The sequence below is a fragment of the Thamnophis sirtalis genome, unplaced genomic scaffold (assembly GCF_051295495.1).
Source record: "Thamnophis sirtalis isolate CommonGarterSnake01/CBP01778 unplaced genomic scaffold, rThaSir2_p1.2 scaffold_5, whole genome shotgun sequence".
In the NCBI taxonomy this organism is placed as follows: domain Eukaryota; kingdom Metazoa; phylum Chordata; class Lepidosauria; order Squamata; family Natricidae; genus Thamnophis; species Thamnophis sirtalis.
In genome coordinates, this window is record NW_028261385.1 from 66,588,856 (window position 1) to 66,660,944 (window position 72,089).

Genomic DNA, 72,089 nt, shown 5'->3' on the forward strand with positions numbered 1-72,089 from the left:
TGGATTGAACAAGGAATGATTTAGGGTGTGTGTGTGTGTGTGTGTGTGTGTGTGTGTGTGTGTGTGTGTGTGTGTGTGCATGCGCAACCTTGAAGACTTGAAGACCTGTGGACTTCAACTCCCGGAATTCCCCAGTCACCATGACTGTCTGAGGAATTCTGGGAGTTAAAATCCACAAGTTGTATAGTTGCCAAGATTGGACATCCTTGTTTTAGACTTTGGATACAAGGGACTTTAGGGTGAACAATTCTTCAAAAGCCTCATTCCCAGTTTTAGGAGCAGACAAGGAAACCAGAAAACATGTCCTGAACTTAGCAAGAACTCCAGAGTGGCTTCTGATATATTGTCACAACCTTCAGCTGGAGGCAATATTTGTGTTTGAGAGGAGACAGGATTTGAGACACATATAAACTACTACTTACATCATATCATTAAGCTGCAGAAAAGGATTCAAATAGTCTTACCCAAAGTGACAGATACTGCTACATGTTCTGTGTCTAAATTGTGATAAATTTAACCTATTGAGGGAGGGGGGGGGAGGAGAGAGAGCGAGAGAGCGAGAGCGAGAGAGAGAGAGAGAGATGACTATTTAAAAGCATTTTTCTCCAGATAGTTTTAATAACAGAGATTTGTGGCTGGTAGACCACTGAAGTGTCTTGCCATTAAATTATGAACTGTACATTAGAAACAGATGTAGCCCTGGAAACTTTGCCCGACAGCACAATCTTCAAGAATTGGCAATGCTATTGTTGCTACCGTGTTTTCCCGAAACTAATAAGCCCCCTGGACAATCCCCCAACTCCGGCCAGGCAGAGTGCCGCTCACCAACCTAGCGGTGTCCCGAAGGTGCCAAAGTGCGGGAACTGGGGGGGGGGGAGGCAAAAGTGATTGCGTTGCTTGGGCCTTCGGGATACTGCTAGGTTGGTGAGCAGCGCTGTGCCCAGCTGAAGAGGGGGTTGCCAGGTGGCTGCTCTCTTGCGAGCAGGCTCCCAAAGACCTGGGCACAGCCTCATGGGTGAATGGCTATGTTGAGCTGTCGCAGCAGCGCAACACAACAGCCATGAAGCGACCATGCTTACAAGCAGCCACCATCCCAGCATGGTTTTTCGGTGCCTTGCAAACCGAGTCTTGCAGCAGTGGCCGCAATGGGCGTACACTCTATGGTTGTATGCTCTGCCGGCAGCTGGTCCACCAACCATAGAGCGTATGCCCAGAGCGGCCATTGCTGGAAGACTCAGTTTGGAAGCCATCGAAAAAGCCATGCTGGGATGGAAGTTTGACTAGAAGACCTCCAAGGTCTCTTCCAACCCTATTATTCTATGTGGTCACATTCAGCACTAAATTGGCAGTACATAAGAGTCAGTGGGACATGGTGGCTCAGTGGCTAAGAAGTTGAGCTTGTCGATCAGAAAGGTTGGCAGTTGGGCGATTCGAATCCCTAGCACAGTGTAACAGAGTGAGCTCCCATTACTTGTCCCAGCTTCTGCCAACCTAGCAGTTCGAAAGCATGTAAAATTGCAAGTAGAAAAATAGGGACCATCTTTGGTGGAAAGATAACAGCGTTCCGTCTGCCTTTGGTGTTTAGTCATGCCGGCCACATGGCCACGGAGATTTCTTTGGACAGCACTGACTCTTCAGTTTTGATATGGAGATGAGCACTGCCCCCTAGAGTCAGGAACGACTAGCACACATGTTCGAGGGAAACCTTTACCTTTTTACCTTAAGAGTCAGTGGAATTCAAGAAGGGTTGGACTTAAACCATTTGTGGAAATGTAACAACTCCGTGCTGATTCCTTTCTTGACACCACCCCCAGATTCTGCCTGTCTTTTTCCTACAGCGCATGAGAAAGTGACTTGACAATAATGATGCATTTCACCTAACCCTTTGAGTTAACTCTTAGTGTCTAGTGTCTTTTTACTTTAAAAACCAGAATCCAAGTGGAAACTGACAGCTTCCGCACAGTCCAGAAATCCAAAAAGCACCAATCCTGCAAGGATTTTAAGAGAGGAACCAGAGCCCTACTCAGAATCTTGTTCAATCTAAGATAACTTCCAAGCATAATACAGTTAGCTTATTTTATTATTAACATAGCTTTCCTGCATAGCACTGTTAAATCTGATTTACTGATCTGGGGATTTATCCTATTTTGGAGTCAAGCTAGGTGGAATCACTTAGCTAACTTTGTTTGATTTCCTAAAGATAAGTGGGGTTAGCTCTGGTGATACTTTGTGTAAATATTTTCATATTTAAAATAATTTTCATTCAAGTTAATATATATGCCCAATGCTACACTGGAAAATCGGGAAAATTAAAAACCCACCTTCCTTTTCACATTGTAGTTGCACTTATGAAACTGAACCATAATCATTTCAAAAATACCTTATCAGTATGTCCAAAATGTTATGCTACAATTAACATAATTTCTCTTAAATTTGAAGGGTAAAAAGTTATTTTTATAATACTTATCCTTCCCAATAAACTCATAGATAAGCTAAACTGTTTTAGTAACATTGCCATTAATCTGAGTTCCTTTTCTTTGAAATACTGTTCCCAAGTATGAAAAGTTTCTTTAAAATGAACAAATCTCAACTTTACATATTTTCATGGAAAATCTACTACCAATTGGTACTATGTTAGATTTCATATTTTGTATCTCCATAAAATATACCATATTGTAGAATTTTGTAAAGTTTAATATTTTACCCCTCATTTAAGAGTTATGGCTATATTAATTATGGAGTTTGTTTTTGACAAGTATTTGTGAATGGATAATATATAAATCAAATGGAGGAAACATTAGACATCACCCATCACCTATCCAACGCACTATTGGAACATCTATACACTAAGACCCATTCCACTCATGCCAGAAGAAAAGGTCTTCTCAAGATCAAATCAGCCAAGATATTTCATCTTGTGGGGTCAAAGAGAAGAGCCCCAGAGTGTGGGGGCAGTTGACCCTCCTTTATCAGCTCAGTTTCTGTCTGGATGGTCTCTTGTGACGAGCCGATAGACAAAGAAAGGAAGCAGTAGGCTTCCTCCCATATTTGGGCATACCAGGGGTTGTGACACTAAATACATACCTATTTCCCTGGCTCAGCTGATAAAGGAGGAGAACCTTGTGGCTTAGTGGTTAACACATCTGCCTAATATGTAATACAGGCCAGGTTCGAATCCCAGTAAGGGTATGGCTAGCCGATGAGAGCTAAATAGCTTGAAATAGATCTATACTAGTCTCCCTTTATTTATTTATCAGCACAAATACAAATGTAACAAAGGCAACAGTAAAAATATTGGGTTCCTGTCTGGGTGGTCTCTTGTGATGAGCCGATAGTCAGAGAAAGGAAGCAGTAGGCTTCCTTCCATATTTGGGCATACCAGGGGTTGTGACACTAAATACATACCTATTTCCCTGGCTCAGCTGATAAAGGAGGAGAACCTTGTGGCTTAGTGCTTAACACATCTGCCTAATATGTAATACAACCCAGGTTCGAATCCCAGTAAGGGTATGGCTAGCTGATGAGAGCTAAATAGCTTGAAATAGATCTATACTAGTCTCCCTTTATTTATCAGCACAAATACAAATGTAACAAAGGCAACAGTAAAAATATTGGGTTTCTGTCTGGATGGTCTCTTGTGACGAGCTGATAGACAGAGAAAGGAAGCAGTAGGCTTCCTCCCATATTTGGGCATACAAGGGGTTGTGACACGAAATACATACCTATTTCCCTGGCTCAGCTGATAAAGGAGGAGAACCTTGTGGCTTAGTGCTATATTTATATTTATATATTTATATTTGCTATATATATAAAATCTAATAGATACCTTTCACCCTGGCTTCACTGATAACGGATAAGAGCCTGTGGCCTAATGGCTAAGATCTCTGCCTAGTGTGCCTACTATGCCATATAGCCCAGGTTCAAATCCCAGTAAGGGTATGGCTAGCTGATGAGAGCTAAATAGCTTGAAATAGATCTATACTAGTCTCCCTTTATTTATTTATCAGCACAAATAAAAAAACACAAATATAACAAAGGCAACAGTAAAAATATTGGGTTTCTGTCGTGATGGACTCTTGTGACGAGCCGATTGACAGATGATGGAAGCAGTTAGCTTCCTCCCATAATTGGGGCTTACCAGGCGTTGTAAAAATCATATATATATATATATATATATATATATATATATATATATATATATATATATATATATATATATGTGTGTGTGTGTGTGTGTGTGTGTGTGTGTGTGTGTGTGTGTGTGTGTGTGTGTGTGTGTGTGTGTGTGTGTGTGTGTAGATGTGTAGATATGTATATACATACACATATACATACATACATACACACACACATATACATATATCTATGTGTGTGTGTGTGTGTGTTTGTGTGTGTGTGTGTCTGTGTGTGTGTGTGTGTGTGAGAGAGAGAGAGAGGGAATAGGAGCTGTCTCAGAAAAGGCTACTTTTGAAACAAGAACTAGTTTTGGAAGAAGATTATGAAAATTATGATTTTTTTCCCCGGTTTTAGGTATAGAAGACAAATTTACGGATGCTTGCATACATATGAAAATTCATCAATATGTAGCTATGTCCTGATACAAGTATAGCCCCTGGCAGAGGCAATGAAGCATTTGTTTATATACATTTCTCATTGCTTCTCAACATGAAGAGCATAATTACTCATTACTATGAATTTTTGCACTGCAGGTGGTAACATTAAGGCATTCTGTGCTGTCATTTCTCTATCAAACCAAGGGAGCAATGTACCACAGAAATAAATACAACTCATGTAATTACATGTAGGTACATATAATTGACTGATTTTATGACAAAATGTTCAAATTTGTACTATTTAGGTCCACCACTATCAACTTTGTGTTTTTTCCTCTCTCCCCCTCCCTCTCTCCCTCCCTCCCCCCCATCTCAACATTTGTGGAAATTATACTGTGAGCTGCAAGCTTTCCTCTTCCAAATATATAGTTAGGGCCAATTTGGAGAGAAAAATCAAATTGGATAACGATTGGGAGGCTTTTATGTAAAGCAATGAGTTATGATGGTCTCAAAAATTAAGCAGAGTTGAAACCTTTTGGTAGATAAGGCTTTGGGAAATTCTGAAAACATAATTAAAGTGAGAAAATGGATAAGCATCTTAGATGACAACGACGACGACGATGATGATATAATGATGTGACACACAAACTAATAGTTTGATCAAGATATAGACATTGGGTAATGTGATTTAATCATCATCATCATCATCATCATCATCATCATCATCATCATCATTATCACCCACTTATTTTCATAGTCAAGGAAATTTATTATTATATAAAACATCCCTTGAGGTACTGATAATTACCACAATGCCAGTTTTCAGGCCTGGGAATCTGTAGAACCAGCTTTCCAGATAGATTCTGCCTGCCCCATCCAAAGGAAGAGACTGTGCGTGTTAAAGATGGACAGTTTTTGTCAGGGCTGACTAAAGGGGTCATGAATTCCTTGCAGGTGTTCCACAGATTTGGAATAGCTTGCCCCCCTTCCCTCCAACCTCTAGCAAGAACAGCACTCATGAAGACTTTTAAAGACCTGGCTGTTTTAGAAGATATTTTAGAGATTGAATCCTCTAAGTAGTGAATGTGGGTTGTTTAATATAATTATTTGCATATTGTAACCATTCATATTAAATAACCCACATTCAGTACTTATAGGAATCAGTATATTATATATTTAATGTATTGTTTTGGTTACTGTAGATCCAAAATGTACATCAGTTAAAGTGGTTTAGAATTAAGTGGTATATAAATCTAAACTAGTCAATCAAACCTATCATTCACATAATAGATAACAGCAATTTATTAGTGATATAGATCTTTTCTTCTTTCCTCCTTTCCTTCCTTCCTTCCTTCCTTCTTTTTTTCCTTTCCCACAGAATAAAAGCAATACATCTCTGACAGTATCCACTGTCAGTAGATCTTACTCAAATCTGTCATGCTTCTAAATAAAATTAATTGTCGGCATTTTACAATAGGAGAGATGAAGCACAACAGCTTGCATAACAGGCTCTAATAGTAATAGCCAATTTAAAGGTTCATTAATAAATACCAGTGGTACTACTGTAAAACGTAGCTTCTTATTACCCAGATGTGGAATGACAGGAATGAAATGTTTCTTTGAAGTGATCCCTAAATCCCAGAATAAACCGAAGGGGATTTAAATGGCAAAGTTCAGTTTTAAGGTTTTTGAGAATATACAACTTATTGGTGCAGAAGTACTCCTTAATGAAAGGGCCTATATAAGAATATCTTAACATCTAGAGTTAATGTGGAGCAGTGGTGGGTTTCAAAAATTGTTCGAACCTACTCTGTGGGTGTGGCTTCCTTTGTGGGAGTGGCTTGCTGCCCACGTGACTGAATGAGAGTGGCTTGCCGCCCATGTGATCGGATATGAAGATGCCGACGACACTTGTCAGAACCACCTTAAATTACCTCACACACAGCACTGGCATGCATAAGAATATGATGTAAACTTGTTTTTTAAAAGGCATCTTTGGTTTGCGTTAAAACAACTTCAACACACGCAATGTTCTGATTGCACCACAAGCACAGTAGTCATCCTTACCTTTCACAGAGGCACTGAGTTTTATTAATATGAGCATGATAGTGTAGAATAATCATATCCAAGGACCAGTGGTGGGTTTCAAAAAATTTTGGAACCTCTTCTGTAGGTGTGGCCTGCTTTCCGGGTCCACTGGTGGAACCTCTTCTAACCAGTTCGGTAGATTTGACGAACCGGTTCGGTAGATTTGACAAACCGGTTCTACTGAATAGGTGCGAACTGGTAGGAACCCACCTCTGATGTGGAGTCAAGCAGATCTGTAAAACTGATAGGCAAAATAAATAAATAATGTATCATTTATTAATATGGGGACAAATTTCCCAAAGTTGAATTTTGACTCCTGTTAAAGTGCTTTCCAGGTGCTGGGAGGCTGCTTGGAACAGATTGAGATACTACCCTAGCAAGATAGAGCAGTTTTGAGTTTGAATGATCTGCTGATTCCATAAGGTCCATCTTTAACCCTTAACCAATCAGAGATGGTCCATAATTTGGAGTTCCTTTTGGACTCATATGTCCTTTTTGAGGAGCAAGTTGCAGCTACTTCCAAAAGCGCCTTTATAGAGCATCATCTTGCACACCAGTTGATACTTTTCTGAAAAGGGAGTTTAGTTGCTGTCCTTCATGCTTTGGTCACTTCTCAATTGGATGTCTGAAATGTACTGAACATCCAGGGCAATAGCTGGTGCGAGTAGTTATGGGAGGATGAGATTGTGCCACGTACAACCTTGAAAGAAGCACTGGTTTTTGGTTGGTTTCAATCCAAGAAGTTTTGAGTCATCTTTAAAGCCCTTAGTGGTTTAAAAACTGTCAATCTGTCTGTCTGGTAAGATATAATAGGGCAGACTTTGTATGTGTCCCCCTCAGTCAGAGACCTATAGAAACCAGGAAAGCATTCCTTCCCAGTTGTTATCCTCCTCCTCTGCATTAATATCCCTCTAGATCATTTGAATGGCTGCCCTCCCTCCTCAGACAGTTTGTGAAGACTTGGCTATTTAGTCAAGCCTTGGAGGCAGGACTGTTATGACTCTTCCTCTGGATGAGTAATTACTTTTAATTGTGTTTTTGGAATGCTTGACTCCCAGTATATTGGGTTGTTTTATAATGCATGATCTTGGTTTTAATTTTTGATTATTATGTAGAGTGGGGGAAAAGCAGGATTGCTTAGATCGTTAGGAGCCATTTAAAATTATCAGCTCCTTCTTTTTCTTCTTTATGAGATGACAGATGTTGTAGGCACTGCAAGGGTGCCACAAAATATGGCTTTCTCATTGTGAATGATCTCTGCTTTGCAAAGACTCAATTATCTATTGCCAAAATGTTCCATCTCAATTATTACTTTGTTTAGATGGATGTTTTCTGTCATAATTACTTGGCTCAAGAGTAAGGGTAGTTGGAGGGTGGGGAAAGTAAAAAAATTCAAGATGGTGGCTGCCATCTTAATTTTTTCATCCCACTTTCCGCACAATTTCTGCCAATTACTTTCTGCCAATTACTTCCCTACGACCTATAAGATCCCATAGACTAGGCCTCCTCCGCATTCCATCGGCCAGCCAGTGTCGGCTGGCAACTACAAGGAGGAGGGCCTTCTCAGCAGCAGCCCCGACCCTTTGGAACGAGCTCCCCGTGGAGATTCGTACCCTCTCCACCGTCCAAGCCTTCCGCATAGCCTTGAAGAACTGGCTCGCCCGTCAGGCCTGGGGATAGGATAGTTACCCCGCCCGAATGATGAATGTATGTTGTTTATTATTTTACTATATGTTGTTATCTTAATGTTTGTATTCCCCCCCTTCCCGGTTTTGTGTGAGCCGCCCTGAGTCCCCTCAGGGAAAAGGGCGGCCTACAAATGCTAATAAACCACTAAACCACTAAACCACAGCTTCCCCCTCAGCAAGAAATCACTCCTTGAGTCCATTAAATCAGGGATCTCCAGACTTGGCAACTTTAAGACTTGTGAACTTCAACTCCCAGAATTCTCCAGACAGTTTTAAAGTTGCCAAGTTTGGAGACCCCCTGCTTTACACCCAGTAAACATTTTAAACGATCATTTAGGGGAAAAATGGATGGGCTGGGTGGGTAACTCTTTTTGCAACCATATTTTTCCCACTCCAATTTGTTTACCCACAGTGGGCTAGAAAGAATGTGACAGTAGTGGCTCGATTTATATGGTTTTTTTTTTGTTTTTTTTGGTAAAGCTGTTCTAAGGATTGGGAGTTTAAGTAAATCAATGTGCTAAATTTATCAAGGCTTGTAATTGGTTTTTTTTTTTTTTAAAAGGCAGAAAATTATGTTGGTGTGTTCAGTACTGAATTCTGGCAGGGCAGTCTGGTAAGCAAGAACAGAGAGACTCCAAAATTTTGAAAAAGCATTAAATAAACGCAAGCTTTTAATTCTTCTCAATTTGGAATAATTTCCCTTCCTCTCTTCCCTTCCCCTACCCATTTTATTTTTAATCTCCATTCATGGAATCCCTCCCCCTATTTTTTTGTTAATCGACTGGAGTTCATTTTCCATTTCTGTCTCTATCCCCATCCCTCATTTTTTTCTCATCCTCCCAAGTGCTTAATTATTTAAACATTTTCTTAACAGCAGTAACCACCAGTCTGCTAATTCTCTGCTCCACTTAATCCTTTCAGAGGCCGGGCCGTCTGTCAATAATGCTGAGGGTTCCAAATAAGAGCCACCAAAAAAAAAAAAAAAAAAACCCAGATTGTGAAAGCTGCAGAACGTTTTTTTTAAACTCTCCAGATGTTTTAAAAGTTGGACTTGGGTGGAGTCAAGTGGAGGGATCAAGGGTCCTATTTTGCACTTCTCCCTGCTCCAAATCCATAGAATAGCTTATGTCATAAATAATAAAAAACTGGATAACAAGAAGGGGGGGCTGAAATGCCTGGGGGAAAGAACTCTGAAGCGATTAAGGCGTCTGGCGGAGGCCTTGTTTTAATCAATCAAGTGTGAAAGTGCTAATGAGAAACCTGTGCCAACTCTAAAAAACACACAGAAGCAAGACAGGCTACAAGAGATTTACATGAGCAGCTTCTTAAAGCTGGCCAGCTCTTTGGATGAGCTTAATAGTGTTTTGTTCTTCGGAAGGGCTTTGGTTTTGTTTTGCTTCTTTGAGGTGAAAATAAAAAGGGCACATGAAAGAAATGTGCAACTGATTTTAGCTCCAACTAAAACAGAGTTCAGGGGAAGAAAGGAATAAGATTTAGGGAATGATTACGGGTAGTCCTCAACAGATGACCACAATTGAACCTACAATTCCTGTTACTAAGTGAGGCAGTTGTTAAGTGAGTTTTGCCCCATCTTACCACTTTTTTGCCACCGTAGTTAATTGAATCAGGCTTTTTCCATGGAATCTGATTGCTGAAAGCTGGATAGGGTACAAATGGTGATCACATAACCCAGGACAGTGCAATTGTCATAAATGCATGATGGTTGCCAAGCACCCTAATTTGATCAAGTGACCATGAGGTTGCTACAACTGTGGTAAGTATGAAAACATGTGAACTTTACAGAATAACTGATTTGAAAGAAACCTTGAAGTTCCTCTTGTTCAAACCCTGGTCAAAAGGGAGACCTTATATGTCAGAGTTTGTTGCATAAATATCAAATTCAGAAAGCACACACAGATAACTGATTCAACTGGACTCATTAACTTCTTTATATACATAATAACAGATGAATAAATGTACAATACCAATAGTAGATTATTTCAACGTGGTAGAAGTTACAAGCAAACCACAAGAGTAGAGAACAGTCAGTTTCATCTCAGAATTCAGAGCAATACAATACAATACAATAGCAGAGTTGGAAGGGACCTTGGAGGTCTTCTAGTCCAACCCCCTGCCTAGGCAGGAAACCCTATACCATTTTAGATAAATGCTTATTCAACATCTTCTTAAAGATTTCCAGTGTTGGGGCATTCACAACTTCTGGAGGCAAGCTGTTCCACTGATTAATTGTTCTAACTGTCAGGAAATTTCTTCTCAGTTCCAAGTGGCTTCTCTCCTTGATTAGTTTCCACCCATTGCTTCTTGTTCTACCTTTAGGTGCTTTGGAATAGCTCGATTCCCTCTTCTTTTTGGCAACCCCTGAGATATTGGAACAGTCCTATCATGTCTCCCCTAGTCCTTCTTTTCATTAAACTTGACATACCCAGTTCCTGCAACCGTTCTTCATATGTTTTAGTCTCCAGTCCCCTAATCATCTTTGTTGCTCTTCTCTAAACTCTTTCTAGAGTCTATATTGTGGTGACCAAAACTGAATGCAGAATTCCAAGTGTGGCCTTACCAAGGCATTATAAAGTGGTATTAACACTTCACGTGATCTTGATTCTATTTCTCTGTTTATGTAGCCTAGAACTGTGTTGGCTTTTTTGGCAGCTGCTGCACACCGCTGGCTCATACTGTATTTAAATGCTTGTCCACTAGAACTCCAAGATCCCTCTCACAGTTACTACTATTGAGCAAGGTACCACCTATACTGTACCTGTGCATTTCATTTTCTTGCCTTACTCTTTTCATCATTCAATTTCATTTTATTAGATAGTGACCAATGTTCAAGTTTGTCAAGATCCTTCTGTATCTTAAGCCTATCTTCTGGAGTGTTGGCTATTCCTGCCAGCTTTGTGTCATCTGCAAATTTGATGAGTTCCTCATTTATTCCCTCTTCCAAATCATTGATTAAGATGTTTAAGAGTACTGGGCCTAAATCAGAGCCTTGGGGTACTCCACTGCATACTTCCCTCCATGTAGATGCAGTTCCATTGAGGACTACACGTTGAGTGTGGTTGGCCAGCCAGTTACGAATCCATCTGGTAGTGAAGCTGTCTAACCCACATTCTTCTAATTTATCTAGTAATAGGTTATAGTCTACCTTATCAAATGCCTTACTGAAATCCAAGTAAACTATATCGATGGCATTCCTCTGGTCCACTAATTTTGTCAAAGAATGCAATAAGATTAGTCTGGCATGATCTGTTTTTGATAAACCAAAGTTAGCTTTTGGCTATTACTTTGTTTACTTCTAGGTGTTTGCTAATTCATTGCTTGATTATCTTTTCCAGAATCTTTCCTGGTATTGAGGTCAGGCTGATAGGTCTGTAGTTTCCTGGATCTGTTTTTCCCCCTTTTTTGAAGATGGGAACCACATCAGCTCTTTTCCAGTCCTCTGGTAGTTCCCCAGTGCTCCAGGATCTCTGAAAGATATAGTTCAGTGGTTCTGAGATCTCGTCTGCCAGTTTCTTCAAAACCCTGGCATGTAATCCATCCAGTCCTAGTGATTTGAATTCATAGATAGAGCAGACAGACAAGTCCAGACTACTTTTATTTCTCAGCACAGAACTCAGATCTGTTTAAGCTCCCATTGTCTGACTTAGTTGCTACGCCTATCATTGGCTGACCTTGTTAATATGTCTCTCCCAGTCATGAATATTCTAACATTATATACTCTTTCAGACAAATGGTGTCCAATCTCTTCTTAAAAACCTCCAATGATGGAGCACTTCCAACTCCTGAAGGCAAGCCATTTCACTCATTAATTTTTCTATCTATGAAGAAATTTCTCCTTATTTCTGGATTGGTTCATAAGTCACTTTTTTCAGTGTTGTCATAACTTTGAACAGTCACTAAATAAGTGGTTGTAAGTCAAGGACAACCTGTATGCACCTTCTTTTGGGTAGTATTAGCCAGATGTGGGTTGCTCTTTGTTTGGCCCAGATTCTGTGCATGTGCAGAAACGTCATGCGTGCGCGCATACACAAGCAAAACGGTAGTAAAAAAAATGGAAATCCACCACTGTTATTAGCATCCCATTTTTTCCATAGTGGGAGTGGAGAACAGCTTCAGATGGAGCATCTTAACTAACCTCAAAGACCACATTTCTATATTGGTGTTAAAAGCTGTAATAACTACCTACTTCAAAAGCTTGTCCATGCAATTCTTAATGGAATACAACTTCTGCAAGGAGTGACAAAGGTTCTGTCTTATGTTCGGTTGTCTGCAGATCTGGAACAAGTGTTATTTAACCCTTTTGGCTGCGAATAGGAATGAGCTGTGTAATGAACAGTATATTCATCTGTTGAGCAGACCTCCATGATACTGAGAGGAGAACAGGGGTGGATTCTGGCAGACACTACTGCTGGTTCGCCCCACTTTGAGGGCATGGCAGATCTGGGTTGCTGTCAGTTTCAGCGACCCAGGCCACCAAACTACTACTGGTTCAGCCAAACCGGTCCGAAGCGGTAGGAACCCACCAGTGGGGGAGAACATGAGACCAGAACTGCCACAGAACTCAGTCAGGTAGTGAAACTACCAAAGAATTGGAAGTGAAGGAATTCTCCCTTAAACTCAAGCAGTTGGAGGACTGAGCATGACATTAGAGACATGGAAAGAAGCTCCAGAAAGCAAGGCAGGGAACCTAGAAATACCACATGTTTTAATTATTTGCTTAGATCCCCGCTGTGGTAATTCTTTGTTAAGCCTCCCTCACATCTGTTCACAGTATGTTTCTCCTCCCGCCCTTCTCTTTGTGAAACCAGACTAGATAGATGTGATTGTTTTCAATCAGTAGTAATGGGTCAATTTTTTCTCACCTTGACTGCTGTAATGGAAATGTGGATTGGAGTCTCGTTTTTTTTTTTTTTTTAATAGAATAAGGTGATGGCCTTTGGAGTAAATCAGGATGATGCAAAAGTAATAAGCGGTGTGCAATGAGGTCACAATGGAAACATATCTTACATACTTTCATCCTGACATCTGAAGCAACTACAAATTATTACATATAGCTAATGACATCATAGGTTATATAATAACAATTTGCCCTTTTGGCCTATATCATCTTGTGGCACCATTAATGTAGGAGGTTAAAAAAAAAAGACAGCTATAAACATGTGATCAAAGTTCCATCCCCTTTTTAACCTGATGCATGTAAAAACTCCAATCATTTGGTTGGTGGCTGCCATATTGACCTTGTTGCTATCCTGCTGTAGACATCCATACACAAATGAGTGTAAAGTCCCAATGGTGGGACAAGTCATCATCAGCCTCATGAATGTCACAATTATGTATTTATTATTGCAACTGAAGTATCTGAGCCGAGGTGGCGCAGTGGTTAAATGCAGCACTGCAGGCTACTTCAGCTGACTGCAGTTCAGCAGTTCGGCTGTTCAAATCTCACCGGCTCAAGGTTGACTCAGCCTTCCATCCTTCCGAGGTGGGTAAAATGAGGACCCGGATTGTTGTTGGGGGCGATATGCTGACTCTGTAAACCGCTTAGAGAGGGCTGAAAGCCCTATGAAGCGGTATATAAGTCTAACTGCTATTGCTATTGCTATCTTTATGATGATGCATTTTATCTACACATGAAGAAATGCTCTTCACAATAGCAGACACTATTTGTGAAAAGATGTGTTTCCATATGAAATTGAGAGAATGGAAACAGCATATTCTTTTGAATTATATACCTAGTATATGGAATTTGACAACTGGACAACATAAATGGATTTTCCAGAGGTAGCCTTTGACTTGCAACCAGTCACTTGTTGACCATTCAAAGTTACAACAGACTTCAAAAAAGCTACTTAAAACCCATCTTCAAAGTTACGACTGCTAAAGAACCCGCCTCTGATCACATGATCACATTTTAGGTGTTTGGCCGCTCGCTCGCATTTACAACCAGTTCCAACATCCCACAGTCATATGACCATAATTTATTACTTTTTTTGACATTTTCCACAATGACTTATTATAAAAATTGTTGGAAAATCGAGTCTGGTCACATGGTGTCCTGCTTAATGACTGCAATGCTTAATGAGCAAAATTCTGGTTCTAAGTCAAGGACTATCTGTACTATTAGCAAAAGACAGATATTGCAACATTGGAAAGATAAATGTATGACCCCATTTACTTAATGAATTGAGGAGTTGATTACACTTGCCACTTATGAGCAAATTGCCTATAAACATAGATTTTATGGGGATAAGTATAATGAAATATGGGACAAGTTTATACAAAATATAGTAGGTTAAAATATGATAGTTATATGAATATATTAGAATATATGTTTGTGTGTGTGTATGTATACACACACACACACACACACACACACTGATCTTGTTGTATTCGGGTCTTTTCCCATGTAAGATTGAGATTGTCTTGGCAACGTTTCGGCAAGGTCTCACTCACCATCTTCAGGCTGGGTTTTGGGCTTAAAGCGTGGTCAGAGCTGCCGTCTTTCTATAAATCTTGGTGTGTTTTTGTGGAGTGCTGGCTTTGTTTCAGTAAGTGAAATGATTGGTTGTGTGGCTGTATCATGCTTGGTAGATTGGTGCTGATTGGTGCTGGCTGTGTGTCCATTGTTGTTTTGTGTTGTAATGGCCTGGGAGGTGGGTGGGGTTCATTTGTTGACTAGGGCTGGTTTCCAGATGTCTGGTAGGCAGGAGGTATAGTCACGTTTAGAGCCAAGGTGGCGCAGTGGTTAAATGCAGCACTGCAGGCTACTGCTAGATCAGCAGGTCAGCGGTTCAAATCTCACCGGCTCAGGGTTGACTCAGCCTTCCATCCTTCCGAGGTGGGTAAAATGAGGACCCAGATTGTTGGGGGCAATATGCTGACTCTCTGTAAACCACTTAGAGAGGCCTGAAAGGCCTATGAAGCGGTATATAAGTCTACTGCTGCTATTATTCATCTTGTGGTGGTGTTTCTCTATTTCGATAGCTTCCATAATTATTCTCTTGTTGAAGTATTCAGTTTTGGAGATTAATTTGGTTCCTTCAAAATTAATTTCATGTCCTGTAGATTTAAGGTGCTAGAAAAGGGAGAAAGTTTTTTTTCTTTTTTCTTACTGCATTCTTGTATTCTGCGATGCGTGTATTTATTCTCCTGTTTGTTTGTTCTATGTATATTGCAGGGCAGATTTTACACACACACACACACACATGTACATACATGACCATGCAGAAATACTTATACAATGTTTGTATTAGGCAATTATATGTAAAATTGTAATTATTATTGTAATAGTATATTCTATATTTTATTTTTTGTTGCATTTTTTCATGTTTAAGCACTTACAGGACACTTTTTATAATGTACACTTTCATATTCATTTTACTTTTTCTGTTATTATTTTAAAAGTAATAAAATAAATTTTAAAAAACCATTGCTTTAGCTTTGTAACAGCCACGATTGGGTATTACAATATATTCTGCTATTGACTGAGTAGGGCAAGAGCTGATTATATTATTTAGACTACCATCTTACACACGTGTCCATCCTTACGTTCACAGTCAAAAGAACCCTGATCAGATAAGCCACAGCCACACTCAAAAATATTAGTTGACCAATTTTTTTATTTTTTTTTGCTAGGAGACCAAAATGTGGTTTCACTCTACAGGCAAAAGCAGCCATTTTCTTTTGGTGGGGTAGCTAACATAGCAACTATTTAAATTAGATTAAGATCTTCCCCACCACCCAGTTAGAGAATGTTTTGCAGAGCCAAGGCTGTTTTCCATTGTTGAGATCTGGATCTCATTGTGATGCCCTGGAAGGAAAGATTTCCCTAGAGATAACAAGAAATAGTTTGCTTTCAAGTCTCTCCATCCATTATGTTTTTTTTCTCCATTTTTATTACTTTAATTTATGACCTCAAGAGTATGTGGCTTCTTATGATCAGGAGAAAAAATGGGAGGTGGGTTATAATTTTCTCCAAGAACAATTTCCAGGTGCCTTCCTTATGCAGAATATAAAAACCACCCTCTTTTATGAGCTCATTATTTCAAGGTGGTGATAGTTATGAGAAAAATTAGAACTATTTCAACTAAAGGCTTCCACTGCACGTTGGGTTAATGTGAGCTGTGCAAATTCAACTTTATTTATAATTTCTAATTATCAAAATATGCATGATTCTCTTTAAGAATATACTAAATATAAATTTACAATGATTTCAGAATTATTTTCCATACGTATCTGATGGGACAATTTATCGCAGCCAACTCGCTGCAGTCAACTCACTGCAATCAACTCACTGTGGTACAACTCATTGCGGGACAATTTAACCATTCAATTTAATCCTTTAAAATAAATGAAAAATTATTTTAGTTTTTGTTGTTCACATTTCATTCTGTCCCTCCTTTTCCATCCTTTCTTTAATGATTCCATACCACTATTTCTTTGATTTTGGTGTAACTCTTGTCCTTAGTGACTTGTCCTGTGGTAAGTTGGCCATGGCAAGTTGGCTGTGGCAAGTTGGCAATGACAAATTGTTGTCAACCCATCTGAATGTGCTTTATACAAATATGTGGATGTCTTTAGGCAACTGCAGTTAGCAACAGTGATGGGTAAAATATCATCACTACAGGATGATCAGTTCAGGCCCTGTTCTTACACAGATGTTTTCCAATTGCACAATTGTTTTCCAGCCATAAGCACATAAGACAAATAAGTCATGGGTGCAAAGAATTAGAATAACATTAGAATAAAAACCATTTCAGACAAATGGTTATCCAACCTCTTCCTAGAAACCTCCACTATTGGAGTGCCCACAACTTCTGGAGGCAAGTTGTTCCACTGATTAATTGTTCTAACAGCCAGGAAATTCCATTCTCTCCTTGATTGTTTCCATCATTGCTTCTTATCCTGCCTTCAAGTGTTTTGGAGAATTGGTTGATCCCCTCTTCCTCAAATATTGGAACACTTCTACCATATTACCTCTTGGGCCCTCTTGTCATTAGACTAGATATACCTAATTCCTGCAATCCTTCTTCATATGTTTTAGCCTCCAGTCCCCTAATCATCTTCATTTCTCTCCACTTTTTCTCAACATCTTTTTATATTGTGACCCCCAAAATTGGATGCAATGTTCCTAGTGTGGTTTTACCAAGGCATTTTAAAGTGATACTAATACTTTGCATGATCTTGATCCTATCCTGTGGTGGGGCAGTGGTTAGAATGCAGTACTGCAGGCTACTTCTGCTGACTGCCAGCTGTCTACAATTTGGCAGTTCGAATTTCATCAGGCTCAAGGTTGACTCAGCCTTCCAGAGTGGGTAAAAATGAGGACCCAGATTGTTGTGGGCAATATGCTGACTCTGTAAATTGCTTAGAGAGGGCTATAAAGCACTGTGAAGCATATATAAGTCTAAATGTTATTGCTATCCCTGTTAATCCACCCAGGATTGCATTGGTTTTTTTGTGGTTGCAGCACCACTGCTGCTCATATTTAAGTGGTTGTCACTAGACTCCTAGATCCCTCTCATAGTTAATTACTATTGAGCCAGGGGCTACCTATTCTGTTATGCATTTGATTTTTCTTTCATAAGTGTAACACCTTACTTTTCTCACCATTGAATTTTTTTGAAAGGAGATGGACAATTTCAAATGGAAGGCTACTGGGTTGATTTGATTTGTGACAGTGAATGGCCAATACATTTCAAACATAGGAGAACCTTTTAATTGTCTGATGACAACACTGTAAAGCTATTGAAAGAAGAACCTCTAAAGTTTTCTGATGTCAAAATTTTAGTCATTTGTTTGTGAGGCGACCCACCTTCCTACAGGTGCAACACTTTTCAGGTAACTCTGAGGAAACTTAGTGGTAGACACACTATCCGACAACTTGCCTTCATTGTTTCATTTGCACAAAAGGCTCAGTTTGGTTGGCGTCTGAAGAGGCAGGGAGGGGAAAGATTTACAACAGATCGCTGAACTTATTTCCTCCATGCTTCAGCTCCATCAATCTGCTATCAGTTACTACACAGTGTTAAAATAACTGTGCCAAATTCTGTTTTATCAATTCATCAGAAAGTTCTTCCCCAAATTGATTGATCTGGGCAAAATCATTCCAATGCACATCTTTAGAACACACCTGGAAGTCAATGATGTGTTCATAAACTTGGCATATTCCTAGTCCTAGCATTCAGATCTTGTGATGCACAATTGTTCTTCTGCCAGGTTGTCAAATACAGTTCTAAATCTTTGTATGGCATTTTGATAGCTGCGCTCATGCCAGCTTTCTAAGCTACTTCAAGAAAATGTGGTGCAGATTGAGACAGTTTGGCAACAGTTTGCAAGATACTCAGTCTGGATTGTGGGTCATCATATCTTCCCATTGGATAATTCTCATCCTGCTGTACTCTTTCATTGTCCTGTTCTAGGAAAGCAATGGCCAATCACTTTCCCTTCTGTAGGTGGGTTTTCCTACAGACCTGACACATTCTTCAACTCCTCTTTCTTTCTTTCTTTCTTTCTTTCTTTCTTTCTTTCTTTCTTTCTTTCTTTCTTTCTTCCTTCCTTCCTTCTTTCTTTCTTTCTTTCTTTCTTTCTTTCTTTCTTTCTCTTTCTTTCTTTCTCTCTCTCTCCCCCTCTATGTCTCCTTCCTTCCTTCCCTCCCTCCCTCCCTCTCCCTCTCTTTATTTCCCACCTTTATTATTTTTATAAATAACCCAAGGTGGTGGAAACAAACAGTACTTTTCCCTTCTCCTATTTTACCAGAACAACAATTCCACAAGGTGGGTTGGACTGAGAGAGTGTGACTGGTACAAAGTCACCCAAATGGCTTTCATGCCTAAGGCAGACTGTTGAAGCATAATTCTACAAACTGTGTTAGGAACAAATACTGAAAAATATGAGAAACAAATCTTCCAGTTCCCCTTTCTTTTGAGGCCACTGATTGTAAAAAACCCTATTATAATCTAAAATTGGAAGAAGTTTCCTTTTCTTGATAGAGGGCTTTACCCTACTCAATATTAAAACAAATGTGCTCAACAAAATACGTTTTCTTTCATGCTATTAACATTCCTTTCATCTTATCCTCAGTCCGTGAATGAGGCAGTTTTGAATAATCCTTACCAGAACTGAGCAGCAAGTAGCTCAGTTCTTATCCAAAGCAGCCTCAAAATATGTGAAATCTTTAAAATAGTTATCCACAACTTTAATAGGAAGTTAGGATCATGCACATCTTGAAACAGAAAAAGTAGGAGCCAGCTAGAGATCAGCAGAGGAAAAAGGAAATGCCAAGCTAATATTATCTTCTGTTGGTTCAAGGACAGATGGGTTCAACTACTAATGGGTCCTTAAACCTCACTCATAAGGTCACTATGAATTCTAAACTGAAATTGGGCAAGAAAATCATCTTGCTTCTCACATCCCAAAAGGGAAAGTCTTCATTTAAATTTCAGGGTAACAAAGCGCGAGAAGATAAATTATCATTATACTTGTATTTAAAACTTTTTTTCACTTCATACACATGAATAGATTTTATCCAGTGCTTTCATGCCTTTGATCCAAAAGTTCCTAATAGCTAAAAAGTAGTTAACAAGCAATTTCAGAAAATGATTAAATACTCTGTGTGTGACCATAAAGGTGCTGACCGTAGTTTGATTGAAGATTATCTTGCAGTCTCCTCCTGAGGACCAACTGTCTGGAGCACTTGTGGGCAATCTCCAAACCTCTCCTTGTCCAGAGAGGAATTGTGAAGAGCCAGTCCACTCAATGGTTTTTCATTCTGTTGTGGTCATTGGTTCTGCTTTTAGCAGAGCTGTCTCCCGTTTACTATTTCTGCCCCAGAAGTCCCCACACTAACTAATAAATATCCTGAAACTGCAGGCATTGGCAATTAATATACGATGTTCTCAGTACTGCAAAACAGTCTTTAAGATTTTGGTGAATAAAGAAAATTACAAAAGCTGCAATGCTAAAACATAGTTTATCAGCAATCTGATATAATTAATGGAAGAAAAGAAAGAATGTGAATGACTATGAGAAATGATAGTAAAACTTCTCTAGGAAAGTGTATTAAAAATAGGCTATTCTCCCAACAGAATGAACAGGAAGAGGTTTAAGGAAAGAGGATGCGAAAACTGCTTGAAATAAGGATCACACACCCACACCCACACACACCCACACACACACTTATACACACCGACACCCACACACTCATACACAGAGAGAGAGAGAGAGAGGGAGGGAGGGAGGGAGGGAGAAGGAGAGGGAGACCACTAACAGGGTGCCACTAAAATGTGTGGAGTTATGCTAATTGGAGGTATGCAAAAGGATGGCTGATAGAATGAGGTAATACGAGAGGCTGTGGATGAAAAAAAATGCCTATTAGAGAAGGACTGCTATTAGAATAAATGCATATTAGAGGATGACAGAAAGATATTGCATAATGTATCCATGGAGAAAAGTTAATAGAGTTAATTGAAGTGCTTAAAGGAAAAAAAAAGGAATGTATGAAGCTGTATATGGTCTTATACACTTCTTACAGAACTGTGGTGTGTAAGGATAGAAGGGTTTGAATAGATACAGTGATTCAGTTGTATTTACCTGCATTTCTTTTGCTTTTCTTCCCTTAATTTGTCTTACACCTTCTTTGCGCATCTTCTATAACATTACTTATTCTGAAAGTTTAATGAGCAGATATTTGTAACTTCCAAGTAAAGGAAAATATTAATTCCGCTTATAAGCTCATGCTATATTAATTACAGCAGAAAAACTATCTATGGAGGGTTTCTTTTTTCTTTTTAGATCTATTTTTCTCTTGCTAATTAGATGGTGACATAGTAATATTATTGCCCTCATTTTCTTTTAGTACTTCTTGCTTCCTTCCCAACTTTTCCCTTTCCCCACCAAAAAAACAAACAAACAAACAAAAAAAAACCCAATAACCACTATCATGGCTTTCTCCTTAGCAAACTGAGTGGATTACACGTCTCCATTTATCTTGCTCTTCCTTCATTTGTTCACTTACCGAGATGAACACATTAATTAGCTTTATTACGTTTGATAAATTGTTACGTATCAATCATGTTTTCTTTCCTTTTCCCTTTTCTTCTCTTTAATTTGCGGTGACACTGCTTGGGATAAAGCATCTCATTAAGTGTTATTGTCCAATGGGAAACCTATGCAGCAGAGCAGAGCAAAATGATTAGACAGATTTCTTTTTTTTTTCTTTTTAAACAGAATTGCAATTTTGTGATGACAAGGGCCCCTGGGGCAAATAAAACAACCACATTATCTTAAATGGGGTTGCAGGGTCTGTGCAAATGACCTCACTGCTGTATTTGCAGCTGTCCCACTTCCCTTAATGACCACTTATCTGTTCCTCCCTGCTGGAGAGAAGGAGCATCACTCTCTCTCCAAAGATGACAAGTTAAATGAATCAGTTTCCATTTTTTTCCTAATCTGGCTGCTGCAAACATAACTCGGGACCACCTCGATGGATAACGGAATTAGATAAAATCTGATATGGGCTTGATTTATGCTTCTTCCAGATGCCATTTTTTTTTACCTTCAGCACAAGCTACTTAGCAATAAGTCCCTCAGCATCCCCAGGTAAGCAAGCAAAATAATTACCAATGCATACAAAACAGGTAACTGACCCCTATTTATTGATTTGTGGCAGTTGTTATAGAAATCCCAACACAAAGCTCACAGTCTGATGCACAGCATGCAGTTAAAGAATTTGAAATTCAATTCCCATAAAAAGAGAGAAAGAGAGAAAGCATGCTTATAAGCAAGACTGGGAGAAAGCATTTACTCTCTCAAAGGTAAAGATTCCCCTCGCGTGTATGTGCTAGTTGTTCCCATCTCTAGGGGGTGGTGCTCATCTCTGTTTCAAAGCTGAAGAGCCAGCACTGTCCGAAGACGTCTCTGTGGTCATGTGGCTGGCATGACTAAATGCCGAAGGTGCACGGAACGCTGTTACCTTCCCACCAAAGGTGGTCCCTATTTTTCTACTTGCATTTTTATGTGCTTTCGAACTGCTAGGTTGGCAGAAGCTGGGATAAGTAATGGGAACTCACTCCGTTATGCAGCACTAGGGCTTTGAACCGCTGAACTGCTGACCTTTCTGATCGACAAGCTCATCATCTTAGCCACTTAGCCACCGCATCCCTATTACTCCTTTTACTCTCTTATTTTATTCCTCCCTATTTCTCCCTTTTACTCTCTTACTCCTGTTCAGACAGTGCTGTGTGGTTCTGTTAGGAGGGTTTCTCCTCAATCTGGCAGGGGCAAAAAACCTCTCTCATTATAACATGGGAATCAAACTTGCGGCGTCACATTGCCGTCACATGATGTTTATTCCCCTTCTTGAAGCTGGGGTGGTTGTGGCCTACACGTGATGCACCTGGCCAACAGGCTGCCAGTTTGACACCCCTGCTTTATAAACTTTGGGTGGCTGCATGCCATTTTTTTATGGGAAATGCTGGACCAGACAGAGCAACGCTGTATAGCAAGTACTGACATATGTTTGTCCATCAACTTTGTGGGTAGGATGTCTTCGCATTAAATCTGTTGTAGGGTTTACACAATTGTTGCTTAAGTTTCACATCTCAAAATGGTAGGACATGGCTGCTACAATTCTATGATGTGGTCATATGGGTAAGCAGGGCACTGGAAAGAAGAATCTGGTGATCCCATGCAAACACAGGCTGCCAGCTGCAAAGTCCTTTAACCACACAAATGTTGTAAAATATTTTGCTCTATTTTGAAATTGTAAAAGGAGGGTGCACGAAGCCTTCTTTATTGGTGGTATAGCCTTACTTCTTAAGAGTCGTTGAAATGCAGCAATGTTGGTTGCAAGTGGTGAAAACTTGTGGAGATAGGTTTGGGTGAGATTCTTGAGTTTGGTTAAAAGAAAAGAGAGCAAGAAAAATACAGGCAGTCCTCGACTTATAACAATTCATTTAGTGACCATTCAAAGTTAAAATGGCACTGGAAAAAATGACTTATGACATTTTTCACACTTATGAGCTTTGTAGCATTTCCATGATCATGTGATTAAAATTCAGATGCTTGGCAACTGGTTCGTACTTATGACTATTGCTTTGTCCCAGGGTTATGTGATTACGTTTTGCAGCTTTCTGACAAGCAAAATCAATGTGGAAGCTAGATTCACTTAATAACTGCACGACTGCGTTATCAACTGCTGTGATTGATTTAACAACTGTGGCATGAAAAGTTGTAAAATGGGGCAAAACTCACTTAACAAATGTCTCACTTAAGAACAGATATTTTGGGCTCAATTCTATTAATAAGTCATTCCTAACTGTAATTAGGCTATCTTATGATGGTTGTATCTTGGTTTGGTTTGTTTGTCTCTTGGAAAACCTATATGCAGGTCAAGAAGCAACAGTGGGAACTGGACACAGAATCACTGATTGGTTCAAAATTGAGAAATTAGTTCATCAAGGCTGTATACTGTCACCCTGCCTATTTAACTTATATGCAGATCATATCATGAGAAAGGCGGAGCTAGATGAATCACCAGTTGGAATTAAGATTGTCGAGAGAAATATCAACAACTTCAGATATGCAGAAGGTGCCATTCTAATGATAGAAAGTGAAGAGGAACTAAAGAGCCTCTTGATGCAGGTGAAAGAAGAGAGTTCAAAAGTTGGTTTGAAACTCATCATTAAGAAAACTAAGATCATGGCATCTGGCCCTCTCAATTCCTGGAAAATAGATGGGGATGAAATGGTGGTAATGACAGATTTTATTTTCCTGGGTTCCAAGATCATCAAAGATGGGGACTAAAGCTAATAAATTAAAAGATGTTTGCTCCCGGGAAGGAAAGCTATGGCAAATCTAGACAGCATACTAAAAAGCAGAGACATAACCCTGCCAACAAAAGTGTGTATACTCAAGGCTATGGTTTTCCCAGTTGCAATGGCTGTGAAAGTTGGACCATAATAAAGGCTGAGTGCCAAAGAATTGAGGCCTTTGAACTATGATGCTGGAGAAGACTTCTGCGAGTCCCTTGGATTACAAGGCTATCAAACCAGTCAGTCCTAGAGGACATCAACCCTGACTACTCTTTAGAAGGCCAGATCCTGAAGATGAAACTCAAATACTTGGCCACCTAATGAGAAGGAAGGAATCACTGGAGAAGAACCTAATGCTGGGAAAGATTGAGGGCAAAAGAAGAATGGGGTGACAGAGAATGAGGCGGCTGGATGGAGTCACTGAAGCAGTAGGTGTGAGCTTAAATGGACTCCAGAGAATGGTAGAGGACAAGAAGGCCTGGAGGAACATTGTCCATGGGGTCACAATGGGCCAGACACAACTTCGCAACTAACAACAAATGATGGTTCAGAATTTGGAAAGAAGGGAAAATTCCTTGTCCTGATTTTAGAAGGGAGTCCTGCTAACACTTTACTGCTCCATGAAAATTAAACAATTTGAAATTCGGTCCCCATAAAAAAGAAAAGTCAGGAATTCTGAGTACTGTATTCCATATAACATAAATATGATGTTATATTTATACTGTTATATATAGTTGTATAGTCACAAATTTATTATAGAATACTGTGGAATTAAATAGTTGAACAGACTTTGGAAATTCAGCAAGGCATATGTTTTTGTTGTGGTTATAGTTGTTGTTGTTGTTGTTGTTGTTGTTATTATTATTATTATTATTATTATTATTATTATTATTATTATTTCATAATCTGATTATTTAGCATCCAAATGTTCTGTTTTATGCTTTGACCCCACACCAGTCTTCCAATGCTATTATTCTGTCTAATCCTCTGCTCAAGCAGGAGACTCTATACAATTCTAGACAAATAGTATATCTTCTTAGAATCCTCCAGTGATGAAGCAGCCATAATTTCTGGAATCAAGCCATTCCATTGATTAATTAATTGTTCTATCAATAAATTTGTCAGTTCTAGGTTGGATCTATTTTTGATACATTTCCATCTGTTATTTCTTTCCCCCCTCAAGTGCTTTGGAGAACAGGTTGTTCCCCTCTTCTTTGTGACAGCCTCTCAAATAATGGACGACTGCTTCTATGTCACTCCTAGTCCTTCTCTTCGTTAGACTAGCGATTTCTAGTTCATGCTACCATTTATCACCTGTTTGAGCCTACAGACCCCTAATCATCTTTGTTGTTCTTCGCTGCACTCTTTCTAAAGTCTGTATAGACTCTTAGTTTCTAGAGTTAATATGTCCTCCCTGCATGCTAATGTTTACAGCTTCCTTCTCTAATGTTCAGTTTTTCAGGAAGCACACTGCTTCTGCCACTACTTTTGCTATTTTTAAGAAAGGTGTTTTACTAATATACTGCAACTGTACAATAGACACACCAGTGCAACAACTACTCAGTATTTTCTTATCATTAGAAAAAAAAACATGTCTGTGCATCAAAGTTATCTCATTAAAAATAATAGGACACATATCTTTGATCTAGTTACAAGAGTTAGGCTATCTTACACCATCTTAGGCCTCACGTATCACTCTTAAACAATGAGACTGTATTTTCCAGCATGGTTAAATTATGCCTGCCTGATGCATCTGAAATAGAAGAAGTACTCCCTATTATCGGGGGATAAAATGAAAACAAAGGTAGTGGCTGTGATGCTGTGACTAAAGCTCCACCAATTTTGTATGTGCATCTGAAGGGATGTTTTTTTTTTTTAAAAGTCAAAACATCCCTAGAGGCAGTCCAAATAAAGCCCTACTGCTCTCTCTCTCTCTCTCTCTCTCTCTCTCTCTCTCTCTCTCTCTCTCTCTCTCTCTCTCTCTCTCTCTCTCTCTCTCTCTCTCTCTCTCTCTCTCTCTCTCTCTCTCTCTCTCTCCACACACAAAACATTTACAAAAAAGGTAGTGTTTGATTGCATTGTCACCTCATACACTCTTTTCCCCCTTCCCTCTCCCTCCCCCCACCCCCACCCTCCTACTGCTGCAAAGAGATATCCTGTAAAACATCCTTGTAGAGCTTCAATCAGGCCACATTTACCTCACTTTTTCTGCTTCTTTACTCCTTTTGGACTGGGAAAAAAGCAAAAACAAAATACCACAATGTTACCATTGCCCTGTCCTTTGGGCTAGAAGGAGAAAGTGACAGAACATTTGTCAATTTCACCTGGTGAAAAAACACACATATTTCATTGCCTCACTGTTCAGTCAACGAATTTGAAAAAAAGAAAATGGCTCCACCATTTAACTATTTTATAAATAAACCTGTTTAAAAAATACTGTCTGGCTTCCATTGGTGCCCTTGTTAAAAAAATGGCAGACAATATGTCAGGCTCATCTAATACCTTCACTCAATGCTAATAGAAAAGAGACATTTTCAAAGTCTTGTGGAAGGCCAACAGGATTGAAAGAGGAATGCTGTTCCATAGCCCAGGTGTCATGACTAAGAAGGGGCACCTGGGTTCCATCATGCACTATTGTTTTATAGAGGAGACCCAGAGAACATCCTGTTGGATTTTGTGGAATAACAGAAATAGTCAGTACCTTGAATGATATCCATAAGCCTACTGGGACTATGTGAGCCTTTAATCTCTAGTGAGGGAGCAGAGAGAAGGAGGGAAACCTGAGGCATCTCTATTCCACGGAACACCTCTCTGATGTGAACAAAATATCAAATCAAGCATGTGACTATCATACATTGGCTCTGCGACCAAGAGAGATGGACCCATAGTTTTTAAGGTTTCAATAAACTCTTGAACTGTTCCAGACAAACCAGTCCTAAAACAGATATTGAATTCCACCAATTCCACCATAAAGTGGAATCCCTAGAGTAGGGGAAAGAGGTCAAAACAAGCAAAATGACAGTCCAAGCAATGAAATTACATGCATGGAATGTCAACACATGGTTAAAAAGTGATGGGGTTTTGATCATAATATGCACCTGCCATTTCCCCTGTTTTGACTACTGCCTGGTGACACCATGGCCTAGATTCTCCAGCACCAAATCTAAATCATCTCTATCAGTTGAAACAGTTTCATCAGTGGAAGAGGATGATCTTATGAAACATAGCTGCATGCCTTCCCAATCTCTATGCCCCAACCTTTCTGCAACAGTATTTGAAGTTAGAAGAAGCTGGGCTCAAGTCAATTGCTATCAAGTTAGCTTTTCCATCATCTGACCTGGATCCTTTGATGTGGGTAACTATGGACTCAAGATTGAGGTGGGTTCTCAACTACCTAAAGTCCTCTTGGAAGCAAATTACCTTATTCTATTTATTTCATTTGATTTATATAGCCACCCATATCACTTTTATGCAATTCTAGGCAGCTTAAGGCAGGTTATAGGATAAAACTGTCTGGGTTGTCCTGATGGATAAATTTTATTGGTGACCAGCCAGTTAACAGGGTCCCCAACCTCACTTTCAAATCTGATATAAATGCACTGAAAGGTCTTCAAAATATCTGGAGGCCATTGTCAACTGGACCCTTCTATTTATGCAATACACTTGAAAGACGTTTGATCTACTCAAAGTCTGAAGGTAAGACATGCAAATTTCAAGAGTTGGTTTCCAAAATCAACAGATGGATTAAGATTTGTGGCTGAGATTGGCCAGCTACATCTAATAAGGACTTTTCACATGTAGTACTGAGCGAATTCTGATCCATATCAGATTCCATTTTTCACTTTTTACGAGTGTATCACAATGACCTAAGCGTTCTTCTGGCTGGCTTTTGCAGAGGATGTTTACTGCCCAGGAAGCATGAATAGTTGTGGTTGCATTACATGGCAACTGCAGGGGGTTAAAGGAATATTTTTTCACATGTGCAATAGTTATAGCTATCATAGCAGAACTTCTGTTCCAGTGTGTTGTGGGAAGAACTTGCAAATAGCGTGTGAGTCTGTAAAATCATATCACACTATTCACTATGTTCTCCACATCAAAAGCCATCATGGCAATTACATAATTCAGTATACAATTGCTCAGACTGTAGAGCAGAAACTCATGGCATACCACATTTAATATGAAACAAGTGGGGAAATATCATTTCAGTATGTAATTGAATCCTCTTTTGTACCACAGAGGTCATATTTAGACATTGGTTTGACCTAATTTAAATAGATGAGAATGTTTGTTTTCATCTGTATGAAAGTTAGATTGGGGATCACTCATCAGCTTTGCAATCAAGCATTCTACAGTTGTGCTGGGTTATCACTTTACTATACCCATTAGCATCTTCGGAGTCCATATTAGCCCACAATGGCTCTTATTAATCCTTGTCTTTCAAGATTTGGGACTACAGAATATAGTGTTGATTGAGCAATGTGGAAAACAAATTTTACTTAAACCGGCTACATTTTCAGCTCCATATTCTGCTAGAACAGGGGTGGGCATCTATAGCCACTTTACAACCTGTGAACTCCCAGAATCACTGACTCAGGAATTCTGGGAGCTAAAGTCCACAGGCCACCCTTATGTTACAAGCTGACTGAAATCATATAATTATATCTTAGTGTTGTTTTTTTCAATGATGAATTGAAAATTATGATGCTACATATTAGATTGCTGATCTATTCTACATAAGTGTAATGTTTGAAGCCCAAAATTATTTGGTGTTATCGTCTATCCCAGGAGTGTCAAACCTCTCAGTCCACTGGCACAGGCCATGCCTACCACAGCTCCATGAAGGGAAGATACGTGACAGCAACATGATGCTGCGACTTTGACACTCGTGCTCTGTCCATTGTTCCAAAATTGATATTTAGTTAATTGGCAGTTCCGTTGTACCTTTGAACTAGCATCAGTATAAGCATCAGGTTACTCCTATGATAAATTACTTTGTATTCATGTATTACTTTTCACTGCAACCTCATGTTTCAATGGACATAAAGTCATTCTTCTGCTGTATAAATGAAATATAATCATTTTAATGGCTATCAGGCTGGTCTTGCCTTACTTACATATCAAGATGAACTGTTGGGTAACTAGTGGAGCAGAGGCAGCATTGGAGCTGCTGAGGCCTCAAGGCTTTCAAGGTGCTTGGCAGCACATTTTTCAGAGTGGGATCCTTCCGGGCAGCAGCCTTGAATTTAATGGGGTTTTTTTTAATAAAAAAAATGCCAGTGAGCTGCACAAGGTTGCAGGGTAGTCCACATGTTGTTCTACAGGGTGCAAAGGATTATTGATCTACCTGAAAGATTTGCCTTTATCCAGGCCTCAATCTGATTCAAGGTGGCTTGAACTTCTCAACTTCTCAACTTTCTACACTGACACCTTGGTTTGAAGTATTAGAACAAGCGATTTCAATTGAGGCGGGCACCTTGCTCTCAGCTGTCATCAAAAAGAAGATCTGAGTTCATCTGGACCACTGGTTTGGAAGAAGTAATTGAAACTGCATGAAATCCAAGTGTCCCCTCAAAGCTCTAAAGAAATTGCTTATCAAATTTGGCAACTTTGCGATTTATGGACTTCAATTCCCAGAATTCCCCAACCAACATGCGCCCTGGCAATTCTGGGAATTGAAGTCTACACATCTTAAAGTTCCCAAGTCTGCAAAACACAGGTCTAAAGAAAGCTTTTCCTCCCTGTCCCCTTCCCTCTTCCCACCCCACCTTATTTATATTTTTTGGCTGGTCAGATGCATTCATTTCCAGATCAAAACCACTTCCTGTTTCATTTTTAAAGAATGGCCTTGGGCCCCATTTAGGCCACTGAACACTGTTTAAAATAATAGTAATGGCAGAGGCTAGTATTTTGCAGCAGGCCTACTTGGTTATTTCTTGAATTGCAATATTAATTTGTCAAAGGCAATGCATAGCTCCCAGCAATTCCAAAAGAGATTAGTGTTTCCAACCTCAAACTGTTCAAGGCTTTGAAAATTAAGGCCAATGCCAAGCTGGAACCCTGGAAAAACTGTGGGTTACCTGTGCTGACATTTCTGTTTAGGGGAATGATATGAGAATCCTAAGACCAGCTCTCCTTGTTAGAATTCCAGAAGAATCCCATTAACAACGGGGAAAACATGCAATGAAGTCCACTAGGCAACATTTCATTAATCCCTTCAATCTGAGGTAGATCCTTAATTTGTTGAAGGCTTTGTTTATCAAGCAAAGGCAGTGAGATATTCATAGTTTACAACAAGATCTGCTTCCAGAATGGTATGATGCCCCACTGATTTTACACAGTAGAATTAGGAGTTGGCTCAAACAAAAAACACATCCCATGTTCTTAAATGGATGGAGACTCGGGTCCAAATCTGGAATGCAGTGTTGTACCTCATTTGCATATCTAATTAATATGCAAATGCTCTTCAGTTTGTGCCCTCATTTGCACTGTGTAAACAACTTCAAATGGCTGCTTTCTCTTTTTGCTAAAACAATGCCCCTTGAAGCCCAAAGAAAAATTAATAGCAGGTAAGAGATTAAGTTTAATGAAGCATAGATAAAGCGGTCATTTACTATAAATTGTGAGGGCTTCTCTAATCTTATTCAGTTCCTCAAAGATATATCAATTTGTTTTGTCACTAAAAATTGGATTCTCTCCCACGCCTTCAAAGCCATTGTTCTTATCCTTATAAATTAACAGGGAGAATATATTTCATTGTTCTTCACCAGATGAATAGAAATAGGATGAAAGAACATGTGAAATCATCAAGATTGCAGAGCCAATTTTTTTAAATGAGAAATTGCTTAACAGCACACTTGAATGCTTGCCCAATTAGGAGGGTTTCAATGAATGTAATTCATGTTTACTTATATGTGAATAAACTGAATTCAGTGGCTCTTACTCCCATATAAATAGATTTATTGTAATTGCATGGAATTTTTGTTTTGATCTGAATTTTGTTTGGATAATAATTTTATGAAGTAGGTCATTTCTCTGTATGACATGTGGGAGAATGAGTTTTGAGAAAATTTGCAAACATTGGCCTGATATTTTGAATTACTCATAGGCTATTAATTTTGTTAATATTCTTGGCTACAAGTAGTTGAGACTGATTTAGATTTGTTCTGAATTAGATTTGGTCTAAAGATAACTTTTGCTTTTGGAATAACCTGGGATACAAATGGAACAGCACAAAGTTTCCACATACCTATCATTATCAGACATCTGAGAAAAAGGAACATGTTCTGTTTTTGGTCTTCATGTCTTCCATCTGGTAGGCATAGGCTTGGTTATTTTTTAAAACAAAATTCTTGTTTTCACAATTGTAGTTATTCAAATGTTCATGTATTTTGACTTCTTAAATTGGTTTCATCTGTGGATTTCTCCTCCCCCTCAACCCAAGTTTCCATGATTCACCTTATTTCCTGATTCCAACAATCAGTTTCAATCCAGCACCCTCAATTCTATGCTCACTCCAGTACAGGAGTGTCAAACACAAGGTCGAATCTGGCCCACGAGGCTGTCCTGGAAATTAGGGCTGGCTTGCATGCTTCGGCCCAGTCTACCCAATGCAAACAGGAAGCATTAGGCCAGCATGACTTTGTGGTCTACCCAATGTAAAGAGGAAACATCGGGCCAGTGTGGCTTTGGTGTGGTCTATCCTGTGCAAGGAGGAAACGTGCCAGCACTTTGGGGAGTAGCGTCAAGGTGGCTATGACCATCCAGTCAGCCACGTCCACCCAATCAGCCATGCCCAGTGAATTGTGTCAAGCTGGCCATGCCCACCCAGTTGGCCACCCCTGCCAGGTCCCTGATGTCAACCATAGCCTTGATGCGGTCCTCAATGAAATTGAGTTTCATACTCCTGTTCTAGTCTGTAGATCCCATGACTCATAATATTTTTACAGTGAAATTTGAAGACCACATTGTCGATTCTATACTATCATTCGGGTATGTTCTTGAAAGTAAAGATTTGCTGAAAAAAATGCAGTGATTGAAAAATCAATCTTTCTGATGTTGAAAAGCTAATTTCACATACATGTAGATCCAAGTATATTCCTTTTGCAGTTTGTTTCTTAACATTTTTGTTGTGGCTCCAAGAAAGCTAAACAGTATGCTCCTCTTCCCCCTCTCCACCAATTTGACCTCCTTTCCAATTTTCCGTGTTCTTCTTTAACTATTCAGATATATGGTAGCCTTACACTCACCAAACATATACTCTAGATCAGTGTTTCTCAACCTTGGCAACTTGAAGATGTCTGGACTTCAACTCCCAGAATTCCCCAGCCAGAATTCTGGGAGTTGAAGTCCAGACATCTTCAAGTTGCCAAGGTTGAGAAACACTGCTCTAGATGCTAAATACAATCCCAAATCCCCCTTCTTCATTGCACGAAGCCATAAGATGGGCTTAATTTTTAATTTGCTTTACATTTTTTATACAAGGATCAATTAGTTCACCATTCCTAGGCCCAGACCTCTAGACTCACTACTTGTCAACTATTAATATAGTTAAAGCACAATACAATTCCCCATCATCGATCCACACATCCCACTTTCTGATGCTTTCCCTCTTGAGAAAATTGCAAAGTACAGTCCTCCATCTCGTAACTTTTCTGTACAGATTCTTCAAGCGTGGAATGGGGGAGAACAAAGCAAGCATGAGCCTGAGTTCCAGCTTGCACATTCACAGGCAACAGAATAAAGCTTTCTTTAGTTTTCCCATCTCAATACAGTGAAGTTTGTTTATTTATACAAGTTTCAGCATATTTTGCTCCACGGAACATAATTACACTTGCATGTTTAAAATTACATAGTTCCTTCCTTCCTCCCTCCCTCCTATAGCTTATTTTAGAAAATGTTTTATGTATTGTTTTGTTCAAGGAATACAACTTTGTAAAATCCTTTGCGTTAACTGGGCCATTAAATTAAAATTATAAACACGATAATTTGTCATATGCTGCTTATAATTGCACAAGTGTTTTTTTTTAACATCACCGTGGTATAAGAACCAAATGAATAGCCCAACCCACTTGTTGGAGAAAGTTTAAGCCTTTTAGTCTTTCTTCTTTTATGGCTTCCCTTCTTTTATTTCCTTTTCAGTCTCTCTCTCTCTTCTCCCTTTCCCTCCCTCCCTCCCTCTCTCTCCCTTTCTTTTTTTGTTCCTGGAACATTCTGTTTCTTTTACGAGCTAACAAGTTTGATGTGGCCCTGTGTCTCCTTCCCTTCCAGGCTTGCAGCTGTTTTGGCAACAGAAGAAAAAAAATCTCCATAACAAATCAAATAAAAGCCCATTCTATAAAGAGGAATTGAAAACAGCAGGCCTCAAAGTGGTCTGCACATGAGATGCCTTGTTCTGGCTTTCAACGCAACTCAAATCAAAAACGCATTATCATAATCTGAAACAGCTCACTACTAACGCAAGACAGATGGTGGGTAATAACCCATGCATCATTAATAAATAAATTCCAGCATTAAAGGCTTTACCAAATATGACAACATTATCTGGGCAAAATGATTGGCCCACTCCCACGCCGACATCATTTTGCTACGTTGTGGGTCTCCCCCATCCTCCCATGGCTTTCTTTTCTACTTCTTAAGTCTCTGTGCTTTGAAGGAAGCTAATAAGGCTCTCTCCCCACCACCACCCCAACATTAACCAGATGAAAACCATCTCAGTATATAAGACAAGTTTTGAAGCTCCAGAAGGGAAAAATAAGATTGCTGCCAAATTGTAATAGGTCCCATGCACTTCCTTTGGATCAGCAAATGGCAAAATATTACACTGCCTTTCACTGCTTCTATCTGGTACTTTGCTGTTGTCATTTTCAGCTCCATATTTCAAATAACAGTTTTGGCATCATGGTGAACACAAAGCTGAAAGAGAAAAATGGAATTTCTCAGCTTTTCTCCAGGAGATTCTGCCCTCTATTGTATCATTGCCTATGTAATTTGCCCACAATGTTAACTTCATATCTTTGCTCTAATCCCAAGAATTATAGAGCAAGTTGCACAGTTACCAAAAGGATTTGATCTTGCATTTTTTTTAAAAGAAAAAAAATAACCTTCCATGACCCATCGCACACTCTTTTAAGAGACAAAAGTGTTACAAATGAAGTTTAAAGTTCATCGGGTTTCAAGAGAAAAGGAGAGAAGAAACTTCCACACTACCCAAGAAATCCCTGACAAATGAATTGAAGCTAGTTCTTCTGGAGTTTCAAAATAGAATGAACCTGGAAGAGCCAATCACTGTTTCATTCAGTGGGTTAATAAGAGGATGAAAAGAATGGTGTTCGATCAGTGCTTTGTTCTCCACCTTCATTTTTATTTCACGTTGGGTGTATTTGTCTGGGGATTTGCAAAAACTCAGGGTGGTTGCCATAAGAAAGAGCTGCATAGCTGCCCAAACTCAATACCTGTTATTCTGGTGAAATGATAGCATCTTGGCCTGATTATTTTGGCAGTTTAACTTCTATGAAGAAGGAAGGGGATGATCATGTGACCAGGAATCAGAGAACAAGATTTTCCACTTATGGGAAACTTTCAGATGGAAAGTTCATTTTGGTGTGGTTTCAGAGGCACTGTACAGGACCTCGAAACAGATCATCTCACTTGCTAAAATCAGCCAACATCATGAGTCCGCACAAGGCAGATCCACACTTCCCACTTGCCCAGGGGTGGGCTGCTATGGGTTCACCGGGGTTCAGGAGAACCCATAGTTAATATTATGGCTGGTTCGGAGAACCTCCAAATCCCACCCCTGGCTGGCCCCTCCCACCACTCCCCTCCCAGGAGTCACAACACAACCCATTTTGATGCAAGTTAAGTGCAGCCCATGCGGAGGCTCGTGGAGAGGGAAAAACAGGCCTCCCAGAAGTTCCAGAAGGTTGTTTCCGGCCTCCAGAAGGCCTCTGGAGCCTTGGGGAAGTGATTTTTCCCCTCCCGGAGGCTCAATAAAACCCTCCAAAACCTGGGGAAGGTGAAAATGCTGCCCATGCCATGGTGCAGGAGACCGACTAGGCCATACCCACCATGGTCATGCCCACCCAGCTTCCAGGCAGAAAACCCATTGCTGAGATTTTTAAAGCCCACCTCTGCACTTGTCCCAATGTCAGCATGTCCCACCAATCATTTTTTCCAGACCAGGGATGCACAGCAACCCTCTACCCACCCAAAGCCAATAGGGCAAATAAACTTTGCTGTAACTTTCCGGAAACAACACCTCATCTTCATTCATTGGATAAGGGTAGGCATGGACATTCTTTCCTGAGTTTCTAGGTTGTCTGAACTATCTTGAAAGGATGAATTGACTTTGTTTGTCTGGTTAGTCCCTCTCCCTTCCCCCCCTTTCGTAATTATAGAAATGGCTCGAAATGTTGTGAAATGTAAAGTAAAAGCTTGATGTTGATTTTTTGTAATCTATTGTACCAAAGAAAGTCATTACTTGTTGCATTTTTCTCTTTTTCTAACTTACATTTCATCTATATTTTTGTTATAATGAAAACATATTTTTTTAAAAATACTATAGAAAAAGATACAGCCCTTGGCTATTAAAATAGTTTGTTCCTGTTAAAATTTTTTTAGTGCAGCCAGAATAAAGGTTACCCTCAAAAAAAGATAATTGCATTCTTTTTTGCATTCCTTCTTTTCTTTTTCATCTATCCTCTCTTTGTACAATGAGGTATCTGGCTGACCTTAGCTGATCAAGAAAAGCCATACAGCATCAGACTGACTACTACCAAGGTAGGAAGAAAGTAACATGGCCTTCTGCCAAGAAAACTATTTGGACATCTCTGTGAAAGAACCAGGAATAGACTTTGATTGACAGAAAACTCTATATCTCAAAGGCAGGTATTATTTCAAATTTGTGTGCATTTTTTGTTTTCTGTACTCAAAGTAGCCTTATATTATTTTGCTAATCCTGAAGTGGATTTTCTATTCATAGTAGATGAATATAGAAATATAGTAAGCATATAGAAATTTTAGAAACACAGCCATAAAATATGAAATTTGCCAAAAGCACATTCTGTCATTTCAGGCCGCTATTATGATTGTTTCTTTCACAAAACAATCCTTAGCTATTTGTAAAGGCCCAATATTCCAGATTTATGCATTCTCTTGATATATGGCCATTCCTTTTTCATGAGTTTACAAACTTCAGTGTGCTCTCAATGGAAAATAGTTGGATACTAAAGGAACTCGTGCTCACCAAAGTTGATTTTTATGGATACAATGGAGACAGATCTCTTCACTGGATGGTTTGCTTTTCTCCCTTATCCCTTCCTTGCAATGAAGAATTGATATTGGAAGGTGGAAAAATGTAGGTTGGGTCTTTTATTATCCAATGTGAGCGGTGGGAAAAATCCAGGCAGTCCAACGTCTTGGATCTGGGTCAAATTTCTTTTCTATGCATTTTTTATACAGAGATTATTCTTCCTGCTAGAAAAGGCCTGGCTGTTCCGAGCACCACCAGCTGTGTTTCCCTGCATGCCTCAAGTCTAAAAAAGCTTGTCAAGGAGGCAGAAAAAGAGTGGGCTGGAGCTGACACTGAACCGTTTCAAGTCATTCTCATTCTGTGAAGATTTAAAGGACATTGAAGATGTTATGTAATGGATTTGCAAAGCATGAGCCGAGTCACTGCACTCTGATCAGTGTGTGCAACAAGGATCAGTGATCTTGGCATCCATCATCTGTTTGTTTCTGGGAGCAACCAGAGAGGAAAGACTTGGACTATGAAGGCCAGAATGATTGTTAAACAGGAAGCTGCTGCTTGGTTAACCCTGTAGAACCACATGGACAGAAAGACTTCCTCCAGAAAGAGCTTAGAGATGACATGCTACTTCGCTCCATTTAAAACAAGTGGGCGGTGTTTTGAATAGCAACAAATAGTTCTTACTTGAGACTCCTGTAGTTCTGCAGCCTCAACATTCTTGCTTGATTCTAGGGCATGATGCACCTTAAAAGAGAGCTGAGGATTTACTCATGCACTCATCACTACCATCTTGACATATATTTGACACATGCCACAGCCCTGGTCTTGATTGTTCCTCGTACAACAAGGGAAAAGTATAGAATGAGACAGAATCAGAGGAATGAATCAGATCAGTGGTGGGTTGCAGGCAATATGGCCCAGTACGGCATATCGGAGCATGCCTGGAGCATCGGATACCACTCTGATACAATGCTCCAGAGGGCCTACCTGCTTGTCCGAGCTCCATACCTGTCCTTTAAGCCTTTAGTGTTTCCACGCACATGTATGGTGCATACAGCACCTGCGCAATGCTCCGCCATGAAGCTGGAGCATCACGGAGGCTTGCGAAAGCATCACAGGCAAGTAGGATGCAGGCACACGCTGCGCACATGTGCCCACATGCTGTGCGCATATGTGTGGGTGATGTCAGGGCCGTTCCAACCAGTATGGCTGGAACGGAATCTGGAACCCACCACTGAATGACTTGTACTCTTTAGATCAGTGCATCTCAACCTTAGCCACTTTAAGGTGGGCAGATTTCAACTCTCAGACATTCCCTAGCCAGCCATGCTGGGCAATACTGGGAGTTGAAGTCAATGCAAATTTAAAATGGCCAAGATTGAAAAACATTGCTTTTTAGATCAATAAACTTCATCTCTCCGAAATCATCAGATGGTCTTCTGATACAGGTGACTTTTGACTTACAATACATTTGGAATCAGAATCCCATTGCTAAGCAAGGCAGTTGTTAAATGAGTCATGCTAGATTATACGACCTTTTTTGCCACAGTTATGAAGTGAATGAATGAAGTTGCTAAATAAATCACATGGTTGTTTAGCAAATCCAGTTTCCCCCAGTGACTTTTGTCAGAGTTTGTTTCAGAAAATCACTTCCAGAAAGTGCAAACAGATAACTGATTCAGCCAGATTTATTAACTTCTTTATATACATATTAACACATGAAGATAAATGTACAATACCAATATAGGTTTTCTCCAATGTAGTAGTAGTTACAAGCAAATACAGACAGCAGTACAGCAGAGAGGAGTTTTCAGTTCAGAGTTCAGAGCAGACAGAGAAGTTTCAGTTACAATTCTCAGCAGAGACTCAGATCTCTTTAAGCTCCCATTGGCTGACTTAATTGCTATGCCTATTCATTGGCTGACCTTGTTACCATGTCTCTCTCAGTCATGAATTTTCTAACAACTTTGCTTATTGAAGCTGGTTGAGAAGATTGTAAATGGTGATTATTGAGCTGTTAACCAGTTAACCTATTGAAAACGATGAGACCACAAAGAATTTTCTTTCATGGCACCTGCCAACTCCTCTTTCCAGAAATCAGGTGGACTTGGTCCCTGCTGGACTTCCACAAGGCCCTGAAGACCTGGTTTTGTGCCTAAACCTGGGGTCCCAGCTGTGGAATGGAGCCCATTGCTTGGTTATGCAGTGTGATTGTAACTTTGTATTTCTTTTCTCCTGGCTGCTATGGTTTTTATATTGTTTGTATTTGTTTGCATTATTTTTAATATTGCTAGCTGCCCAGAGCTATGAATGAGACCTAAGTAGCCATATAAACAAACAAACAAACAAACAAACAAACAAGGGAAGGATTTCAAAAGCATCAGTCAGAGGGGAGGGATTTCCTATGGAATCACAAGAATCCCTTCTTTCTATGTAATGCATTAAGGTAGATAGGTAATTTCAGGGCTTTAGAATTTCCTGTTTAAGATTTCCTTTAAAATTTAATTCTCTTTGTGTACAGTAGTTTTACTCAGTGCTATTTTCCATTCTGTGGGTTGTAATGGATGTATTTTTACTTAATGCCTAGGTTTGCATATCACAAAATACTATAATGTGTTTTTACGTAGTGTGGAGTATGATTCCAAAAGTTGTGGTTTGCAAATCACGGTTTATGGCTTTGTGTGTTTGATGAACCTAACAATTATGATTTATTCTATCAATGATGGTAAAGGAAATCATAGCTTAGTGTGATATCCAAACCCAAAGCCTAGGAGAAACTGCCAAATTTGGTACCACTTTATAATTATACTATTTATCCACTACTTCCTTGGGTGTATTTATAACCAATAAGAGTATTTCACTCAATGGGTTGAGTAATCTGTACTTTGCAAATTCCAGTCTGTAGTCGTCAAAATCCAGACTTGCCAAACTGAAGTTCGGACTTCCTAAACACTTCCATTCAATCCTTGGCTCAACGGAGTAGGAAAATATGCTTTTAAATGTTTAGCTGGAGAGAAAAAGCTTAAAAACAAGTATTAGTATGAGAAAATAAATTAAGAAAATGTGAAATACAGTTTTATATGGATTTCTTTTTTTCTTTAAACCTGGATTCCTGGGGAACAGGAATGGAATGGGTTTTCTGAGTCAACATAAACATAACCAACCCAGCCTAGAAAGTGATTGATTTTCACTTTCCTTCTTTATCCTCCCCCCCCCCCCCCCACATACACCAAAGCTTCCAGATCTCTCCATATGCAAAACTAAAGGCTGCTGGGGGTCTGGCAGCTTTCCAGAATTTGTTGATCCCGGTTTGGCGAGACTTTACACATGTGCAAATGATTGGGCAAGTGGAAGACTTTATTTTCTTTGATGAACAACATCTGCCTGGCGTGGCATCTGCTTTTTACAAGTGTGTGTGTGTGTGTGTGTGTGTGTGTGTGTGTGTGTGTATTACATTGCATTTGATGTTGGTGGTTTGCAAGAATAAACCAATGCTGCATTATAAATATTGGCTTCCACTTTGTTTATCTGGATTTGGTCCATCAATAATAGCAACCTCTGTGGATGTATCCTGGCTGGCCACTGGACCTTGGGCTAAAACTCCTAACCTCTCCCCAAAACAAGTTAGTCTTCTCACATCAGCAGCAGTGCTGATGTTCCAGCTGTGGCATGAGACAACAGCAGAACTCAGGGTTTTTCCATTTCCCCTGGTGAGTACGTTGATTTTGAGTGCCAAGTGGGGGAAAATATACACTGCATTTTGGAATGGAAGCACTTATTTTTTGAGAGTCACTCTTGATTTTTAAATCCAGCATGTTCCAGAATGCTTGAAGGACCACAGAGAGACCACAGAGTTTTTGTGGAAATGGTTGGTGAGTTCAGATGTGAAAATATTATATCTTTATTTTTTGAACTTTTCTCCCCATCCAAAATGACTGAAATGCCTCCAAATACGAATTGAAGGGTGGGTTTGTATAACACTTTTGGTTCAACCCTAAAACTGGATTTTCTTTCATTTTGACTACTAAGATATACTGTATTTTCAGCTTATAAGACACTTTTCCCCTCCTAAAAGAGGCTGAAAATTTGGGTGCATCTTATACTCTGAATGTATCCCCACCCACTGTCAGTCCCTACCCTAAGGCCTTTGCACGTTCTCTTCCTAGCTGCAGAGATTGCCATCGACAATGGCTTGTGTTTTTGGGCTCCGCATGTTGCGTTTTCAGCCTCCAAATGCTGAACGTGCGGTGCCTAAAATGGCTACCCAGAACAGCTGTTGCCTTCTCTTACCTCTTCCCTGCTTTGCCTGCCTCCAAGGATCACCTGTGCTTTTGAAGCTGTTTTTTCAGCCCAAACAGGAGCTATGCAATCTTCTGTGCTTTGTCTGCTTTTCTAATTGCTGCTCCCTCCGACAATCAGCTGTGCTTTAGAAGCATAGCCCTCATCACCCCCAACCTCAAAACCAGTGAGTGAACAAATGTGCTGAAGCTGACCAGGCTAAGGACTAGCCAGATGAATACCTGATAGGCAGAATCCCTCCCCCTATTTTCCTCCCCCCAAACTAAGGTGCATCTTATACTCCAGTGTGTCTTATACTTCAAAAACATGGTATAATAGGTTTAGGTTAGGTTAGGTTTATTGGATTTATATGCCGCCCTTCTCCCAAGGACTCAGGACGGCATACAACATAAAAGAAAACACATATTACAAAAATTAAAAGGACATTAAATAAAGTATCCAAAAAACCACAATTGATATTTACAATAAAAATTTTAAAATTAAATTAAAATTAACAACAAAATTAATCCTATATTTTATTCTATTCAGGCCAGGCCAGCTTGCTGGAAAAACCAACTTTTTAGAGTGTGTTGGAAGGACCGGAGGTCATTATGCGAAGCTTCGAGGGCAGCTCATTCGAGAGGGAAGGCGCTCCCACAGAGAAGGCTCTCCCCCTGGGGGTTGCTAGCCGACACTGTCCGACATTATTTCCTAATGAAATTGGATTGGTGTATTGAAGCAGCAAATTCATCCTAAATAAATATCCCAATATGTGCATAATAAGCAGGAAAAGAGGAAAATAAAAAGGAAACCCACGTGGATTGTCTCAATCCTCATTCTTTCTTATGCAAAGCTGAACTTGTGATTCAGCTGGTAAGTGGATGAAGACTTCAGTGAGCTGGAGGGCTTCGTGAATCTTCAGGCTTTTAAACAAAGAATCCCATGCAGATGCTTTGGCAAAAGAGGTCAAAAACATTTATGGGACATGAAGTGGAATATAGTCCATTCATACAAGCACACAATACTATCTCGAAAAAGTCAGCCCTGGATTTTATTTGGTTTGCCTTGCTTGTCATTAAAAACAATATTTTAAAGAATGTCTTCTTGAGCTTTTCCATGAAATATTTAATCTGCCTCTGGTTAAAAAACTTTCATAGGCAGATTAGAAATTTCATGAAAGAGCTCAAGAAGACATTCTTTAAAATATTGTTTTTTTAATGACACACAAGGCAAACCAAATAAAATCCAGGGCATTTGGAAGTATGACTCACTTTGTGTTGCTTTTTATATTTTAAAAAACATAAAATAGAACAAATAGAACAAAAACAATCTCAATTCAATTAATTAAAAAGGAACTAATTATTCTTTTAATAGCTACAATGTATGTTATGACTTAAGGAAATAGAAAAAATGTAAATATTTAAGATGCCGGTGACCAATAAAACTAAACATCCATAGTGATTTAAATTAGAGTAACTAACTTTCATAGTAGAATATTTACCTTAAAAGAAAAGGACTATAAATTTAATACAATGCTACAAAATTACAAAACAGAAATTTGCTAAGCACCCAGTTTCTTCACTTTTAGGCTTGTTAACTAACCCTGCTGATTCTACACTAAAATGTGTGCATGTGATACACTTGTATGGGTGTATGGATACACATTTTCATTATAGAATCCAAAACCAGGGAGGATCAAAAGATAAAATAATGTACAGTAATGGAGCAACTGCAGAGTAAACTTAATTACTTACATGATAAGCCTAGCAAATCACAGTAGAAAATTAACTAATTGCCTACCTCCATCGCTTTCCTTACCAACCACTTTCATGTAGAAGAATACACTTTGAAAACATATGCCTTCTCCTCCTTCATCCCCTTAGAAACGAAAAAATTTAAAGGGATGGAAGAAAAATGAGGGTGATTGCAGTGGGAAGAGAAACAACACTGGATGCTGAAAACTGGGGAGAGGAGGAATGGAATAAAGAAGGGCAAGAAATAGAAGAGAAGTCTTAACATCAAACAATGACCTTCCCCATGCAGTGGCTGATATTTTATCACCACCCTTTCTATCCCAAGGAACTGTCACTTCCATCGTAACTCCCACAATTTGAGGCGTATCCTACATTTTAAAAGGATTGTTCCTTTCCACAATGGCAGGAAATGATGCTGCCAAGTTTTAGCAACCACAATCAGTTCAGAGGTTTCTAGCAGCTGCAAAATAGGAATCAGCGGGCCCCATGTGGCCCTGGAGGCTGCAGATTACCAGCCCCAATATAGGCTTGTGAATGAAGTGACATTGCAGAAATTAAACTTTGCTAACATGCAGGGAAGACTTTAAACCAAACCCAACTCAAATCCCTAAAGATGATACGTGAGGCGCTAGCCTAATAGGCTAGGGTTTTGTTAGTATTGTGCAGACAACTAATTAACATACCCAGTGAAAATCTTACCCCTCGGTAAAGTCTTGGTCTTTCTGTTGTGCTGAAGACAGAAAGCACAGTTGGCTCCCAAATGAAATATAAAATGAGGAGAGTACTTGAATTAATTATTGAAGAGTTCCACAACAATAAAAAGCTGAAGGCGGAAGAGTCCTACTGTTCTATCTAAACAATATAGTTGACTGATGCAGGACCCGGAGAATTAGAATGTTGAAGAAATCAATCAGACCAGTGAAGGGGATAAAAACCAGTGTGAGACTAGGAAAATCTAATTAGATTTTTTAAAATCACAGCAAACTTCAAAAATAAGCTGTGTGAGCATGGGCTTCTGGCTGTTACGCAATATCCAGGCGTTAACAGAAATGTCAGACAACCTCATTTGGAATTTGGCAGGAAGATAACCTTTGGCTATTGCCAGCTAGCGATATATCCAAGGAAGTGAGTACTTGGGGTCCAACTTGTTCAGCCTAAGTGGCACAGGCATGACATTGGATGTCTCCTCTAACAGGCCTGGGGCAGAATACTGGTCAGGAAGCCTATTAAGAAATGTTTCTAAATACATTGCAGTCTGGAAAAACAAAGGACAAAGGAGTCATGGGGGTGTAGAGGTTAAGATGCAGTATTGCAGGCTAATTCTGCCAGCAGTTCGATTCTCACCACCTCAAGGTTGACTCAGCCTTCCATCCTTTCAAATAAGGACCCAGATTTTGGGGGGCAATATACTGACTTTGTAAACCACTTAGAGAGGGCTCTAAAGCACTATTAATTGGTATATAAATCTAAGTGCTTGTGAAAATTGTCATTAGCAACATAGGCAGATATTGGGGGAATATTGAAGCCCATATCTCCTTTTCCTCCCGAATGCAAGGTGGCTCATGAGGCTGAGTAATGCTTTATATCAGCGGTTCTCAACCTGTAGTCTGCAGACTCCTGGGGACTGTGATGTCAAATGAACCAAACAAATAGAACAAGATATTCCCAAGGATGGTTTGGCAAAGTCTTGTCCCATGGTGTTACTCCTAGGCATTTTGAAATTTACACATCAATAATTGTGTTTCTTCTCCTTGCATCTGCATCACATGAAAGTCACTTGGTCCTCACTTATTTGCTTTGTATTTTCTCCTCATTTCTAGAGCTAATTTTTCTTGCTATTTGTCCTTGTACTCTGGACAAGATTGAATTTCACTTGGCATTAAACAATCCTTATTCTACTTGTTAGCATACCTTATCAGATACTCACCTTTTCATCACCAATTGTTTTATTGATATTGACACATGATGCCTATCTATGATTATGCTTGCCGACAGATACAAATTTCACATTACAAGTGTTTATTCAACATATTTAATAACAAAGGTGTTTGGATCAAAAATGTGAGAATGGGAGTTGGTATTTCTTTGAGAAGGAGAGTCACCTGATGCATGTGTCCTCAACAGGAATAACAATAAGCATTATCTGATAATCTACAGGCTAAATTTAGGTTGTTCATGGGCAGACTCAAATGTTTTAGCAGTAACATTGTATATTTATTTGCTTTCTTATCCAACCCTTTTAGACTGCATGATTACTATCACAAGAATCTACTGTTCTCAGAATTCACCATAAATTTCCAAACCAAATCTATAACATTAATAGTCTCTTCTCCTCATCAAGAAATTTCCATGCTTTTTCCTCTTCTTCACAAACTCTGAGAATATCAAACCATGTCATCCTCTAGGTCATTTTAAATAAAATATATAGTTTCTGGGGATTTGTTGATTTTGAATGGCATTGCCACACTAGTTTTTTTCTAATGTGGGCTTGAAAAATGTAAGATATATCAACTCAGATATTTTGAAGGGTTTTAAATGTTAATTGTATTATTGTGCAGTTACGTGCCACACAGGTGTCAATGACTGGACCAAATCTGCAAGAAGGAATATGCAGTCACATAATCACTAAGAGTGGGTTGTCTCCTTTGAATACTGGATCAGTTCCTAAAACAGGGCAATAGAGGATCTACAAATTCAGGTGTAAGACCAATAAAAGCTTTATACCTAATCTTACACTATATACTCAGAAATTAAATGATATTGGACATAATACACCATGGATTAAAACAATGGGACTTACCCAGAAGTTATGTGCTGGACAAGCAATCAGTGAAATTGGTAGCAGCCTTCTGGTCCAATAAAATAAGTCAATCTATAGCATTTTATCACATAATATGTTTTCTCTGATTTTTAGATCCTCTCTAATCGTGTATATAAACCCCAGGATATATAGAAGCCAATTCTCTGAGGCTACCTTGATACATATGTAGATATATGTCTATGGATTACTGGCAAGAAGATGATTCTAAGAGCAGCAGCTAAGATTGTTTAGAGGAAAATACATCCAGACATTTGTTCATGAGAGATTCCATCCTTTGTTTTTCTCTCCAGGTGGCCCTCTTTTCTTCTCATAAGAACCAGTGTCAGAAAATATGAATGAAAGAAACTGGATCAGCAGGAAGGGTTTGTCTGTGGAAAGTGGATTTATTGAGGAGGTCTTTCTGAATAGTGTCCTTTTTCTCCATCAGAGGACAGCTTCTTTATATAGTAACAACTCACTAGAATTTCATGTGGTCATTAGCAGTCCTTGGATAAATGCATCATTTCTCATTAAGCACCAATCTCCCTTTTACAGTGTAGTACTACTGTCAGGCATGCCTCCTTCAATATCCAACAGAGGAAAACCTTAACTCCATTTTAATAGAGATAAAGTACTTTTACTAGATATGAAGTGAAAGCAGCTAAAAGGAAAGCAAGATCTGTGCCAGCAAGGCAGAAACATATACATATCAAACGTTTACCCAGCACCCTCCCCCCAATTCCCCAACCCAGTGTCCAATCTGCAACTCCCTAAGGTGTCATGTGGGGTGCATCTTCAAACAGTCTCAACCGGTTGGTATGCGAAACAGTTGGCCTTGACCAAGTCCAAACCTCAGCCACCAGCATGTGCAGAAGATGGTGAGAACAAGACTCCTCCAGTACAAGATAATTCCCTTCTCCAATACCATTTCCCCCCCTCCCGTTCTTATGGCAGCCGATAGTAACCAAGTGTATCAAAACAGTCGTAAGCGAGCAAGCCAAACAGAGTCTGACAACTACACTGTACACTACACTATAACTTGTAGTGCAGATTAAAAGAGCTATAGCTTCAACTGCATAGTCACACCTGCCTTCTTGACTTTCTGACTCTCCACTCCAATATGACCTTGGCATCCCACAACAAGCAATTGCTCTGAATTTCTTGATTTGGGTATTTAACTTCTATTGCACCTCTTTGTTGAATAGTCTTGGGAGATTTCCTCTTGCGGCTCATCATTTCTAAGGTGATGTCCTTGCCTTTGTGTCATATTACAGCTAATAGTACCAGCATCTGCAAAAGCACAATTGTGTATCATTGCAGAGTCAATTCATCATAAACTGCAACCTTAATCCACAGGGCTTAGTCATCAGCCATTTTAGGATTGTGTGGCGAGCTAGTAGACACAAATCTCTGGATCATAAATACAGCTATCGGCAGGACTAGGAACTTTCTCTGCATTTGGAAATATTCCTTATTATACTGTAGGTAAGAACTGGGTGGAGATTTTTTTTCTGTTTTTTACTAAATAAGTAAAGGAAATCCTCTCGAATGCAGTGCTGCTTATGTGCCTGAGTCCAAACTCCTCCATCTTGAATGTTCAGCTTATTAAGAAAACTCACGTATTATATTATCTGAAGACCTAACTGGAAGCTTATGGTATTTTGTTTAGACTGTTCAACAATTGCAATATATTTGGCTCTTCCTGGCAGTTCACTGGACCCAGTATGGATGAGCTCTGTAACAATATTTCTATGTAAGCTGCACTCAGTAAACAGTGTAAGACATTAACACTACATTTATATGAGAAAGTACTCAGAGTTATGTGCAGTGACTTGGTGATGATGTAGTGTTTACCCAATGCGCCATAGCATCTATTTGCATATGTATACTGAGGCAGTATACTAGCTAAAACCAAGGTTACTAAAAATGCACAGCAGCTGTTGTAACCTCAAATTCTTGAACATATTGTTCTTTATGCACACATTAGGGGCTAATTATCCTCTACATTCCATTTTCATAAACAAATGATTATTGAGTTTTATGGCAGCACATAAACAAGCTTAGAGCAGACCAAGTTCTTTTATGTTCCACTTGCACTATTTCAAAAATTAGAAAAGCCACTTTTTAAAACAAAAACAAACAAACAAAACCTAAAAGCCAGAATTTACTGCCAAAGAAAAAAAGAAAAAAAGAGCATACTAAAAAAAAAGTTTTACAGCTCCAGAAAACCTCAAAAAGTAAAAAAAACCAAAAACCTCATAAGAGGATTCCTTATACCATTTTAATTATAGATATCCAACCCAGCTTGTCACCATCGTGTGAGATAATGTTTGATTCGAATGGATGAGATGTTTACAAAACTTAGAGAATAATGGAAGAGATTTTCAGACATCCTTGAGACACAATTGGGACGCTGTTCCCCAGCCTCAGTTCTAAGTGAAGTGTGTGTCACTTGATGCTTTAAATGTCTGCCTGGTTTGTCAGGTGATTGATAACAGCTGGGCAAAGTTGGAAGACATGAGATGAAAAGGGGATAAAAATAGTGCGAATCGAGCTCCATTACTGATGCTGTAAAGGTTTTTCTGTTTTGCATGAATAATCAATTTGCGCTATGAGGACTGTCAAGATTGTTGTGGGGGGGAGTAATGGAAGTGAGAAAGAGCTGGACAATGTTTAGATGTGTCTGATAAATAGTCGAAATTCTGCAATAATACAAGGTATATTCTGTACTCAACAAACAAACACACACACAAATGTATGTATGTATGTATGTTCCCCTCGCACATATGTGCTACCCATTCCCAACTCTAGGGTGCAGTGCTCATCTCCATTTTAAAGCCAAAGAGCCAGTGCTGTCTGAAGATTTCTCCATGGTCATGGGGCCGGCATGATTGAATGCCGAAGGCGCACGGAATGCTGTTACCTTTCCACCAAAGTGGTCCCTATTTTTCTACTTACATTATTACATGCTTTTGAATTGCTAGTTTGACAGAAGCTGGGACAAGTAACGGGAGCTCACTCCATTATATGGCACTAGGGATTCAAATCGCCAAACCTCCAACCTGATCAACAAACTCAGCGTTTTAGACACTGAGCCACCACATCCCATTTTATGTATTTATGTATCTATATATCTGTATCTGTATCTGTATCTGTATCTGTATCTGTATCTGTATCTGTATCTCTATCTCTATCTCTATCTCTATCTCTATCTCTATCTCTATCTATCTATCTATCTATCTATCTATCTATCTATCTATCTATATATATATCTATCTATCTATCTATCTATATTATTTCTGCTTCAGTGTTTTATTTAAAAAAGTAATAATCATAATAATTCCCCAGTGAAGCACTACCTTGATGTAGATGGACGGATTGCATGCCCTGAACGGGATGATAGCTATGCCAGAGGTTCAACCATAATGAACAGGTCTCATCAGAGGAACCAGCTAAAAAGTACCTCCACCATAAATAAAATGGTGAGACATAATTTAATAAAATCCAGACCAGATTGGTCATTATTCAGCTCAACAAGGTCATCAAGAACCATATGTACCCCAACTTTCTGTACATCTGGGGTTATATAACTCAGGACTATTGGCTGAGCAATCAGGATAAGTAGCTGCAGGACTATAGGAGAAAAGATACATACATTGCAGATATATGAAGATTGAAAACCAAAGAACAATGATCTGCAATTACAAATTGCCTCCAGCCTAGAAATCAAGAATGACACTTGGAGTTACTTCTAAACAACTCCAAGTGTCTCTAAGCTACTTCTTTATTGTTCATCACCCATAAACAGAAATATTGTCAAACTATTAAAGATGTACTCTAAAATTTTCAAGGGAGAAGCCATCTTAACTCTTTGTCCCAACCAAACTTTCTAAAAAAGGATAAGTGTGGTCCTCTTGCATGCAGTCCCTCCCTGCTGGGAATCCAAGTTATACTCCACCACACAAATCCAAAGCATAAGAAGAGGATTTCTGGAAAGAACAATACCCAGAATCAGAAATAACAGGACAGAGGCTAGCAGATCAACACTGATTTATAATATAAAACAAATTATTCACAGAAGTAGAATTGGAAGAATTGAAAAGGTTTACTCACTCCTAAATAGTTTTTATTCCCAAACTAGGCACCCTTTCCTCTACCTTCTCCTCAGAAAGAACAAAGCCTTCTAACTAAAAATGAATTGAAACAAAGAATAACTGAACAGTACAAAATCAACAGATTAAAGTGCACTGAAGCTTGTTAAAGAGAAACAGCTAACACAAGCATTGAAAGATGCTAATACTGTAGTATCAAATATAAGCACCAGCTCACTGCAAGAAAGAAACCAACTGATTTTAGCACATCAGGTATAACTGAATATTTGGGATGCAAAATCAACAAAGAAGAAGAAAAAGCCAAAAAGTATATCACTAAAATGGAAGACCAGGCTGGAAAATAAGATCAACAAGCAGAGATGAGGTGCAAGTAGGTTAGAACAGCTGCAGGAAAAGAAGTTGAACAAGACCACCAAAAAATCAAGAAATACCATTTACAAACAAGGAAGATCAAAATAATAAAGCAGCAAATAACATAGCCAAAATATGAAACTTAAAATGCATATTATAGGCCAAATGTTCAATTTTAATCAAATAAAAAATGTTTCTACAAATTGTTGGAATGAATACACTGAACCAGTCAACATCTGATAAAGAAGAAACAGTGCAATTAAGGACTTGCAACAACAACAAAATGGTGGAGAAAAGAGAAGAAGAGAGAATTGGTCAGTACCAGGTGAAGAAGAATTGTATGGTTGTTGGTTGAAACAACTGGCTGGTCTACACTCATTCATTGCCAAGCAAGGAAATGAAACTGAAGATTGACTAACATTTGGTGAAATCTACCTGATAATGAAATATCCAACAAAAACACTAGGCAACTACAGGCCAATTACCTGTTTACCCACAACTTTCAACTGCTAACTGGTGTAGTAATTGATCCAATCCAATAGATTCTAGTTCAAGGGTGTCAAACAGGCGGTCTGTGGGCTGGATCTGGCCCATGATAAGCTCAGAATTGTCCCATGGGGTTCGAAGCAAAGATGACAAGGGACTGCCCTGTGCAAAAAAACTCTATTTAATTGTGCAGACTGGGAGAGGTAATATCAGGGGTGGGCTTCAACAATTGCAGCAACGGGTTCACTGCCCTGTTGCTGGGTGGGCATGGCCATGTTTGGTGTGTCGTAGTCGGCCTTGTGGGGGGGGGACTTTTTCACCCTCACCAGGCTCTAGAGGCTTTCTTCGAGCCTCCGGGAGGGCAAAAACTGCTTCTCCCAGACTCTGGAGGCCCTCTGGAGGCTGGAAACAGGCCTGTTTACAGACTTCCAGAACTTCCAGTAGGCCCATTTTTCTTCTCATCAGGCTTTAGAGGCTTTCCTAGAACCTCTGATGGCTGAAAACAGGCCCATTTCTAGACTTCTAGAACCTCCAGTAGGCCTGTTTTCCCCACTCTCCCAGCCTTCGTGCGGGCCCTGCACTTTCCTGGCATGATGAACGGGCCATACAAAGACTCCTGGGAGGGGAGGGGTGGGGCAGGAGGGCCAGTCAGTGGTGGCATTTGGGGGTCACCGAACTGAGCAGAATCCTAGGTAGAGGATCACCTGAACCCATGCAAACTCCCAGCAGCCCACCCCTAATATCCAGAGAGAATCTTTCAAGGAAATCCACTATCACCACTACAGTTTGTCTTTGAACTGATTCCTCAGTGAACAATACTGAATACAGCAGATAGATGATAGATAGATAGACAGATAGACAGACAGACAGACTGACACACAGACAGACAGGCAGGCAGATAGACACACACACACACACACACACACACACACACCAAATGGAGAAAATCATGAAAACTGTAGGACTCAATGTGCCCTATTGAAACAACATCAACAATTCAGACCAAGATCACTACAAATATCTGGGTATCCTTAAAACTGACAACATCAAGCACACTGAAGTCAAATACAAGGTTAGAAGTGAGCATATCACAAGAGTAAAGAAGACCTTAAAGTCCAAACTTAGTGGCAGAAATGCTATCAAGGCATTTAACACCTGGGCAATGCTGATTATTAGATTCACAGCTGGAATAGTGGACTGGATTCAAGAAGAACAAAAAGCAGAATCAAAAAAGGACTTTCAGGTGTTTTGAGAAATTATTATTATTCTTAAAATTTATTATGGCTACCAACTCTAAAAGACTTTGAGCAGCTTACAGCATCAAAGCATACAATTTAAAAAGTTGGTAATTGAGGCTTGAGTAGCTGCCTGCTGATATCTCTCCCTGCTGCAGCTGTAGGAATCACAATAATTGGAACTGGAGTGAAGCTTTTAACTATATTCTCCATCTTATAAGAAACCAAATTAAGATGTCGTTATTTTGATTTTTGCTCACACTTTCCTATTTCTCATGATTGAGTAATCTTTTCTGAAAGTCCACTTTCCTCCCACACTCCCTTAATGATCCATTCATTCTTTCCGTTCATTCCAAAGCTGTATCTACATTCCTTCATTGAGGAAATACAGGTCCCAAGATATGTCATAGGAACACTGGGTCCAAGGGAGATTGCTGTTAGATCACACTGGTTACTGCTCTTTAATTCAATACAGAGACATTAACAATGTTTCTTTGAAGGCAGTTAGCTAACCAGTTATGGAGCACCTTACTCCAGAGCTATCCAGCCCATAGTATTATTATTATATACTTTAGTCATTAAACATGAAACTCAGCTAACTGAACATTCAAAAATGCATTACAAATACTATTGACTGGTGCTAATGGCTAATACGGTTTTCTGCCAGCGTTCTAGGTATCAACCAAGTACCTTCTTAAAATATAAGATGTTACAAGTAGCGCAGTTTTTTGCAGTTCCGCTGGTGTTATTGCAGGAAGATGTAATTTGTTAATTTGTTGATGTATCTTGTAAAATTCTTGGACATGGTGCCAAGTGCTCTGATGACAATGGGTATCACTATTACATGCTTTATCCATAGCCATGTAGTTTTGATGGCCAGGTCACGATACTACACAGCTATGGATAAAGCATGTAACAGTGATAACCATTTATTATTATTATTATTATCTGGTTAATCTTTGGTGAGATTCACAGCCTTTGGGGCTGGTTGGTAGCTCAACAGCTCGAGTCCTAACCAAGGACCTAGGAACTGTTAAGGTAACACCGGAGGATATAAGCTGTTCCAAGTAGGGTGGTTTTTTGTAGAATCAGAATGTTCAAGTCTGATAAATTTAAAATTTCCAAATTGCGAGGTAGCCCTTTAGGTATTGCTCCAAGAGCTCCAATTATAATCGGGACAACACATGATTTCTTTTTCCACAGTCGCTCAACCTAAATTTGCAAGTCCCGGTACTTTGTGATTTTTTTCTTGCTGTTTATCTTCAATTTGTGCATCTCCAGGTATTGCAATGTCAATGAACCATACTTTTTTCTTTTCAACTATTGTTATGTCAGGTGTGTTGTGGGCCAAGTGCCTGTCAGTTTGAATTCTGAAGTCCCACAAGATCTTGACTTTCTCATTCTCTAAAACGTTCTGAACCTGATGTTCTCAGTGGTTTTTGCTATACTCAAATCCAAACTTTTGGCACAATTTCCAGTGAATGATCTTAGCAACGTGGCTTGATTTTTTTACAGCAGCTGAGATTATATTATTATTATTATTATACAATTGTATCACAGCGGCCAGTTGTTTCGCCGGATTTGACATTGGTTACTAGTCAGGCCCCACCCAGGGGCCTAGGACGTCGTAACATATTTTCGTAATATGCGTGCAGATCCAAGCAGCAATTAGTTGGCCATTGGGCATTTCAATTCCCTCACATGCAGTGATTTTGCCCCTTTTTATGGATACAGTGGCACATTTTTCCATGCCAAATTGCATTGAAATATCGGTGTTGAATACTCGGACTGTGTTTGTCAATGATTGGATTTCTATTTCTGACTTTCCATAGAGTTTCAAATCATCCATATACAGTAAATGCGAAAAATTTTCAGCTTCTTTGGCTGTTTGGTAGCCTAATTTCATTTTTTCATTTTTTCTAAGATTACTGATAGTGGGATCATTGCGATGATGAAGAGAAGAGGTGAAAGTGAATCACCCTGGAAAATTCCTCGCTTGATATTAACCATTCCGTAGATCTCATTCCCTACTGCCAACTCAGTTCTCCATTGTTTCATCGCCTTTTCGGTAAAGGATGTAATATTTTTGCTAATGCCAGTTGTTTCTAAGCATTTTATGATCCAACTATGTGGCAGTGAGTCAAATGCCTTTTTGTAATCAATCCAGACCATATTCAAGTTCGTTTTTCTGTTCTTACAATTTTCTAAAATCATTTTATCAATTAGGAGCTGATCTTTTGTGCCCCTGCTCCTTCTTTTGTTGCCTTTTTGCTCTACTGGCAAGATGTTGTTTGTTTCCAAATAATCCATCATGTTATCTGCAATAATGCCTGTGAGTAATTTGAAGGTTGTTGGCAAGCATGTTATTGGTCTGTAGTTTTCAGGTGTTGTTCCTTTAGTTGCATCTTTCTGAATCAAGTATGTTTTTCCAATTGTCAACCATTCATCAATTTGGCCCTTTTGTAAAATTTCATTCAGTTGCCTGGCCAATATTGCATGTAAACTGATCAGATATTTGAGCCAGAAACCATGTAATTGGTCCTTTCCAGGTGATGTCCAATTCTTTACCTTTTTTACTCGATTTTTGACCATCTCAGTTGTTATTTCTAATACTTGCATTTGTTTGTTGCCAATGTTTTTCTCAAAGTCATGTATCCACTTTGCTTCCTTATTGTAGTCCTTTGCATTTTCCCACAATTCTTTCCAGAATTCAACTGTGGCCTGCTTTTCTGGTTTTTCACTTTTGGTGTCACCATTCATATTAAGACTTTGATAAAAACGCCGTTGGTCTGATCGAAATTGCTGATTTTGTTTATATTGGATGATTCGTGCCTCATATCTTTCATTTTTTCTAGCTGTTGCTGTTATCTGCTGTTTTACAATCTCTACAGCTTCATTGATGTTTCTTGTATCCAATCTATATCTTCTGATTAGCCGATCTATGATTTTGTTGTTTTTAAGCCATTGCTCATGCATGTTCTTTAAGTTACTAGTATCTGCCCTTAATTTTTTGACTTTTTGTTCTAATCGGATTTTCCACTTTGGCTTTGATGCTTTTTCTGTTGTGTGACTAGGTACTTTGATTTTAATGCCTTGTTCATTAGTGACTATTACAGCTGTGCTGTACATTAACTGGTTCGTTTCCAAGATGGATCCCAATTCAATTGTTTTTTTTTTTAAAAAATATATTTTATTCAATTTTCACATTCCATTTGCAATCATTTATATACAGGGTATTCACTATAAGAAAAGAAAAAAAAGAAAAAGGGAATAAAACGAACAAATAAAAAGGAAACACAACTCATCATTCACAACCCCACCTAACCCTTCCATCCTCCATACACCCCATCTACCCCCTCCAACTTTCCTTTCTCCCTCTAACACTCCCCTCCTACTTCCCTTTCCCCTCAAACCTTCCTTCTCCCCTTATTCCCCAGACACCCTCCTTACATTCCCCTTACTCCTTCCTTACTCCTCCCTCTTCTTTCCCTCTACCTCCCTCCTTGGTGTATGCCTTTATTCGAGTGTTGTTTGATCTGATAAAGGTAAAATGAACCAAGGAAAAAAAAGAAATAAAAAAAGAACCACCGTATATAAATACATTCTTGTTCTTATTAAGACTATGTTAACACCCCCCCACCCCACCCCCCACAAATCCCCATCCCTAATCCTCCCGACTTCCCAGGGCCCACACCTGGCACTACCTTCTGTCTAAAATATCTTGTAACATATGGATTAAAAAATAAAAGTAATATATCAAAAGAAAAAAAAACAGAGAAAGAAAAAAAAGGGGAAAAAAGAAAAGAAAAAAGAAAAAAAAAGAAAAAAGGGAAGAAGAAGAAGAAAAAAAAGAAACCACTCTTTGTGTTGATCTCAGCCCCCCATCTTTATCTATGCTTAAATAGTATAAATCATTCTATCTATATTTTATTCTCGTCTCTTACTTCTTTGCTATTTACCCCAACCTTCTGTAGGTTCTCCCGTTCCTCTTCCTAAACCTCATGATCCCTTCCGATAAAATTTAAGCAACGTGGTTCATGCCATATATTCAAATATAACTTTACAGACAAGTAATCAAACTTTCCCTTCTAGTAAAATTTAAACAGCGTAAATGATCTTTCTTTACCCCCTTTTCAAACAGTAATTCGAAATAATCTAGCCAAGCTTCCCCTTCTTAGTAAAATTAAGCAGCGTAGATCAAATATTACTTTACACAGGAATCAATTTCTATCTTAAGATAATTCCAACCGACTTCCTCTTCTAATAGGATTTAAATAACGTAATTCATTCCACATGCATTTTACCCTCATCCCTTACTTGTCTGGTATTTTTCCCTTCAAATAAAAGTTAAATAGCATGGATCATTCCACATATTCAAATAATACTTTCAGCAAGAGTCAGTTAACCTTCTATTTTAAAGTAGTCCCTTCTAACAAAGTTTAAACAACATAAATCATTCCGCATTCTTTTTACACTTATCTTAAAATAATCCCAACCGGCTTTCTGTTCTAATAAGCTTTAAACAACGTAAATTTTACCCTCATCCCTTGCTTGTCTGATGTTTACCACAAATAACGTAGTTCATTCCACATGCATTTTACCCTCATCCCCTACTTGTCTGATATTTACCACTATCAAATTTATACTAGCATTTGTTTAAAATGTAACTCAGAGCGATTTCAACCAACTTTCCCTTCATATAAAAGTTAAATAGCATGGATCATTCCACATATTCAAATAATACTTTCAGCAAGAATCAGTTAACCTTCTATTTTAAAGTAGTCCCTTCTAACAAAGTTTAAACAATATAAATCATTCCGCATTCTTTTTACATTTATCTTAAGATAATCCCAACCGGCTTTCTGTTCTAATAAGCTTTAAACAACGTAAATTTTACCCTCATCCCTTGCTTGTCTGATGTTTACCACTATCAAATTTATGCTAACATTAATTTAGAATCTATCTCAAAGTAGTTTCACCCAGCTTTCCCTTCTGATAAAAATTAGTCCGCTTTTTCTACCGGAGAGAGGTCTCAAACCCCCATTCAGTCCTCAACTTTAGCAAGCATTTTGAAATGTCTAAATTCTCGATCTCCGTTTTTCTGCTTCTCCGAGGGAGGAGGGGCTACCCCCTCCATCTTGCAACCACATGGCCAGCCGCTCGGCTTCTCCTTCCGCTTGTCTCTCCACTCTTCCAAGCGCGTCAGGAAGTCCCGCCTTCAGAATCCTACAATAGAAATCTTGAGCCTCCGAAACAGAGTTAAGACGAAATCTTTGATTCTCAAATGTAACCGTGATACCGGCAGGGGCCTCCCATCTGTATCGAATCTGTTGACTCCTAAGCTCCTTAGTTAAAAAGGTGTAATCCCTTCTTGCTTTCAGCATCTGAAAAGGAATATCTTTGAAAACAATCAGGTCCTGGCCGTCAACTCGGAAACTGTTATTATGAAGCTTTTGCACAATCGCATTTCTAGATTCTTTTGTAGAGAAATGTATAATTATGTCCCTCGGGAGCTGTCGCTGTTCCGCTATCAATGAGTTCTGGCGATAGATTTTCCGAATCTGCCAATCAAAGTTAAGTCCCGGGCTTCCCAGCGCATGGCTGAAGGCTTCAGCAAAGGTCTGTTTCAAATTCTCTTGCTCCTTTTCACGGAATCCTCTGACTCTTATTGCAGATGCCTTCCTATTAAAATTTATCATCATAAGTTGTTCTTCGTTATCTCTAATTTTTTGTTGTAAAATTTGAATATTGGTAGTCAAATTAAAATTAGCCTTCTCCAGACTTTCCAATTTGTTCTCTATTTCAGCAGAGTAATCTGACAGGGCAGACACGGCTGCAAACGTATTCGCCTTCATTTGATTAACTTTAGATTTTAAATCATCATATAATTCCAATACAAATTCCCTAATTTCTTGCTTAAAGGCATTAAACATTTTAAAAAGATATTCCTGTGTTAAAAGTTCTCCAGCAGAGGGCATAGGAGGCAAAGGCTGTGTTTCCAGTAAAGATTCTTTAAATTCTTTAGACACATTTGTAGCAAGACGCTTCTTTGACTTGGGTGCCATAATAAATAAACAAGTAAGCAGAGCTTTGCTCCCCTCTATTTCCAAAGAAGAAGAGTTTATTTTGTTAAGGAGCGGTCTGCAGGAAGATAAAACCGGCTAAGTACATCCAATATCAATCATCCACGGAGAGAAATCGCCATTTTGAGGTCTATTTAGACAAAGAAGTCTCTAAGACGAATGGTGCTGGTATTTAAGATAGTAATGAAAGCATAAATCTCACAGGGGTGGGACCTGCCCGTATCAATTCTAGCTTGAAAAAACTTTGTTTTGTCCTGGGGGGGGGCTAGCCTGTCTGGGGCTGCCAAAAAAAAAAAAGGCAGCTGAGAAGAACTGGCTGGAGATAGAAGCTCCGCTCCGGCTGGATCTAATCTCTTTCCACAGCCAAAAAAAAGAAGAAAGGCTGTGGCTTACGAATAGACCCTAGCCTACGGAGCTAGCCTCCCTGCCCCTTTCTTAGCCAAAAAGGGGTGCTATCTATGATCTTATTTAGATATACAAACCAGATCTCTGAGGAGCTCGGTGGAGCCCTCCTCGGCAACAGACCACGCCCCCAGGAAGTCCGATCCCAATTCAATTGTTGACAACACTGCATTAATCATTTTCATGATAGGGGCCAAAATTTTCTTAGGCACAGTTTTGAGTGATGGTAAACGTTGCCTTTCCTCATTAAGCATAAAATGCTCCATGATCTTATCCTTCAATTATTTTTGTTTTTCTGTTAGTTCATCAGTTGGTTCAGTGATAACTGGTTCTAGTGGTGGTGGTGTTATTTCCTCCCCAAGAGCTTCTTCTGGGAGTTCTACTATAATGTCTTTAGTTGTGTCTTGAATATCAGTTATTTCCGCTTGTGATATTGTTTTTTTGTTTTTGCAATTTGCCTGAATTTCCTGAAGTTCAACTTCACTAAACACTTTATTCCGTATAATAAATCGCCTTTGATCTGCTAGTTGTTGTTCACTAACATTTGAATCTGAATATTGTTGTTTCCATAATTCATACATTCGCTTTAAATAACCTCTTTTTTCTGGCTCTGAGTTGTAGTAGCAGGCCATTATGGCACGGTTTTCGTCTGCACTATATTTTTGTCGTTTTGTTGGCTGGTCCACTTGTAGCCCACTTGTCAATGGATGTCCAGGGACCCCAACATCTGCTGCGGCCCTTGTTAACCCGTGCGACGACCGATGCGGTATAAAATTTTTATTTGTTTCTTTCACCATATTGTATAGGTTGGCGGGTTTTTTTTTTATGGGGCCAGTTGCCAACCTGACCCCAACCCTCCTCCTTTCTCATCCAGGCTTGCGACCGGCAACGGCAGAGTTGTATTATTATTATTATTATTATTATTATTATTATTATTATTATTATTATTATTATTTTTCCACTGCCCAACTTAAGTGAACTCTGGGCTGTGTACAGAATAAGGAAAAACATAAAAACAACTACTACAACAATAACAACAATAACAAAAGTCAAATCAAATTGACAGCCCAGGCTAGAATAATCTAGTAGGCAGCAAAACCAACTAAACAAAACAAGGGGCATTCAACAAACAATAAACTTCAAACAAAACACACACATGTACCCCAGGCTAGGAATATAGTCAGGAGAAAAGGGGCCAGCCTTATCTCTGGGAGATGCAGTTCCAGAGGGATGAGATCTTCCAACAGAGGAAGCATAAAACTTGTTAATAAGAATGTCATGGGGGGGATCTTATTAAAAACTACACTGAAATTGGGGTAGATTTTTCCATGACACTCTGTTTCTCCATCTAAGTAGTTACATTGGGGAAGATTTTTGTCAAAGAAGGGCTTTTCTTTTCACATGATCTATTTTTGAGAGGGCTTCAAGATTGTCTTCAAGATTTTACAGATGGTCTATTCTATAATCTCCTGTGACAACTTTCCAAGAATTGATGTCAGGCTCACTGGTCAATAATGCTACAATTTTCTATTTATCTTATTGTCTCTCTTCTCTTCTCTTCTTTTCTTTTTTATTTTCTTTTTTCTTTTTTTTTCTTTTCTTTTCACAACAGGGCAATAATTATCTTTCTCAAATCCTGTTATAGCAGTGGAAGCTGGAGTGACTTCTGTCTTCCGACCTCAGTTTCCCCACTGAGTTTACTTATAGAAAGCTGGCAGGATACATAAAAAATCCTTCCTTCCTTCCTTCCTTCCTTCCTTCCTTCCTTCCTTCCTTCCTTCCTTCCTTCCTCCCTCCTTCTCTCCCTCCCTCCTCCCCTTTAGACTACTCTGAGTAGCACATAAACAAACCATTAAAATGTTAAATTGTTGTTCTTATTCAGAAAGTACAAAAATCAAGTTATTAACTTAAGTAATGTTATTATATTAGTATAAAAAGGCTAAGATAGAGTTTCAGATTATAAATAATGGAGCTGTCTCATCAGATCAAGAAAGTTTGTCTTTAGAATGCCATATAAGGCAGATAGAAAGTCTTTCTACACAACCCCAAACAGGATTTTCATCGACTATTTTAAATATTAGCTGAAGGTGACCAAGCTGAAAGCATGGATGCTGATGCTGTTTCATATGTGAGGCATTCCTATGCTGCTTTCCTCCCTTTTTCATCTGCAGTCCTCCTTCTGTAGAAATAAGTACTACATAGTACCTGTTTCATATAACGCAAATCAAGTGACATAAATCAGTGGACAGTGTTGCATTGTGGGAAAAGACTGGTTCCATCACTTGTATTTATAGCTGAAGAACTCAAGAATTTCAAGAAAGCTGTTCAGCTTTTTAAAATAGTCCTATAAATAAATGTATACCCACATAGGGCAGAAAATGGGGAAAAATGGATTTGCACTTCTACAGTTGTGGAGGCATCTACTGAATTATTATCAGCACCTTCCAGACCAATTATCCACATCATCAGGTAAGCTGAAGCAGAGGGCATCCACATATTCCTCTCTAGCCTTGTGTCAAAGAAAGAAAATGTAGCCAAAGTATTTCTGCAGCTTTGAAGACATTTACACCATTAAGAGTTATAATACCATTAGGCTGGAGCACATAGAACTCGGCCGAGCATGGAAACTGCAATCACCCACCCCTACAATTAATAATAAAAGCATTTTTCAAAAGAAATGGAATATGAGGAAGGAAATAAACTAGGTGGATGACTTTAGAAATCATCATGGACCACAAGAGTGAAATAAAGCATTGCAATGTCAAAGAAAATTTTTGCTTATAGATAATTCCCCGGCTGTCATTTATTTGTATGTTTCTATCTGTATGCATTTGTATTTATCTGTGTGACACCTTCTCTTCTGACAGCAAACATATCTTGGGGCCTTTACATATCCATTTAGATACCAATTATAGGAATTTGGGATTTAACATTACCTCTAGTTTTTTAAAAAAAAGGTTGCTTTGGAAATTATCAAAATTTTAAAAAAGTCATAGGTAAGATTATCCAGAACTTAATATCTATCAATTTGTTTACTCAATATAAATTTAAGGTTTTTTTTTTTTAAAAAACCCTATAATGTGCATGCATTTTTCTTCGCCTTTCCACTGATTTGTGGTTTGGAATTTTGTGCTTATTTTTGCAAGCAATTTCCTATTTCTATTATGTCTGTTTTGGAAATTCATCTCCGTAATACACTTTTATTGGCAGAATGCATGGCAAAATCTGGAGAAGTATGAATTTTACACCAGTACTGAGTTACAGCTTGTGTTTTGATTGGAAAGCATGAAACTGTATAAATTTGCATTTAAAAACAAGCCAAATCGAAGGAAACATCTATTCCCTATCCCTTGTAAGACACACGCAGTGCATAAAATATGTGGTGTGCAAATTTTATATTTTGTCTGATTTCTCTGGTGAAGTGAACTTTGGCCAGTTTCTCTAGGGGTCCTTTCTTCGTGCAAACAGCTTAAATTTGAAAAGTGATTTGAACTGATATCAAAATGCAAAACTTACGTATATGAAAATATTCTAACTACTCAGAAATCACTGCAGCAGCAGTAAGCAGAAAATGGTTTTGGAATGATATTTCAAGCAAAAAAAAATTAACATATAGACCCATACCTTCAACTTAGAATTGCCATTCTCAAACATTTCTCCCCTCCTCCCCCAACATCCAAATATTTGGAATAAAGTATGCTTCTGCCACCTTTTAAATGTACTACCTTTTAAAATTCTAGCCAATTGTCACTGAGTGAAATATTCTAGTGGGCTTGTTCTCTGAAAGGAAATAGATTCTAGCAGTGAAATTTATCAGCAATCATACTTATTATTTAGTCCATCAACACATCAAAGATATAGTGATTTCTGTTGGAAAAGAGAATATTGCACTCCAAGTGTAAATTAAATCTATAAGAGTATATGGGGAAATCCCCGCCTTATTATCCCACCACAGACTAACTAAACCACAGGTTTGGAAAGCAGTGGCAATTAACTGCATTTGGGGGAAGTATGTGTCCTTTATGCCATTTGTTTTTTTTAAAAATGCTGACATCCCTTAGGATCCCAAACAGAATTGAGAATCTTAGCAGTGAGGAAGATTGGGAACCCAAGTGTGAATCTCCAGTTCTTCAGTCCAAACTAAAAACACTGGCTGAGCTACACAGGTGTCGGAAACAACGTGGTGTTTCTTGTTTTTTTTTTATTTTCTTCCATGCTGTGTGTCAAGTGTGGGAAGAGTTTACTGCTGATAATGTATCGCTGAACAAATCTTTCCTTGGGTAATTCAACAGTTTCTTTGTATCAGCCTGTTGACAAACTCAGTAAGCTTGGCCATCTTAGAAATGGCCAAGGCAAGGACCATCTCTCAAATATGAACCGTATCAATAATGGTCTCGCCCTAAATCCCTTCTTATCCCCTGCAATTATTAAAAATATTAAACTGTAGCTCTGCATTAAACTTCTGCATTTTTCTTATCAGGTCTCATTCAATTTGAGGGCAAGGCATTTTCTTTGGAAAACAGGTATTCCTCAATTGATGACTAAAATTAGTGGCAAAATTTGTCACTAAGAGGTGCAGTCATTAAGTACCTAATTTTACTACTTTTTTGCCATGGTTATGGAGCAAATCCCAATGTTCATTAAAGCAAGACATCATGTGATGGTGGTGTTACAACTTTCCCTGCTGGCTTCCCCGTTGACTTTGCTTGTGGGAAGCAAATTGGCAGTCACATGATCCTGAGATGCTTCAACTTTATATCATAAATCTAAGTAAGCTTGTCATTTTGAACATTCAATAATCAAGTGATTGTAAGTCAAGCATTACTTTTCTGGATGAACTGCTTGTGAATTAGGAATGACATTTGTGCTATTATTTAGTGGAGAGGAAACCAAACTGGTGAATGTAGACAGCCTGTCTTTCATTCTACAATAGTATGTTACACATCTGGCAACTTTATGCTGGCTGGAGAATCCTGGGAATTGAAGTGTACACATCTTAAAGTTGCCAAGTTTGAAAGCACTGTACTAGAAAGTGTCCAGCAGTGTGCAGTTTCCCGGCTTCCGAAACTAACTAAATCATACATTTGTTTCTTTGTTTATTTATGAAGGGATGGGTAGGGGGGCAGGCTTTAGAGTGAAGGAAAATGTGTGATATAAACAGAAGTCGCACTTTGGCTACCTACACTTACACACCTACACTTACACTTACCTTTAATAAAGTAAACAGAAGAGGGCAACCCAGGGGGAATTGAACAATTGTTTTTTTTTTTCCCACGCATAGCATCTTTAGAATAAGGTAGCAAAATATATAGCATTTTCTTGGAGGGAGGGTTTCACTTTGGTGAAACATTCCAACCTAGCTTTCTACAAAGATGCTAACTGGGGAATTTTGAGAGTTGAAGTCGATAAGTCTTAAAATTGCTGAAGTGGACACTCCTGAATTAAAACCAACTCCTCCATCAGCAAGATGGGAAAGGACAGATGGCTTAGATCAAACCTGGGCATTTTACAGCTCCTGGGCAACATCTGGCCCTTCGGTTGTCCCATGTGAGGTCAATTGGAATTTATAAATCAAATGTAAATAAGTGTGCCTCATGGGGCAGGAGAGGAAGCCGTGTGCTCTGCAGTCACCATGTGCTCTTTCAGTCTGCTGATGGCCACTGGAGGTGAAGAGAGAAAGCACTTTTCTACTGCCTGCATAGTGCACTCCCTGCACCTGGAGCAGCCTGAGAAGTTGATGTGATGGAATTCGAGGACATTAAATCAGGTTACATTGGTTTAGCCCTGCACAACATTTCCAGTTTCTCATGTGGCCTCCTGGGAAAATTAATTACCCATCACTGGCTTCAATTGATGACTTCTCAGTACCTCGCAAAAAGATCTTAGCCTCTTAAACCTCTTCCTAGTGTGGATTTATTAAAAAGTACACAACAGAGTCAACACTGTCTAAAAAAAAATAACATGGCTGCCTTGAGTATGCTAGTTTGGCATCTGGTATTTTCAGTTGGGTTTGGGATGTTTGGACTGACACATTGTAGGTTTGCTTTTCATCTCATCTCATCTCTGGCTAGAAAAAAAAACATCAGCAGGATATTCTGAGGCTTCTCAAGCAAGGCTGCCTTCCAGAGGCTTGTTCAAGTAGAGTTCAGATCTCTGGCAAACAGCTCAGTGTGTCTGTAGTGCTACTAATGCAAAATACATGGGCTTTTACATTGTAGTTGTGAGAGTGATGGGCCCAGTGGCATCACAGGCTTTTAAATATTCATCCGTTCTCGTAAATATTAAATATGAAAAACAGAAAAGCTAGTCTTAACTACACTTCAGTGAGCAACCAGAAAAGAACAAAAGCACATCTGAAGAGAAATAAATTAAGTACAACTCCAGGATAACTGACACAGACCTTAAGATGCTGGATAAAAATGTGCAATCTGTACCTAAAAGCTGTGAAAAGCCAATTTAAAAAAAATAGCATGCAAACACACACACACAATGTCTACAAGGGAAAAGTCCACCAGGAATACCACAAAACATTACAAAAAGTAACATTAAGGAATAGAGATCGGAGGGGGAAAACACGAAAAAACCATTCCTAGAAAATGATTGTTTCCTTACTAGCGTAATTATCTCCACTCATTATTAACCTTCAATTATATAAATAGACTTGACTATTCAATATTTGATTATTGTTTGCCTGAGTCAAGATGTTATTGCTATTATTATTCACAGGAAATGTCATGAACTTCATGTTCGACTGATTCCTTGATGCAACCATCCTTTGATTGGGCATCTAAATCAAACAATCTGGCCTGTGCTTGCCTTTGGATCAAGAACTGTATATGGAACTATTTTTGGCATTGATCAAGTTCAGATGTGCACGTGCATCCGTGTACGATATTGTGGGATCTCCTCAATCAGCTTTGCATGCTACAAACGGAGATGCATTTTCCATCTGTTTGGAGGTGTGGCCTATGTATCCCTTTCATCTGTAGCTGCTATATACAATCCTTTCCTGTATCTTGATCTGGACATCTGTTTTTGGAGAAACACAGTTCTTTAGAATTTCAGAAACTAAATCCAGACTTTTAGAAGGTAGCTTGGAAAATATATGTCAAAACCCAGCTTTTTTAAAAAAATGGGCTTTTATTTCTTTTAAATCTGATGAAACTACTTCAGTTCTGGAGCATGTTTGCATTAAAAAGGAGAAGATGGAATCTCACCCAAATAAAGAGAACCATCTGGTCTGCTAACTTTTTGTATTGTAAAGGTTCTTGCTAATCACACTAAAGTGTGTTGGCTTTTGCCATCTTGTCACTGAATTGTTATCTAGACAAAGAAGAGGAAAAAAATGTCTGGCACATTAATGAATTGGCAAAATGGCAGCATTCATTATTTTTTTCAATCTCATCCAAATGAGCCTTGTTTGATTTTCCCCAGAGCTAATTTTCCTTAATCCAAGTGGAAAATGTATCAGAGCATATGGGAGAAAACACATTATTGATGTGACTAGGTTGGTTTCATTAGATTTTGCAATAAAGCCAAGCAACAAAGAAAACTTCACCCAAAATGAATTTATATGACAGTATGTAGCAAGAGAGAAGTTTGGTGGGAATAAAACAATATTTCTATGGCCGTGCCAAGTAAAAATTGCTAATAATTCAGTAAAATGATTAATAAGTTATGAGTACAATTAATAATTTTATGATTATTGGTGGAGCAGCGGATTTGTTGGTCACAACAAATGGAGTGATCTTTCCTAATTAGAACATTTTCTCCCACTGCAAACATTTCTCTCAAGTTAAATACTATACATCAGAGCGGAATAGAACAATAAACATTTGAAAAAATACAGCATTATGTCACTTTGTCTTCTTTTTATGATGTCACATTATTTCATACACAGATGCTTTCATGTTCCATGTTTATCATTCCTATTTTATGATTTCAAGAAAGGGATATAAATTGTGGCAGAAACTAGAGAAGGCACAGATCTGCTAGATTCAGTGTTAGGCTTGTGCTAACACATACTGTTCTGAAAAAAATAATATACATTAAATCTAAATATAGATCAGAAGAGGAACTAAAGCAGACTTGACACAAGTGTTGATTCAGGAAAGCTGAGAGAACAGCCATTGCATTCAGTACAAATATTTGTGTTTCTATAAACAAAAGGAGGCTTTGACAAGGCTTTACAGATAGATAATAGAACCGTGTGGATCCCAGTGTGTAAATAAATTCAGCATATTTCTGAGTTTGTGACTTCTTCATATCTTTGGTGATATTCAAAAACACTGTCATCTTGAACCTGTTTATCCTGTTCCATAGCTGAAGCCTGCAAAGCCAATCAGTGGGCACATTAGTTGCTCCTAGGTTGGTCAATAGCTGTGTGTCTTTTGAGATCACTCACACTCTGCAGCCTCTAATCACCTGGCTGTTAATTCATTATCTTCTTCCCCAAAATACAGTACAATGCCATATAATGTAATGCAATAGCTCACTGAGATATATCTCCCTTGAGATCCCTTGAAATGTGTGAAATGGGCAGCAAACGAATTTAATACATACCATAAATAAATATTTGCATGTATATGTTTGGTAGTTAGAAAGTTTGAGAAACCTTCCAAGAGTCTGCTCAATTAGACGGGGAAAGACATTGATTGTAATAAGGTAAAGATTCCCCTTGCCCATATGTGCTAGTTGTTCCCAACTCTAGGGGGAGGTGCTCATATCCAAAGCCAAAGAGCCAGAACTGTCCAAAGACGTCTCAGTGATCATGTGGCTGGCATGACTAAACACCAAAGGTGCACGGAACATTGTTACCTTCCTACCAAAGTGGTACCTATTTTTCTACTTGCATTTTTACAAGCTTTCAAACTGCTAGGTTAGGAGAAGCTGGGACAAGTAATGGGAGCTCACGCCATTATGCAGCACTAAAAATTCGAACCACCAAACTGCTGACCTTTCTGATCGACAAGTTCAGCATCTTAGCTACTGAGCCACCGCATCCCTCATTTGATTGTAATAAATATATATATATAATTTCCCTAGCTGTAGCATTTCTATAGCTAAAAGCACTGAAGGTGTATACAGAAACTCTTCTGAGCTTCTGTAATCAGAATGGCAAGACAGCACACAGCAACAAACCTTCATTTGAAAGTCCTTCCAAGCTGCTTCACCCTAGTTGATATGATGGCAAACAGAAGCTGCTCTGAGGAGTGATGGAAGGAGGGAAGATCATAAATTGTAAACAAGGCATACACAAACACCTGAACTTGAACCCCATAAACAAGACACTTAACTTCAGGCAGAGAAAGGGGGAAGCAGTGACAAATTGCAGATGCTGCATTGCAAAGCATCTGGTTTCTCACAGAAATGGAATGGTTAAGCTGAGCATAGTAGCTGGAAGTGAGTAGGTGCGTCAAGAATGCTCCAGAATGGAAAACAGACTCTCCCTGAGCTGCAGAAGGGCTCCTGATAGAATAACAACAGCAATGAAGTAGCCAGTTTCAAAGGGGTGGGGTGGAGAACCATTTTTCATTGTTTGATGAAATGACAGGGAAGGAGCACGTACACTGAATTAGAAGCAGAAAACTTCCAGTCTGTGAAACTTTCTACCAGTGGACTGTACACCCTCCCCACACCCCAAAGATCTGGAAAATGTCAAAATCAAACAACAGGGGGGGGGGGGAATAGAGTCATCTTAATATATACACATTCAGTAGGTGAAAATCTGTGAACGGAACAGTGTACAAGTTGTGAAGTTTGCTTTCAAATTACACAAGAAGTCTAGTTGGCACCAAGTGTCTTAAATCTTAACAAACCCCTTTCAATGCAGTGATGCATTCTCTACAGTCACAATTGGATAATATTTCTTCACTTCTGAGTGGTGGTAGAATTCAAATATTCATCACATTGGCTTGGATGCAGAGGAGGAGTAGAATTCACTTTGGTGATTTGGTTTTTCTGTCTGCCTCCATGCACTGCAGACCCGAGAAACCACTTCAGAGCATAGCTAGTCATTTTGGACTGGCGTGAGATAATGCTAAGAAGGAAGAATTGCCAGTAGATGACAGTATTTACAAGTTTACAAGAATATACTCTATGCTCTTCTGTTCTAAGTAGAATTTCTTGTTTCCTGTTACAGTTATATAGTTGAGCAGTAAAGCACATGATGACTGTACTCTTTGATTTCTCTATGTGATGTTTTATATAAACATAATTTCTAACAAGACCCTTCCATCTTACAAAAAGGGTGTTTTGGGGATTTGAAGAATCAAGTGCATTACGTAATGTCAGCATTAAACAGTAGTCCCACTTATGATGTTTTAGCACATTCTTTGTCCTGCTTCTCAGCTCTTTCAGAGGGCTCTGGAGAGTATATGCTAATAGGGAGTTATGGAAACTCTGGAAGGAGATACATAGATTTCATTACAGATCCTTGTACCTTTCCTAAAGCACTAGTGCTTAGTTGTTACCAATGTCCACATGAATTTAAAATTCATTTCAACATTTGGAAGAGGAATCTGTTTTGCTTTCACATATTCTGAGGGGACTTCTAACCAAGAAGGATTTCTGAGCTTTTGTATTCCTAGATCAGCTTGCTTTGGAGGAATGAAGTGATCTGCTTCTATCTTAGCTACAGGGTTAATTAAACCAAAGATAGTTTGCTGTTGTTCATTTATTTTAGATAAGGAAGTTTTCCCAATGCACTTAATTCTTGGATGGCTCCTCTTAATTCCTGAACTTCAGGCTGTACAAAGAAATGTTTGCTCGCTGACTTTGCGGAGTCTTTCAGAGCCCCTCAAACTCAGAAGATTAGTTAGGTGATCAGAGGAGAAGCCAATGACTGTGTTTTCACAGTTCCCATAGTTTTCATTTTCTTCTTCAGGGATCAATTGAGGAGGTAAATTAATAAGCAGTGCTTTCCTCTTTTCCTTGTTTTTGTCATTCTAGGATCTGATGCAGTTTGGGGAAGAAAATGAATTCACTTTTTGCTTTTACCTTTCAAAATCATCAGAGGAGAAGACAAGCAGATTGAAGATTGCCTTAATACTGTTTCTAATATTAAGTGAAATAAGTGGCGGTGTGGAAGCTTCCTGACTTTGAGATTATGTACAAACCTTTTCTCTTTTGTTGGGAGGGGGGGGGAATAAGATTTTAATCCTGAGATTGTCTTACACTAATTTCATGTCTGGCATGTTACATCAGAAATGGGTCTCAAGGGGTACATGCCAGAAGTTCTTGGCCTCAAACTTCTAATAGATAGACCCAGCCAACATGTTGAATGATGAGGGAAAGTGGAAATTGTAATCCAACATCTACAGAGAAATAGGAAACCTGTCCTTGTTAAGATTTACCTTTGGATAAATGTCAGAAGCAACAACAACAACACAATATATAATCACATGATATTATATATGCAGTAAATTATTAGAAATATGCAGTAAAATTATTAAAAATTATTTAAAAATGTAGTCAGAAATATATACAGTCAAATTCTGTAACTTTGTCCTGGTGATTTTATTTATTTTATTGATTCTTTACAATAGTTAGATGGAAGTTCAAAGCACAATTGAATATACATCACTAACATAGTTACTCTTCATGCTTTTGAATGAAAAGATGCCTTTGTTTCTCTTTATTAGTATCCATTATAGTTTCATTGCTTCAGCAGACCATTTTAATGTGGAAGCAATATTTATTCTATAATGTCTCAAATGCACTGTATGCTTTCTATTATCAGAAAAAATAAAGCTAGATTGATGCCATTGCATTAACCATACAAGATCCTTTAACAAACATTTCATTGACATTTATCTTAATAACCTGACTACTTTACATTCATTGAATTAATGTATGACTATCAGGTTACCTAGAAAACTAAAATATCTACTAATCTGCAATGTATCCAATGTTGGCTTTATCTCCTCAGAGCAGTGGTGTGTTGCAAATTGCATTCCAACCGGTACGGTTGGAATGGGGATGGTAGTGTCCTCAGGGATGCGTGCAGCACATGAGCACACTTGCACAGTGCATGCATGTGTCTTAGCACCTCGGCGATACTCTGCAATGCTCCACGGAGCATCGCACAGGCATTATATGCACCATATGCCTGCGTGGAAGCGCAGAAGCCTTTAAACACTGGTAAGGAGCTCGGTCGGGTGGGTGGGCCCTCCGGAGCACTGTACCGGAATGGTATCCGGTGCTCTGCGCTGGCTCCAGTATGCCCGTACCTGCAACCCACCTGCAACCCACCACTGCCCCAGAGGCTCTTTTTATTTAACATTGTTCAGTCTTTTCATTCACATAAGATTATGAATGCATTTCTCATTAAGAATTTTATTGTAAAACAAGAACTACTTAGTTCAATTTTAAGTGAAGTAATAGTTAGGTACAAGTTAGTTAACATAATTTAAACATTATTTCTACTTTAATATATAATTATACCCTGTTTCCCCAAAAATAAGACCTCCCGGGATAATAAGCCCAGTTGAGCTTTTGAGCACATGTACTAAAATAAACTCTCCCCTGAAAATAAGCACTCCCCTAAAATATTTAAATGCATGTGCAGTCCCCTCCCCCACCATAGGGGGAACTTGCCCCACGCACCCCACATGCACCAGCCATCCACACAGAATGGCCTCATGGAGGCCACTCCCACAAACCTTAGGTGCCATGCCCCTCTTAGTGGTGGCCACAAAAGGAGGGGCAGGCTCAGTGATGCTAGGGCTGGCAAGAAATTTGCCAGAAACAGAGACAGAACTTCCAGCCCTCTCTAGATCAGCTGAGCCATGGGGCTGAGGTTAAAGGGCCTCCTGAACCTCAAACATATTAAGACCTCCCTGAAAATAAGTCCAAGCGCTTATTTTGGGGGTCAAAAGAAAATAAGACCCTGTCTTATTTTTTGGGGGGACTGTATTAAAAAGAATAGCAGAAAAAATTTGAGTAGTTTCTGCATGGTAAAAAAATATGGTTAACTACAATAGCCAAATGATATACATACATTTTAATAAACAAGATGAATTATATTGGTAGCCGTTCAAAATAAGATCTTTTTTATGGAGATATTCTATTTCTGAAACTTCCTGCCAAGGGAAATAAAATTTAGATCATTATTGGTTTTACAGGAAGATTCCTAAAACCCATTTCATTTGTTTATCTGTGTATTTGTTCAGTTTCAGCTAAATTGTTCATGGGATTTTTTCCCTAGTTGTCATTAATCCAATTCCCTCACCGGGTTACAAAGCTTACTGATAGCATCACCTCAGCCATGTGGTACATTTTAAATTAATGTAAACATTTCCTTTCTATGGATTGTTAGTGTTGCAGAAAACTACTATACGACCATTTGTATTTAAATATCCCAGACAGGAGAATCTATAGATCATCACTGCACATGGCAGAATAGTATTAATTTAAAAAGAAAAAAAAAGTATAACAAGCCTAGCTTATCCTTCCTTGATCTCTTCTACTATCTGCTACATGCAAGAGAAAAGACTCCCGTATCCTTTTCACTTTACCTATAACAAATTGCAAAGAATATATGGCACCAATGTATCAGCCCTACTATTTTATTAATATCTTATTAATTTTACAAACTTCAATCACTTACCCCAATAAACTAACTCGAATTTTGTAGCCTGGTCACTGGGGCCTAGTGAACTCTCTCACATAGTTGTGCTTGTTGCTTTCCAAAACAACATCTGATTTGCCTTATTTATTTCAGGCATATTCAACTTTGATCATTCCACAAGGCCATGACCAATGAATTCCAGAGGGGAAAACTGGAGCTCTTATAATCCCTGCTAAATCATGTGTTTATTTCTTCCTACTAAAACATCTGGCACTTTACAAGACATGGGTCATAATTCTAAATGAAAATCTAGTAATAAAATGACAACCAGTAGGTTAATATCATAAAAGCAAGAATGACCTTGAGTGATCCCGAACATCAAATTTGCTTATTAATGCAAATGGACACACACACACATACACACATCATGTATTCATCATGTATTTGTTTATTTGCATTATAATTTATATTCTGTGATATATCTAGAAGATGCATTCAATAGTAGTTTTTTAGCCCCCACCCAACCCAGTTTGTGATGTCATCATTAAGCCAATGCCAAGAGGGGAAAAAAGGGGTGAGATTATTTTTTTCTATAAATTATGTGTATTT